Source organism: Chenopodium album, chromosome 1 (genome assembly GCF_948465745.1).
Source record: "Chenopodium album chromosome 1, dcCheAlbu1.1, whole genome shotgun sequence".
In the NCBI taxonomy this organism is placed as follows: Eukaryota; Viridiplantae; Streptophyta; class Magnoliopsida; order Caryophyllales; family Amaranthaceae; genus Chenopodium; species Chenopodium album.
The window spans coordinates 7,440,406-7,512,494 of NC_137834.1; the positions used below are offsets into that span (position 1 = coordinate 7,440,406).

Genomic DNA, 72,089 nt, shown 5'->3' on the forward strand with positions numbered 1-72,089 from the left:
ACGGTCATGTGCGATTGTCTCCGCTGGCTTTGTTCGATATCTATAATTTTAATTACATTCATGACTCATCTTAATCATAATAGGTTAGTATTCTAACATTAAATCCTACTTTCTTTTTTTTCTCCTACGTTATATTTAACTCTATTCAAATCACCTTTTCTAAAATTATACTACCTCCGTTCCTGAAAATTCGACTCATCTACTATTTATGTAGTCAAAACAAGTAACTTTGACCACATTATATGATTTATACAAGCAAAATATATTAACAAGCAAGTTTGATCTTATTAAATTCCCCTAATGATAAATGTTTCATATATCAACTTTTTAAAAATTTTATATATACATAGCCGAAGTTATTAATGGTCAAAGATGTTCATTAGAGACCATGCAAATGCAAAGTAAGTCGAACTTTCAAGAACGGAGGAAATATATATGTTAGTTATACCGATATACTCCTTATTTATATACTACCTTCGTTAAATGTTATGTGCAACTTTGGAATATTTTATATTTCACAAATAATACCCCAAAGTTGCACATAATATTTAACGGAGGTAGTACTTGGGTAGAGCGGTAGAGACTAGCGGACGGCTATTGCTGAGACTAAGAGTTCCTACAACTGTAGTCATATAATAAAAATGGTGATTATGCAATTTTCAAGGATACATGGGGCGCCAGTTTAGCCCATGCAAGCAAGCATGGGAGCTGTGGCAAGATCATATCAGAGTTAACGGTAGGAAGGATATTATGCAGTAATTCAACCGGTGGATCGAGGCGGTTCTTCAAAACGTTGTGATGATTTTAATGCTGAATCTCTAATTTGAAGTTATTCATGTGATCTATCTATATATGCGAGTCTTGCTTGCAGGGACATTAAACTAACAACTTAGACGTTTGCCCAATGTATATAACAAGTATACCTATACACCTAGACAGGGCCGTTTCTGAGATTTCGGGGGCCTATGGGCAAAAGAATAAATCGGGGCCCTATTGTATATAGTACGAAGTATTTATTTTATTTTATTTTATTAATATTGAAGAGGAAATTTTTTATTTTTTTTTATATATGTACGTATATATACTTTAATATGAACAAATTATCATCCTTAAGAAAAAGTTTTGAACAAATAATCTAGTTTTGACTATAGTTAAAAAAAACACTTATAATAAATTATACTCAATGGAAAAATAAATACTTCTATATACTACTACAAGTCTACAACTATATGGTTTGTAAAAGAAAGAAGGTATAAAAGAAGCGTTATAATTTTATTTTTACAAAAAAGAAAAAAAAAAAAAAGCAAATTGGAGCTAAGAGTAGTCGAACCACTGATTTATGTGTATATTAAGTACTTACAAACTTGTACCAACCACCAAGCTACAAAGGACAAAAGATACTAGTATTTATAAATTTATCTCTAAATAAACATAACTGTAATGAGGCCCTCTTTGAATATGAGGCCCTCTCTATCCGTGGCCCTGGGCGGGTGCCCCGGCTGCCCTGGGTCAGCGACGGGCCTGCACCTAGACATATTTTAATTAAGAGGATCCTCGCATTTTGTGCGGCTCTCAAGCTAATTATATAAATTTAGGTCCTGTTCTCATATAATCAAATGAATTAAACTGAACAGAACTGAGTTGAATTGAGCTAAAGTGAACTGAACTAAGATGAATTAAATTGTTTATGAGAAAAAGAAATTAGGAACTAAACTGAACTGAAATTAAGCTTAAGAGAACAGGCCCTTAGCATGACACTATCTATGATTATCCTTTCTATGGTTTGAAAATTTTATAGTGATCATTTGATATATGACTATTATCATAATATTTTAATGATTACATAATTCATAATTAACTTTATTTTTCCTAGTGATAAATATAATTGTATTACTTTATTTTTGTATAAAATAGTACTATCAACATTTTTTTACTTATCATATTTTTAGTTTCATTTATGTAAATTTTACTATTAATATATAGTTTTTTAGAAAAATATTTATTTTATGTTCTATTAAAATTTCCAAAAAAAAAAGACATTTTGTGAAAAACTACCTTATAAAACACTTTTTTGCGAGAAACTACATAATCAAAAAAATGTTGTAAGAAACTACCTTATAAAAGGGTAAATGTTGTAACAAACTACCATTGGTCGGAACATGACTTTCGGCGTTGACCACATCACGTGTCAATGACGTGACTTTTAATTTACCCTTTCCCTCCCTTTTTCTTAATTGGCTCGTGACATGGTCAACGCCGGAAAATAAAAGTCAACGATGACTTTTCGACTAAGGGTAGTCTCTTACAACATTTACCTTTTTATAAGGTAGTTACTTACAATATTTTTTTTTGGAAAAATTGCCCGAAATAATCCGACCTTTGGCTCATCCGCCCAAAATAATCCCACCTTTCGATTATTTTTTAATAATCCGACCTTTATACCCACTTCGCTATAAATGGTCCCATTATTTTACTTGGAACCGGTTGAGTAGGTATTTTTTTTTTAAGTATAAGTTACACATGTCACTACTTGATTAGTCTACAAAATAAAAATAAAAAAGTAGCAAAAAATCACAACCACCACCTAAGCCACACCAATTCAGCCACCACCATACCCACCACCACCCAACCTAAACGCTAGAACCACCATCCTACCAACACCTGAAACCACTGCGTTGACCGGAATCCCACCAAGCCAAGCCAAGCCAACCCCATTTACCCATTAACCCAACCCTTTAACCCCATATAGACGGAGACAAGCTGCCAAAATCGGGGAAAGGGAAGGAGAGAGAGGCTGGAATCGCGACGAAGGAAGGAGAGAGAGAAGCCGGAATCGTGACGGGTGAAGGAGAGAGTGCCGAAATCGAGAAAGGGGGCTGGAATCAAAACGGATAAAGAGAGGAACGATCTGAACTTGGACGGGGCAGGGAAGGGGGACTGGGATCGGGACGGGGGAAGGGGTTTTCGAGGGTGGTTGGTGGTTTCAGGGTGAGGGGACTCCGATTCGGCAGATCAGGGGGAGGGAGAGAATGTTTAGCACGGCGCTTGGGGGTCGGGCTGGGATGGGTTGCGTGGCCGTGGAAGGTGGTCGGGCTGGTGGGGTTGCGTAGCCATGGAAGGTGGTTGGGGTATTAAATTCATAACTTTTTTACTTTTTTTATTTTTTATTTTTTCCACCAATTAAATGTCAACACGTGTCATGTAACTTGCTATAGCAAGTCAAATGACCGATTGGGACCATTATAGCGGAGTGGGTATAAAGGTCGGATTATTAAAAAAATAATCGAATGGCGGGATTAATTTGGGCGAATCGGATGAGTCGAAGGTCGGATTATTCCCGACAATTTTTCCTATTTTTTTTCATTAGGCAGTTTCTCGTAAAAATAGTGTCATAAAATGTCCTTCCAAACATTATAATTGAGTTATATGTATTAGAAGACTACATATTATTATATGAAAAAAATGAACCAATCATATTCACAACTAAAAATTACGATTTTTGCGACCGCCTCGAACGGTCGTTGACAATAGAAAAAAACGGTCGCAAAATATAATTGCGACCGTCAACTGTCGTAACATGACAGTCGTAATTTAGATGGTCGCAAAAAAAAATTTACGATCGCATGACGGTCGCAGATTTATTACGACCGTTTTTATTATTTTCAATGACCATTATCCAAACGGCCGCAAATGTTAATAGATATGACCATTTCAGCGGTCGCAAATCAAGAAAATAGCGACCGCTTTAGACGGTCGCTAAAAGTTTTTTTTTTTAAAAGGCACCCATTAATGCCTGTACTTCACAACTTGGCAGCTAGCGACACCCATCGGATCACCCGAACCAACTCCACCCACTGCCAACTCCTTCAACTCCCACCACTAACGACCACGAAAATTCACACCACCACCACCACCGCCGCTCACGAAAATTCACACCACCGCCACCCACCACGAGAATTCACTAAACACATAAAATAAACCCTAAAAACCCACAAAATATAGATATAAAAAAACCCACATAGTTCTCAAAAATTCGAACAAAATTAAAGAGAACTCAAAACCAAACCCAACAACAATGAAATTCGAACAAAATATGTACAAAGTTCATGAAAATTTGAACAAAATCAATGAAAACTAAATATTAAACCAAAAGTCAACGAATTCGGACCAAAACTTAAACAAAAACCGAAAAATAAACAAACCAGACAAAACAAAACATGGAAATTCGATGATTTAGATAACAAAATAAATTCATAAAAATCGAAACTAAACAAAAACAAACAAAATTTTCAAACAAAAGAACATACCTTATCCAATAATTCTTCCTCTTTAGGTGTATATGGTCAAATTTGACCATAAGACATCCAGATCTGGAATTTTTGTGGTCGAATTTAAACATGAACACCAAACTTTGTTTTTGACGAAAATCCACACACCACAATTTGTTTTATGATGAAAATCATAATAAAATCTTAACACCAAACTTCGTTTTTAATTTGTTGACAAAAATCCACACACTAGAATGAAGAAGAATATGAGAGTGAAAATGGGGAAGATTCGAAGAAAGAGAAGGAGGAGAAAGGAAAGAGAAGGGAGATGGAGTGCGTGAGAAAGGAAAGAGAAGAGAGAGAAACAGAGAGTCGTGGCGATAGTGAATAGATTAGGGTTATGGCGAATTAGTTACTCCGTTTTATACCCATTTAAAAAAAAAAAAAAAAAAAAAAAAAAAAAAAAACTCCCTTGCGACAGCTAAAAGCGGTCGCAAATCTGCTACTGATCAACAATCGGTCGCAATTTGCAAATTTAAGCAGTCGTAATAAAACTATTTTTATTTCAAATTATTTTTGAAAAGTATTGTTTTAATGAAAATGTTTAAATACATTTGCGACTGTCCTATAACTTAAAATCGGTCGCAAATCTGGGGATCTCTTTTAAAACGGTCGCAAATCTGCGACTGCTTTTAAAACGGTCACAAATCTACGACCTCATAAAAGCCGGACGCAAAATTCATATTTTGCGACCGTTTTTTGATGGTCGTAGAAAAACGGTCGCAATTTCACCGAATTCTAGTAGTGATTGTTTATCATTAAAAAAGTAATATGGTAGTCATATTTCAAACAACAAATGTAAAAATATCCTGCTATGGTTACATACATTTCTACAATTTCCTTTGTCGGTACTTTCGATGAACCCACACAGATGATAATAAATTATATATAATACAATATCACAAATTCTTAGATACAACTGGCTACACCTTGTGGCCAACCATCGTGGGGGTTACTTCAATTCTTAATGTTATAAGGGTTACTCAGTCACTGTAACAGAGGTTATTTTGTCAGTGTTATAAGGTTACTTTGTCAGTGTTATAGGGGTTAACTAATTAATAAGTTATAGGAGTTGGGCTCCATTCTTTAGAGCTTCTTTGCTCTGCTTATAAATAATACTTAATATTGAATTATTGTAATAATAATATTATTATTATTAAAAATTAATATTTAATAATAATAATAATCAATAATCAATAATTAATATTTAATAATTATTTTAATAATATTATTAAAAATAAATATTTAATAATAATAATTAATAATTAATATTTAATAATTATAATAATAATTAATATTGAATAATAATAATAATGATAATAATAATATATTTAAAAATAATAATAAATAATTAATGTTTAATAATAATGATAATAATAATAATAATATTTAATAATAATAATAGTAATACTAATAATGATAATAATAGTAATACTAATAATAATTATTAATAGTAATAATAATTGATTTTTTATAATAATAACTAATATTTAAAGATAATAATAATTATTAATTTCTAATAATAATAATAATAATTAAATAATATTTAATAATAATAATAATTATCATAATAATTAATATTTAATTATAATATTTAATGATTATAATAATAATGCGATAATAATAGTACAAGTAATAATAACGTCTTAACGTGGAGAAAACTGAAGTTTTCTGGCTTACATAAGACCCTCGAAGCAGGCATGAGGGTGTCTTTCCACCTAATATTGCTCGACCTTTGCGTGGTGTTAAGTTGCTTGGTGGTCCCGCTAGTTCTGATTCTGGTTTTAGTGATGAGCTTGTGATGCAGAGGGTGACCAAGACCATTGCCCTTATGGATAAGGTCGCTATACTGGCTGATCCTCAGTGTGAGCTGTTGTTACTTAGGGCATGTACCGGAGTTTCTAAACTCTACTTTGCATTGCCTACTTGTCCTCCTATTACTTTTGAGGCGGCTCAGCGCACTTTCGATGAGGCTCTTCGATCTTCCTTGGAGCGTATTGTTACTGCTTCGGGGCCTGGGTTTGGCGACTGGCAGTGGCGGCTTGCCACCTTACCATTTGCGTTTGGAAGGCTTACTGTTTATTCCGCAGGTGATGTTCGTCACTATGCTTTTCTTGCTTCTCGGTTGCAGTCGGCTAGGTTGCAGACACAACTTCTACGACATGCTGGTGTTGTTGGTCTTGGACGAGCCTTTGAAAATGCGCTTGGTTTGTTTAATGGAACAGTGGAGTCTAACATTTTGAGTAATCCTAGTGAGGTTGCTGCCCCTAAACTCATGAAGAAATTGGCAGATATGTATTTCACAAAGGTTATCGCTTCAGCAGAATTTGCTTATTCTTTAACTCCTTGGCAATCAGCATTATGGAAATCACAGCAGGGTGATCACACCTCTGCTTGGCTTAGGGCGCGGTCCCTATTTTGGGGTTGGGTCAAACGATGAACGCCAAGACTTATCGCTGTGTGTTGTGCTACCGGTTCGTTGGGTGTTCCATTGTTCTCTATCACAATCGCTATGCTCTGCTTGTTTAAAGGTTTTTACTGGGGATATTTTCGGTGATCATACGGTGTCTTGTGCTGGTATTATGGGCATTAAACATCGGCATAATGTTGTTCGGGATACCCTTGTTGATGTTGGCTATCGGTGAGGGATTTCAGCTAGAAAGGAGGTGGACATTAGGTTATCTGGAGGGAACGACTGGGCTCTTAGACTTGCAGATGTTTTACTTTATTCATGGGATCGTGGTTGTGATGTTTGTGTTGACTTGACAGGTCATATCCGTTGACACGGTCTGGGCTTTCTGACTTTGTTCCTGGACGGGTAGTGATTGATGCAGCCAATCGGAAGCGGATCAAGTACGAATCCAGTTGTCGAGCAATTGGATATGGCTTCCTTCCTTTCTCTTTCTCTTCTCTTGGGGAGTTAGAAAAGGACGTTGTTGCATTGCTGAAGCGGATTCAGAAGTTCTCGAAGACTCAGGATATTGGAGCGCGTGCTGCAGCTCATATCTTTACTAGGATCGGCTTTTCTATAGCTAGAGGAGTGGGGGCCCAGATTGTATCTTGGCTACCCACTAACTTTTTACAGGTTATATAATAATAATAATAAAATCTGCTCTATTCTACGCTATTCTGCTCTGCTTCAATATGCTCTGTTGTGCTTTGTTCTGCTCTGCTCTACTGACTCTTCCTCTGCTCTGCTGTGCCGACCCAAGTTCTGCTATGCTCTGCCATGCCCAGAAAGTTGGAAGGTTACCACTAAACTAGTATATGCCAACACTTGGCTGATAGAAGAGCTAGTATGGAGTATATTAGTTATACTAATATGAATATTTAGTATCCCTCGAGGAACGCATGCAGGGTTGTATTTTTTTTTTTGAAAGGATGCAGGGTTGAATTGAATTATAGTTACATTGTTGTTAGTTAATCCTTTATTAATTGTTTATTTAGTTAATCTGATCTACTATTAATTACTCCGCATTTCCTTACCCACCTAGCCACGTACCCTTTCCATTTTTCCCAAAGTAGCTACTATAAATAGAAAGGGCTGTGACTTGTGAGGATTAATATGAAGTAATATACTCCGTATATAGCAATAGAAGCATTATTAAACCCAAAAGATAAATACACTTACCCAAAGAGGAAAGTATTTTAATTTGTTCAAGTTTAAGTAGTAAGTGCAACAAATGGAAAAGGTCTCAATTAACTTTCTGGTTGCTCCTGTTCCATTAGCAATGCTGCTCATGTTCAGTACCTCAACAGGTTCGTATATATCTAAATAATACTTACTTTCTTTCTTTTTCCTTTTTTTTCTTCTTCTTTTCCTCCTTATTATTTGGTGCTGTGTTCACAAGAAAACACATGTCATAAAGGCTCAACATTAACTTACTTATTTCGTGGATTATATCATGTCAACTTATTAACTGTAACAATAAAAACAAAAAAAAGTAGATAATTGTAGTTACATTTATTTTTTTTTATTTTTTTTTTTTGAAATAATTGTAGTTACATTTATAATCAAAGAGATTGAGACATTTAATTTGTTAATATTAATAATAAAATCATTTGTCAATAAATCTAAATTATTGTTTTGAAAATGACATTTGAGAAGAATGGAATCAGTAGATGTTACAAAATGGATATTCAATTTAGGTTATAAGTCATAAATAGTGTATTAAGCTTGCGTGATAAGATTTTTTTTTATATTTTGTTATTTGTAAGAATACTTTGCAAAGTTATCGTATTAAAACTCTCCTATTGATTTTTTGTAAACCTTTTTTTTTTTTTTTTTTTTTTTTGAGGGCATTGTAAACCTATTTCATATAAGGAATGAGAACCAAGACAATTACATAAGGTCATGTCTAAAATATAAAAACAAAATTTTTGAATAAAAAGTCTTTAAATTTTAATTTATTGTTGAAGTTTTAATGTACTCCGTACATGTTTCATACTTCTAAAGAAACTTGTCAAGAACTCAAGATATAACGTACAAGGAATTGAAGACCCTGTAAGGCTGTAACAGTTCGTCCAAAAAAAAAAGAAAAAAAAAAGCCATGTAACAGAGTACTTTTTCTCTTATATTTATTTGGCACGTCAAGATATAAGTTACTAAGACTCAATTTAATTGGTGATTTATTCTATTTTTTTTTTAACACAAACTGAAGATATTTATATTAAGAGGCTAATGCCTTGAGTTAATTACATCAAGCATCACACACAAATACAACAAAATTGGATGCCTGCCAAAATAATGCCTAGACTATAGGCTACTGCCATATTCCTGCTGTACACAACCCCCATATAACAGTTAACATTACAATTTACTAACCCAAAAGTAAGATCCAACATCCCCAAAAGTCATATTCATCCATAGCCAAGATTAAAAGAGAACTACACTGATAAAACTGTAGAAACCACTGATGCATCAGCAGCAACAGCATTTTGTGCAGCAGCAACATGGAGAAGATCAGCTTCATAAATCGAGCGCACACATTCTGGAACAAGGTAATGAGTTTTGTAACCCACAGCCATATCTTTGCCAAAAGCAGCTAGTTTATGAGCTAGCTCATTCTGCTCCCTAGGAAAATGAGTGATGATCACTGATTCAAATCTTCCCATAACTGCAGCCACATCACAAACTGCAGCCGCAAGTTCATGATGTGGGTTAGGGCCAGTGGTAAGCAACATTGTTCTCAAAGATTGTGCATCTGTTTCCACTTCAACCTTCTTAATCCTTAGATCATTAGCAATTGAAAGGCCATCATTGAGGGCATACAGTTCTGCTGCGAGAGGAAAGATAGCTGAATATTTGCAGGAGAAACCTACGTACCAAGTCCCATTAGATCTTCTAAGAACACCCCCACCTGAAGAAGTAGCTGAATTCATCCATGCTCCATCGGTATTGATCTTGATATACCCCTCTTTAGGAGCTTCCCACTTCACACTTGATGAACTTCCAACCACTGCTTTACCCTTGTTTTTCTTATCCTCCACCTGGGAAAAATGAAAAGAGAATTGAAAATCCACAAGAAATTTAGTAAACAAAGAAAATGAGCTAATAGTCTTATTTTCAAACACCATATCATTTCTTTGCAACCAAATATGCCATAAAGCAGTAACAAAAATTAATTTCCATTTATTATCCAACCCCAAATTATAATTTAACCAAACTTTCCAATTTGCATTCTTGAAAAGCTGAAAATCAAAATTCATGGGTTGATACACTCTTGCAAAGATGTCATTCCATAATATTGAAGAGGAAAAACAGTCACGAAATAGATGAATATGATTCTCATTATATAAATTACATCTAGAGCAAAGAGGGGAAATTAGAGGCATATAAGAAGAAATAGTGTCAGCTACAGGCAAAATAGAATGTGCACAGTTCCAAGCAAACATTCTATACTGAAAAGGAGCATGGATTTTCCACAATGATTTCCATGAATTAATATTCTGGGAAACAGAACAAGAGCCCCTAAGTAAAAAATGATAAGCTGATTTGATTGTAAAAATTCCACTTTTGCTAAGATCCCAAGTAATAAAATCTTCCAAATCATGAAATTTAGAGAAGGGAGTAGCCTTGATTTTAGGAATAATATTAGATGGCAAAAGATGTTCAATATCATTTAAGTACCAACCACCATTTCTGATAATATGAGCAACACTCCAATGACCTTTAGAGTTAGGAACTTCTACATCCATGATAGTATATAAAGGAGCATTACCCACCCAATGATGAAACCATAGAGAAGTAGATCTCCCATTCCCAATTCCAACCCTTAAACCCGAGGCTAACAACTCCCTCCCTTTTAAAATATCCTTCCAAATTTGTGACTGAGAAGAGTTAGCATGACAATAAAAAAGGGCACTATGTTTTAAATATTTCTCATTCAAAATCCTAACCCATAATTTCGATGGATTAGTTAACATAGTCCATCCTAATTTAGCCATAAATGCAATATTCCACAATTTAAGTCTTCGAATGCCTAATCCTCCTATTTCCATCGGCTTAGTGACATGGCTCCATCCCAACTTTGTGGTATATTTTGTTCTATCAACCTTGTTCCATAAAAATTTCCTACAATGCCTTTCTATATCCTCACAAATTGAAACAGGTAAAATACTTGTTTGCATCAAATACACTGGGACGGAACGAAGACAAAACTGACTTGACAAGGGTGCACCTTCCTGCCAAATTAAGCAACTTAGATTGCCATCCTTTGATACGATCAAAAGTTTTATCAAGAAGGCCAAAATAATCGCTCTTTTTTAGCTTATTAGGATTAATCTGAACACCAAGATATCTACCAAAAGAAGTAGATACTGAAAAATTAAATTCTTGTGTTAGATCCTTCCTAATATTAAAACACATTTTATTGGGAAAAATTACAGAAGACTTGCCTTGATTAACCTTAAGACCAGAAATGTTACCAAAATCATTTAAAACCTCCATTATTATTCTAATATTGGACTTAGATGCTTGCCCAAACAAAAAAATATCATCAGCATAAAAAATATGTGAAAGATGAATAGAGCTTGTTACCTTTACTGGTTTCCATTGTTTTTGATGCACTTTTTCCTCAATCATTAAGGATAAACGCTCAAGACACAAAACAAAAATGTAAGATGACATTGGATCACCTTGTCTTATTCCTCTTGAAGGTTTAAATTCTGATGTTATTTCTCCATTCCACAACACTGAAATTTGTGGGGTGGTAATACAGAACATGATAAGTTTGACAAAATTAGGAGGGAAATTAAAACCAATAAGAGTTTCCTCTATGAAATTCCACTCCAAACTATCATATGCCTTGGTTAAATCAAGCTTCAAGGCCATTATATTTTTTCCTTTTTTTGCTTTATTAAATAAATGTGCCATTTCCTTAATGATGATAACATTATCCTCTATACCTCTCCCTTGTATGAAACTTGACTGTAAGGGGCTTATTAAAAGGTTTAGAAAGGACTTAAGCTTCGATGAAATAAGCTTGGTGATTAACTTATACATGGTATTGCATAATCCTATGGGTCTAAACTGAGAAAGATTTATAGGATTTTCAAACTTAGGTATCAAAGAGATATATGATCTGTTAATCTCCGAGCTAAAAGCACTATTAACAAAACTTTCCTTACAAAAATTATGCAAAATTGGACCCAAAGTTTCCCAAAAAGCTTGGAAAAATCTAGGTTGTATACCATCCGGACCAGGGCACTTCAAAGGTTCCATACTAAACAAGCTAGCTTTAACCTCTTCAATTGAAGGAATGTAACTAGCCAAAGTAGAATATTGAACATCTGTTAACTTATTATTAGGAGTAAAAGATCCTGATCCTCCCCTATTAATAAGCTTAGATTGAAAAATATCCCTATAAAATTCCATAGCCATCCTTTTCAAAATTTTATCATCACTTACCCAATTAAGATCCGAATCTTGGAGACTAATTATCTTTCCCCTAGATTTTTTTTATCTTAGCAATTATATGGAAATATTTAGTATTCATATCCCCATATTTTCTCCAATTTAAACCAGCCTTTTGTGCCCAAATTATTCTCTCTTTATTATAAATATCCTTTAACTCCAATAATAAATTCTTTTCTAAATTAACTAGATAAGTCGAATGCCTGTTAGCTAAATATCTTTGAATACCCCCTATCCTAGCTAACAATCTATCTTTTTTATATTTTAGATTACCAAAAATATTGTGATTCCAATTTTTAATATTAACAAGAAAATTATTTAAGCCGAGAATATAGCTATTATAAGGTTTTTCCCATTGATTAACAAAAAAATCAGCAAATTCTGGATGAGATAACCAAACTTCCTTGCATCTTAACGGAAAAGGACCACTAGCTCTAGCATTTGTGCAATCAATTAATATTGGAGCATGATCTGAATAAGTAAAAGGAAGATGATGTACCTTTGTGTGCGGAAATTGTTCTAACCAAGCATCATTACCTAATGCCCGATCAAGTCTTTGCTTAATCAGAGAAGCACCTTGCCTAGTATTACTCCAAGTAAAAGGGTTACCATTGTAACCTAAATCCATGAAACTAGCAGCATTAGAAAAGTTATTGAAATCCCTACATTGAGCATGCCGAAAGATACGACCACCAAACTTATCACTTTGTGATGTTACCTCATTTAGATCTCCAAACAATAACCATGGAGCATTTGGAGGAGGTAAATTATCTTGCATGTCCCTCCACATAGCATGACGTTCTTTTTTTGTAGAAGGAGCATACACACCCGTAACTAGAGCTTCAGAATTGGTATTTTTAAAATGGAAAAGCGCATGAAAGAAATTATCAGAATCCTTATAGTCAGCAAGATCCACCAAATTCTTCCAAAGAACAAATTCTTCAGAATTGGTGATTTATTCTAATGTAAAAACATATATAGTTGGGTAGGATTTTGTTTAATTTGTCTCATTGTCTATTCTCCAAATATAAAAAAAAAATTAATTTTTTGTTGTACGTAACTAAACATATTACATTTGAAATTAAGCAATAGTAATTGTGCCTAAATAAAATGTGTCGGTCATCTGCTAATATGAAATTAAGGAAATATCATGTACCAAGTATGATGTTTAATTTTTTATTTTTTTTCTGCTTTTTGTTATTTTATGAGGCTGAAGATGATTTTCATCAGATAATATATAAATATATGATGGGAATGAATGTTTTTTAATACTTCAGTCTATATTCATTATTTTTTAACCGGAATTGAACATGTTCTTTGAGTCTATAGATTTATGGCCATAATGATGTATTGACAAACAAACACTGTTAAAATTAAAGAGCATTTAGGGCGTGTTCGGCAAGATATAGTTGTGAAAGTAGATGTTAGCTGTGAATATAACTATTAACTGTGTAAGTAGCTTTTAGCTGTCAACAAGCTGTACCTGTGAAGATAGATAATTTTTTAACTAGATGTTACATATAAAAATCAATACATTTTATATTTAAAACTATAGATTAAATTTCAACAGCTACCTCTACTTTCAAAAACTAATATTTTTAACTTTTTATAAAAGTTACCTCCACCAATAAAAGCTACTCTAACCACTATTTTGCCAAACACTGAAAGCTACTCAAACACTAGTGTATGGTTCCTACAGGCGTGGGTACCTTGCATGGTACAGACGTTTCACAGAAAGATTATAATATATACATGTTAAGAACATACAGTTATGGTGAAAAGAACATGCTTTTAAAATATAATGAACATATACCTAAATTAAAAAGAACATATTTTAACCACAAAAAAGTGAAAAGAACATGCGTCCATGTTCTTTAATTGTAATGTACTTTTATTTGTGATATAATGTTCATTGTTTATTGTAAAATGTTCTTTGAATTTTGTCTTAAAATTATGATAGATATACATAAGTAATGTTCATTACATAGTATATATTATCATTTTTTTATTAATGTTATAGATGTTCTTTAGATATAAAAGAAAACCAGAAAATTGAATGTTCTTTATAAAACTGATATATGTTCTTTACAAAATAATTGTATGTTCTTTACAAAACAGATACATGTTCTTTCCGCATTTTTTTGTCTGTACCAAACAAGGTACAGGTTGTTGTACCTTAAAATTTTCACTCAAACACTAGTGTCGAACACGCCCTTAATACTAGAGATAGTAGTATAAATCGTAAAGCTACAAGGACTATATAGTTAAAAGGATTCACATTTTTTTCAAAAATTACTCTCTGAAAAAAAGTCTCTGTACTTCTTGATACATATTTCCTTTGTTTGTTTTTTTTATTTTTTTATTTTTAATATTTTTTTTTTATTATTTTTAATATATATATATATATATATTTTTTTTTTTTTTAACTTTCAGCTATGGCCATTGTAACGATGCCAAAAACTTCTACGGAAATGCCAATGATGGTAATAGAAGAAGTGGTGATAGTCCAACCACCAAAAATTGAAGATGAAAATGGAAACCATGAAACAAATATGATGATTATGCGGTCGCATAATCGTGGTTTGGACGCCCAAAGAATTAAGCAAGAAGTCGCAACAAATGATAGCGGGGAAGTTTTGAAGTGCGCAGGTCCCCGGCAGTATTGTAACATTATATTTGGACCTCCTTGTTGTAATGGTATGTGTATTGAGGCACCTTTTGCCGGTGGAGCATGTGTGATTATATAAAACACAACCATATGTATCAAAGTCGGGTTAAATATATTATAAATAACTTAACCCGGCTGCTTAGGTTAAAGGGCTAGATACTTTGATCCCATCCGGCCTCTAATCCTCTAAGTGTTCCTAGTAACGTATGATCCTTTTCACTATAAGGATGTAGTGTAATAGCTAGTGTGTATTTGGCTAATCATGCTCATGTATTTATAATGCTTTCCTATATGCATGAATTATGATGAAGCGAAATAATTATATGTATGTGATTTTAAGTTTTTCTTAAATAAAATGTTGATTGATTACAATCTCCTTCCTATTTTAAACAATAATAACAGTAATAAAATTAAGTAGTCTCCCCAACAATGACTCCAAAATTTGATAGGTTATCACACATGTCAAAGATAAATTTCTAACAAAACCTCCTGGCAATGTAATAGGTAAATAGGATCGAGAGAGATGACAATTTAATCTAACTTCTAAAGATTGGAGAAACTAAACTAAATCACGAAATTGGGATTGAATTAAGGTAGTTTAAACAAAAATAAGAATGCAATTAATAAAAAGGTCTAGGGTTATGGTTCACCATACGTGTTTAATTCAAAATCAATCATAAAATCATCAACAATTTAATTAATCAATTATTTGGAGCATGCAATTGCTAAGCCTACGGTCGGGTCTTAACGCTCTTAATTCAACATATGCAGTACGGCCACTAAGCTAACATAATAAGAACTGTTATCAAACAGTTGATCATATTGCAAGATTAACAATAAAACACTATCAATTAGAGAAATTAATAATAACAATATTAATAATACCAATTAAGATTCATCATTCCAAAACCTTAGAAGTAAACTACTCAAGCATGAAATAAATAATTGAAACTAAATCTAATAATTCAATTTTGAGAAAGCATAATTAAAAGAGAGAAATTAAATATCTGAATGAATAAAATCAATAAACTCAAGAACAATCCATGCATGGAGTTGCCCATAAGAAACTAGGGATAAGAGAACCAAAAACGAACATATAAAAATAATGAAAAGCATGAATGACACAAGAATAATAATCCCTTAGAGCATTTATTATATCCTAAGTTCTAATCTAAAGATAAATAATAATTAAAATAAGATAGGAAAAAAAAACACATTTTATGATTAGTCGAATTAAAGGGTTATAGTCCACATAGGATTCCTCGTCGTTTGCACGCACACCCCATGTAATCCCCCGTATTTTTTAAAAAATTTATAAATGAACTTTTATTTTATTTATAATATTTATTTGTTATTTTCCGGAATTTAATTTCAAAAGTTTCAAATTATTAATCTTGGTCGAAAATTATTTGAACAAATTATTTTATGCACCTTTATTCTACAATTTATGTCCAATCAAACAATCCTAACCCATTTGTTTACTTAATTGACCCATTATTTTTATGAGGCTCAATCTTCCTATTTACCCTACAATTCTCTCCTATAAATACCCCATGAATCCCAAAAATTTTCCACACAAAAAGGTTAGTCTATTTTCTTTTTCCTTTGTTTTATTAATTTGTGTAATTATAATTATTGATTTATGGGTTTTGATTTTATTGTTTGATTAATTTGATTAGTATTAAATTGTATTTTGATGATTAAACTTTATAATTTCAGATTTTATAAATGTCATAATTTTCAGATTTTGTAAATAATATAACCTAGGGTTTTTAATTATTGAAAATCATGATTTTAGGATTTTTATGAACAATTGATTTAATTTTGGGCTTTTATAGTAATGATGTTTTGAAATTTTGGTGATTATAACTAATGATTAGTTTAACTTAATTCCATATTATTTTGAACACGTAAATTCGTGTATTAATTTTTAGATTTCTGTTCGTTAATATTAATCTCGTTTTAATCCCGATCAAGTTCTGAACTCATCCGATTTTGATAAAAAAAAAAAAAAAATAGTGTTTTTCATGTGGAAACAACATTTTAAGAAAGACTCCACCCTCTCATGGCCAAATTCAGTCTCTAAATATGATTTTCGAGCAGTTTTTGATTTTTAACGAAGTTTTTTTTTTATGAAATTTTATCCTTGAGTTTGATTGATAAAATTAATTATGTTTACTGTTAATTAAGCATAAATATATGGTTTTTATTGAAGTTTTAAGAGGTTTTTCATCATATTATATTGTTGGAAATTATTTGGGTTACTAATATTAATTGTTGGTTGTTTTTTTAGGAAGTGAATATTTCCTAGGAGACTTTTAATTGAGTATAAAAGTGATGTGTTGATAAAGTTTTGAAGGGTTTTTAATTAAGTTAAGGTTCTGGAAATAGTTTCTATATACTACTACTTTTGATGTTTTATAAAGAGGGTTTAATCACCCATTAAAAAGAGAGATTATTAGGGGTTTTAAATAATTTTCAGCTTTTTTTTTTTAAACTTTAAACTTGTTGTAATTTAATGTATAAGAGTGTATTTTAAGGTTTTTTATGACACTACAAGAAAAAGAGGAATTAGCAACAGAAATTTGCGACTACCCTAATATTCAGTCGCAAAATATATATTTGTGACTGATAAAGACGGACAGTCACAAATTTTGCAACTGATTTTCCACTAGTTGCTACGCGGTCGCTAATTTGCGACTGAATTTTGCAACTACTGTAATAATCAGTCGCAAAAAATATATTTGCGACCGACTAAAATGAGTAGTCGCAAATTTTGCAACTCATTTTGCAGTAGTTATAATGCTGTCGCTAAATTGCGACGCTCTTATAATTTTTGCAACTATAAATTGTAGTTGTTGGGTTAATGATTTTCAAACTTTTTTAATTTAAAATTTGCGACTAATATTGCAACCAAGTCAGTAGTCGTTAGTCGTTCTATTTTTCTTAAAATTTATTAAAAAAAAGTCGTAAATATAATGAGGAGTTGCCACAAAAAAAAAAACAAAACAAAACAAAAAAGGAAAAAAAAAACTTACTTAGGCCCCGTTCTTTAGAGCTGCTTTGCTCTGCTCTGCTCTGCTGAAATCTGCTTTGCTCTGCTCTGCTCTGCTCTGCTTTGCTGAAATCTGCTCTGCTTCAATCTGCTCTGCTCTGCTCTGCTCTACTTAAAATTAATACTTAATATTAAATTATTATAATAATAATTAATATTTAATAATAATAAATAATTAATATTTAATATTTAATAATAATAATAATTAATATTTTATAATAATAATAATAATAATAAATAAATAATATTTAATAATAATAAATAAATAATATTTAATTATAATAATAATTAATACTTAATAATAATAATAATAATAACAATAATTAATTATTGATATTTAATAAAAAAATAAAAATAAATAATAAATAATTATTAATATTTAATAATAATAATAATAGTAATTATACTAACAGTAATAATAATATTTGTAACTAATAATATTAATTATAATAACAATAATTGATTTTTATAATAGCAATTAATATTAAGATAATGACTAATATTTAAAGATAATACTAATTATTAATTTTTAATAATAATAATTAAATAATATTTAATAATAATTATAATTAATATAATAATAATTAATATTTAACTTTAAAATTTAATAATAGTAGTAGTAGTAGTAGTAGTAGTAGTAGTAGTAGTAGTAGTAGTAGTAGTAGTAGTAGTAGTAGTAGTAGTAGTAGTAGTAGTAGTAGTACTAATAATAATAATGATGATGATGATGATGATGATGATGATGATGATGATGATGATGATGATGATGATGATGATGATGATGATGATGATGATGATGATGATGATGATGATGATGATGATGATGATGATGATGATGATGATGATGATGATGATGATGATGATGATGATGATGATGATGATGATGATGATGATGATGATGATGATGATGATGATGATGATGATGATGATGATGATGATGATGATGATGATGATGATGATGATAATAATAATAATAATAATAATAATAATAATAATAATAATAATAATAATAATAAAATAATAATAATAATAATAATAATAACAATAATAATAATAATAATAATAATAATAATAATAAAATCTGCTCTGCTCTGCTCTGCTCGGCTCGGCTCGGCTGAAATCTACTCTACTCTGCTCTGCTGAAATCTGCTCTGCTCTGCTCTGCTTTGCTTTGCTGAAATCTGCTCTGCTCTGCCCAGAAGCTCAAAAGAACAGGGCCTTAATCACTCTATCAGTCTAACTCTAACCCTTATATACATTGTACAGTACGAAACTCTTCCTCCATTAAAAAGAAAAAAAATACACAGAAGGCAATTTTCAGAGATTCAACCCTAACTGTAGCTCTTCATCTGCCTCCGCTGCGCCACCGCGTCTCCTCCCGGGTAAGTTTAAACGACATTTGATGTCACTTCTATCATTCGCTAATTGTAATTTGCAACTACGAATTTTAGGGTTTATCATTGAATTTTTTGTCTAATAAATTGATTTTAATTTGGTTTCCATGATGTAATTTAAGTCAGTTAATGAAAAATCGTTCAAAATTGATTGAGTTTACTAAAATTGCTATTTTTTTTTCAGTGTATAAATCGCAATTCTGACTATCTCGACCCCTGTATATATATTTTTTTCTCTATTAGTTGTTAAATACTATATATTTTCTGAAGAAGGGGGTTCGTTGGTTAAAGTGTAACTCTAATTGGTTAATTAATGGATGGAGGTTATTGAGGTTCTCTCGAATTCCATTGAATTCTTCTTTTGGTCTGAATTCTTGTTTTGCTTGGAATTCTTGTTTTGCTCTGACTTTATTCTGTTTTTGAGCCTAATTTGTTGTTGGCTGGTTGTTAAGACAATAATTGTGGTGGGTTTATGGAAAGGGTGCGAGGGAGAAGTAGGTGCATCAATAGGGTGTGAATGCGTGGTTGCTAGATGCGTGGCTGTTGCATGGTTGTTGTTGTTGTTGCAGGGGGAATAATAGTGGCTTGGTGTGTGGTGCATTTGGTGAATGAATGGGAGTTAAGTGTAATGCTGCTAGTATTGTGGGTTATTAGGTGTTTTAAACCACCGATTGAAGGTTAAATTGACCCACCGAGTGATGCATTCGACACATTTACATATGATTCCTTCTCATTTACAGTAATTTGGATTGGTTTTTGCCCAGCATTTTAAAACCCCATTTGGGTCTTCTGTAAATGAGTTCTTCACTTCTAAGAGAGTTTCCAAAGTTGAGTGTTTTTTAGGATGAAATATTTGCCAAAAACAGAGTAAAATAACACAACGAAAACCTCAAAAATGCCATTTTAATCAATTAAACTGTACAAGTGTACAACTACCTAGATCATTAAATTTGAATTTGAATTTTATGAGGAAATTTTGAAAATTGAAGTGAATTTTACATATGTTGTGGTGTAATTTCCTTATCCAAAATAGAAAGTTACCCAGAAGAAAAATAAAACAGAGTATAAGTACTCAAAGATGCAATCTTTAATCACTTAGACAAATACCCAGATGCTAAATTTTGCAGACAATGAAAAAGGAGCAAATTTGGAGTGAAGTTTTAGCTTTTTTTGGTTGTAATTTATGAAGTGAAAAAACAGGGGATTTTTTATGATCAATGCTCTATTCGAAAAATAAATGTGGGAAAATGGACAGGTGAAAGTGAAAGTATTATGGGTATTCTGAAAATTGCATGCAAAATGAAAGGAAATGAGTCAAAGTGATGTGGGAAAAGGTTTAAGTTTGAAGGTTGTTGTAAATGGCATTTAAAAAAGGAGTTGACTTTTTCAATCTTCTGATAAATTTAGAAAGACAACAACTACTATATTACTATTGACTATTGCAAATTTGTAATCAAACCCAGATAAAGCAAATAGACCTAATAAGTAAACTGAGGAAAATGGGATGGGTTTCATTCTAGCAAAAATGACTACTACAAGGGTGACTTATGACCACCACCAGGTCACAAATATCAAGGGTTGCTAAATTACACAAGAAATTAGCTACCAATCGCAGTGCCCCTTCTCCCCTTTTTATATGTACAATGTTGAAAAAGGATCCCAACTACCCCCCTATCCTATGTGTGATAGTTATTTGGTAGGCTGTTGTCACTTGGTGTGCTACTGCTGCTTTCTTTATTCTTCCCCTCCTTGTATATGTGATCAGTCTACGTGGCATGCCAGCTCCTTTGTTCATTGTAGGTTTAGGAGAGTTTTTGGATAAAATTTTGGAATAAATCAAGTGTTTGGCATTATGCTATGTTTTTAGGCATTACTTAACGAACTGCTACTACTTTTACTCGGTTTCTCACAACTAAAGCAAGAGCAAAATAAATCAGAAAGAACAGTAAAGAAAATGAGGGAAGTTGGGCTGCATTTTGTAAAATAAATCAGAAAGAACATTAAAGGATACAATTACCACATTATACCTAACTAAGCCAATCCCTACTACTCCTTTTTATATGTCCCCCTTTTTTTTTTGTTTATTTTTTCAGTTCTAACAACTTCTTCTAATAAGGAAAAGAAAAAGGATGGGGAATTTTACAAACTGCTGCCAAAGTCTATGAAAGCACTCATTCTGTTGATGTGGGCAATGATGAAATCGAATTGATGGGTGAAAAGACTCATCAAGTCATGGTGAGAGTATACTTATATATTATGCTAAGATTACAAAAAAAATGTATGGTAGTTAATGCTGTTAGATATTATAGATTATTTAATTGTTTGTGTGATAATTGGTATGGCATACTGTGAATTGAAACAGGTTTTGAAGCCATAGCTTTTTGGAGGGAATCGTTCAATTTACAAAGGAGACTCTGCCGAAATTTTTTCTAATAATTGTTTACATTAATTATTTTATTGTAAGTGTTGCTCTTTTTTTGTCTTTTAAGTTTTAACAATTGAGATCATAGTTACTAATACATATCTTAATGCTGGAGAATATATGGAAAACTTGAGGAAATATAAGAACAAAGGACGACAAAGTCTACTTGGAGGTTGTATGTGGGCAAAAGAATGAAAAAGTCTAAGGTTTAGGGAGTGCTTCACAAATGTACTACAAGAGCGTTCCTACTTCTCACCGTACTACATATTGTATATCGTCATTAGTTCTTATTTGTCATACGAGAGGTGATTTTTGAAACAATTAGTCTTATGGTTACTAATATTGTTTTGAATACATTGATACAAAATTGATGATGATATTTTGGATATTCGAATAAAATTAATATTTTGGTTTTTTGAATTTTTGCGTGGGTACTTTTTTTTATGATTGATATTAGTCATAGCTAAATTATGGCCTCCAAATATTAATAGCTCGGCGCAAAAATTCAGCGACTACAAGAAATCTGCATAGTTGGAATAATTGGTTTCAGTAGTTTCTAGCAAAAAAAATAATTTTCATAGTCGCAAAAGTTAGGTCTTGTAGTCGCTAATCCGTCGCGAAAAAATTAGTCTTAATAGTCTCAAAATTTTGGCCTTTAGTTGCAAATCCATCGCAAAAAAATCAATCTCTGTAGTCGCAAAAGTTTGGTTTCGTAGTCGCAAAATTTGGTCTTATAGTTGCTAATCTGTTGCAAAAATAGTTTTAAAACATTAGTTTTCGTAGTCGCTAATCCGTTGCAAATATTTTACGACGGACAATGATATAGTTGCTAAAATTTGAAAGTTAGTCGCTAAATGGCAGTTGCAAAGTCGTTGCAAATTCGTCGCTAAATTTGCGACAATTCAAAAATTAGTCGCAAAAATGGATTTGCAACGAGGTCTTTGCCAACTAACCAAAGTAGTTGCTACGCAAATCCATTTTTGCGACGGATTTGCGACTACTTTGGCTGTCGCTAATACCCCTTTTTCTTGTAGTGAAGAAGATTTAAAGAACTATATATAAGCTAAGCCTTTAATTTTAACTAAAGGGAAGGTTTTAAAGTGTTGTTTGATTTGGATTTTGAGGTTTTAAAGTAAGTTAGTATTGCTGTAAATTTGATTGATTGGGTATTGATTGAGATGTTATTGTTTGGTTTAGGAGAGGAGTTTATTGAATGTGATTTCTAGATATATAGTAAAGTGGCATACATACCAATTAGTTTATTCAAAGTACGTACAAGTTACGAAACCTTGTCTTTAGATGCATGTTTAGGGATGTATCGAGAACATTAACTTAGTATCATGTATAGAGAAGACTGGGCTAAATTGTTTGGTTATACATTGTGATTTCCGTATATTGTGTATGAGGCATGTTTGAGATATAAGTATATGACTACGGTTGTGGGTGATGTATAAGTGATTGTCTTATCAATTGGATATGTTATGATTAATTAAAGGTTATGGATTCTTGGTTGTCTATAAGTGGAATTAATTTTGATAATGGTTCCATGAGGTTAATTTTTAATACTCTTTCATGAATTAATTATAATTTGAGTAGAGGAAGTTCATTAAAGTATTTAAGACGAGGTTCAGGATTTGAAGTGCCCTATGCACTTAAGGTGTTTATACACCGAGGTAGTTAAGGATTCAACTAAATATTGTTTGCCACTAATAAATGAAGAATTGAATTGGAACTTTGGATTGCTTGGAATAATGTGATATTTGATTGATTATATATTGTGTTTTCATATGAGTTATCACCAAGTCTAAACTTGTAAATCACGTAAAGTGCAAGATGGATAAGCAATAAAACTCTAGATTTGTGCACATCTGGAGTAATGACAATCAGGGGTTAGGGTACACAGGGTATTAGCCGTGCACTTTTCTCGAGGCCATCTGATCTACGAATCTCTTATTTCAAATACTTTTCAAAACTAGGAGTTAGATGAGATCTCATACTAACTACGGTCACGAAGTCACGCCGTGGTCGTTGGATGTTTATTGATGTTTCCGAAAGGAGCTGAGGCATGGGGTTTTTCTTTTATTGATGTTCCAAATTGAGCATGGGTTGGACAACCTTGTCTATTGCTTAATCCAATGAATAAATAAATGAGTTAGCTACTACCAACTAGTGAAGTCTTAATAAAATTGATAGTTGATTCGTGTGTTGAGTCTATAATTTAATGATGCATGATGTTTGATTAGTAGTAGCATGTTAGGGATTTCTTAATTTATTTTGCGGCTTGTATGTACTCAACTTTGTTGATTGCGTGCTTTTGTGTGTGTCTTTCTTTGGTCATGGCCTTCGCCTTTAAATGACCCTGTGACGATCCAATTTTTACACTTGTAATATTGGGGAGCAGACTCATCACAGGTGTTTCCATAGTTGGGACTTGCATCAAGGTGGTGGGATTTTGAGTGGAGAGTTGGTTATTGTTTACAGTTTATTTCTTTTCATAAGTTTGAATTTATTTAAACTCTGGTTTTGTTTATTTACTACTTTTGTGGGGTTTTGAATAAGGGCATTAATGGTTCCAAGTTGTAAGATTTAATTTGGTTTTGGTTATTGGTTTTGAAACTTATTTATAACTGAGTTAGTTTTTCCGCTGCTATTTTCTGATAAAGCCTTAACGTTTGAACACGTGGCGGTAGCACGCCAGTAATTCTCTTGAATATTGTTCAGGGTCCTCACAGATTTAAAGAGAGAATTATTGGGGTGTTACACCCCACCCATCAGGCGATGGGTGGGCGATGGTCGGACAAGATGCATAGGGAGGAGTTCGACCAGTGGGCGCTGGTTTTCTATCTCCCCAATCAGTATCTACATCCTTCACTTAACGCACAGCATGACCATCGCCTGATGGATGGGCGATGGGTTGGCAGCTTCGTAGGGTTAACTTCGGAGGTTGTAACTCGAAATTTAGGAATATTATAGGGGCATGCAGACTATCATTGGAAAGTTCTTCAAGTCTAGTTTGCAACAACTTAAATCGTCTCAATCCGATGTGTATATCAAAAACTATGATCGAAACAGTTCACACGGTTCGATTTTTGCCTCATCGTTCATTACTATTTTGCTTCATTCTTAACTCAAATTAATTTAGAAAGGCACATATAGTGACCCCTTTGGATGGTATGTTCATTTTCATGTACGCGCTAATCAAAATCGACATCCCCTAGCATAGAATATTTGTTCAACAAACTTAATTCATAGGCTTCCATCAAAACATTATTTGAATCAACTCCGAACACTTCAAAAGCATCTAAATGACTATGAAATAACCTGAAACCTTAAGAAAAACACAAACAGGACATAATAGAGTGATATATGCATGATGACTTATGCAAATATGACCCTAAAAACTACCAAAAAGACTAAAAAAAAACAGGCTACAAAACTAGCATAAATGGGTATTTGTTCTTTATAGTGACCTTATTCATCAACTCCCTACAATCAATACATAGCTCATACTTCCATCTTTCTTCTTAACAAACAATACTAGAGCTCCTCCAATAATGGGGCTCCCCAAGGTGATGCATTTGGTATTATGTACGCTTTTTTCTAACAAAATCCTAAAATTACTCCTTTAATTCACTCATCTCCTTAGGTGTCATTTGACATTGCGCCTAGGAAACAGGTGCTGTTTTAAGAACCAAAATCTATGGCCTGGTAAAACCTATCACTCTTTTGGGTGAAATACCTGGAATCTCCTCAGAAAATACATCTAGGAATTCATTTACTACTTTGATGTTCTCATGGCCTAGATGACTCTTCATTATCCAAATTTCTCACATTGCAGAAATAGATTAAATTGGATGCCCCTTCTTAACGTTTTTAGTCAACTTCATCATAGAAATGATCCTAGTGTATTTAGGTCTCTATACCTCCAATGAATAGTAATTCACCTCTAGAAGTTCTCAAATAATTTTCTCAAATTCAATCAGATTCGATAAGAACTCTCACTACAACATCTAAGAGGCCAGGTCACGCATACAATTGTTAGGGGCTTTTAATCGTTGCATTAATTAGCTCTAATGTGATGACCTAGAGTCATCGTATCCGCTTGCGTTGCATTAGGTTAAGTGGTGATAATAAAAGTTAGGCCCTGTTCTTTTGAGCTTCTGGGCAGAGCAGAGCAGATTTCAGCAGAGCAAAGCAAAGCAGAGCAGAGCAGAGCAGATTTCAGCAGAGCAGAGCAGATTTCAGCCGAGCCGAGCAGAGCAGAGCAGATTTTATTATTATTATTATTATTATTATTATTATTATTATTATTATTATGTTATTATTATTGTTGTTATTATTATTATTATTATTATTATTATTATTATTATTATTATTATTATTATTATTATTATTATTATTATTATTATTATTAATAATTTATTATTATTATTATTATTATTATTAAATATTAATAATTATTTTTTATTTTTTTTATTTTTTTATTAAATATCAATAATTAATTATTGTTATTATTATTATTAAGTATTAATTATTATTATAATAATTTAATATTAAGTATTAATTTTAAGTAGAGCAGAGCAGGGCAAAGCAGAGCAGAGCAGAGCAGATTGAAGCAAAGCAGAGCAGATTGAAGCAGAGCAGAGCAGATTTCAGCAAAGCAGAGCAGAGCAGAGCAGAGCAAAGCAGATTTCAGCAGAGCAGAGCAGAGCAAAGCAGCTCTAAAGAACGGGGCCTTAGACATCATTATTAATAGACGCATTACGTAGTGATGAAATCCAATTTTTGGATTATTTATTTATTTTTATTATTTTTTTTGGTTTGGTGTTATAATAAAAGTTTTAGATTTTGTTAGGCCTTGTTTGGTTCGCCTTATTTTTGCTTATTTGAACTTATCTGATCTGAATGTCAGATTTGATCAAACTTTGACCATAAATATATGATACTTTATACGGAAAAAATATATCAAGTGGGGGTCTTGTTAGATTCGTAATAATGTGTATTTTATTAATATGTGATTTTCATAATTTTTTTCATTACAAAATTAAAGATATTTAGCGATAAAATTCTGCACCTAAAACGATGATATGATCTGTATTTATTTGTTCAGAGATAAGTAAAAATAAGGTGAATTAAACAATACCTTATAATCAAATCAAATTAAATTTTGATAATTTTATGGTGATATAAGCCAAAAAATTAACTGAGCTCTAATGTGAAGAGTTTGGAGTATAAATCTCGATTTGGGGATAAACTCACCCTAATATCGTTCTCAACAAGTGGACCATGAGAATTAGGGGTGTCCGTTCGATTTTCGGTTTGGAGTTAGGCCAAATCCAATCCGATCCGACATATAATTCGGTTTTCAATTTTTCAATCCGATCCAATCCGAAATTACTCTCCCAATCCGATCCGAATTAAAATTCAATTATTTGGATCTGATCCGAAAATCCGAATTATAATACGTTAATTTTTAGCGTCCAATACGATAACTATATATATATATACACACACACATACATATTAATTATCCATTTGTTCAAGTCTTAAAATTAATACAAATCTTGAAATAGTGTAATTATTCATCATCAAGTCAATATTAATTATTACTTAGCTAGAACAACTACAAGACATCAACATTACAACAACACTATGCACATAATATCAGCAGCTAACTACATGGCATCACCAAATATTAGCATTCAGTAGCAACACCTTAATTAATCAATAAGTCAGCATATTAGTAGATGCTTAATTTTACAATTCGGTTTTCGGTTTGGTTTGGATCTAATTAGGGTCAATCCGATTCAATCCGAAAATCCAAATTTTAAAAAAATCTCAATCCGATCCAATCCGATTTAAAATTCGAATCCGATCCGAATTGATAATTTAGTTTGGATTGAATTGAACTTCGATTTTAATCCGAATTATGGACATCCCTAATGAGAATTGTGCACCCGAGTCGAATTAAAATTCCAATTGGGCAACCCCAGTACCATTCTCCCCACCAAACAAAAGACTACGTATATACGGTATACTCCAAATCTTCTTCTCACATTTTTCTCCCCAATTACAACTTTACAAGCAACCAACCCACCAATCCGTCTCTTTCTTCTGTGCGCCAAACAATGGGAGTCGCCGTTAACACCGCCGTCGACGATGCCGCAATCTCTCTCCTCCACCACCCCAACTCCGGCGAAGAAGCCCCCAAAATCATCCCAAAAGACTCCTTTCACTTCGCATACATCATCTACTTTACTCTCGGAACTGGGTTTTTACTCCCATGGAATGCCTTCATCACAGCCGTTGATTACTTCGACTACCTCTACCCTGATCAGAGCGTTGACCGCATCTTCGCCGTTGCTTACATGCTTACAGGACTTTTCTCTCTCCTAGTCATCATCTTCTCTTTGAGGAAATCTGATGCATTTGTACGGATCAATATGGGCTTGGGCCTCTTTGTTGTGGCCCTGTTTGTGGTGCCATTGATGGATGTGTTCTATATTAAGGGCCGAAGTGGGCTTTATGATGGGTTTTATGTGACTGTTGGTGTTTTGTGCTTAGCGGGCTTGGCTGATGCTTTGGTCCAAGGTGGGCTTATTGGGTCTGCCGGTGAGTTGCCGGAGAGATATATGCAGGCTGTTGTTGCTGGAACTGCTGCTTCAGGTTTGTGTTTTTTTATTGACTTTTATGTTTTTTTGGGTGCTTAAAGTTTTAATTTTTTTGGGTGTTTTGATGATTTGGGGATCAATTTGGAAATGGGATTTTGTTTGTTTTATGAATTATTACTTCATTTTTGTTTAATTTGATCATTTTATTGGTGGATTTGTTGAGAATTGAGAACTTTTTGGTTTGGAGTAGAGTCTCAATATATCGATGATTTGACTTGGATGGATGAAATTGTAAATGTTTCCAAGTTTGAAGGATGAAATTGGAATTGGGTATAAGTTTTGAGAGATGAATTTGGAAATGGGATTTTGTTTTTTTCATGAATTACTTCTCTTTTGTTTAATGCGGTTAATTTTGATCATTTTCTTGGTGGATTTGCTGAGAATTGAGAACTTTTTGGTTTGGAGTATAGTCTCAATGTATTGATGATTTGTATTAGGTTTGACTTTGATGAATGTTTCTTAGTTTGAAGGATGAAATTGGAATTGGGTATAATTTTTGAGAGATGAAATTGGAAATGAATTGAGTTTGATTGACTCGTGAAGTTGTGATGTTTTGAGGGATGAGATTGGAAATGGTTAATTAACTTACCTTTCCAGGTATAGATTTTATGTGGATTTTCAGCTGTGTGGATTGTTTTGTTAAGAAATTTGTCTGCTAGTTTAGTATGATACTTGTTGCCAATTTAGGGTTGGGTCCTAGAATTTGATTGGATTTATGTTGTCAAAGTAATTGGAAGCTTTACTTTGGAAGAAGCATATAGATGAGGTTAAGAAATGCTGGTGCTGAATTTTGTTCCCATGCTCAATGCCTCTATCTTGGAATTTAGCTGAGTTTGTTTATAAGGAGCAATGGTTTTTGCAGTGTGAAGCAAATGATCAATTGAAATGGTGGTGATTGCTAGATGTTGCTTTAGATGGTTATAAAGTTATTTAGTTGTTTGTCGTTAGGCCTAAAATCTATGATCAGCATGTTAATATCATGTATTCATGTTTTAAGGTAAAAAACTAAAAATATTTAATTTTATCTTTAAAATTATATTTTGGCTCCATAGGCTATAAACATTGTTTGTGCATTGGCGTCACGAGCGAGCGGAATTGGATCGACTATGAAAGATTTGATGGTTTATCAACTTTTAAGAATTGGGAAGGGGAGGCATAGCCGCAAGGCACATGGCTGACAAGCTACATTGATGGATTTAAGTAATTAATTAGGAAAGCTAAGCTTGAATTCTGTAGAAATCCTTTAGAAATAGCATCGACATGAGTTGCAACTAGGATTTAGCATTCGTCTTTTGATGGTGACAAAAGTTCCCCAGTGCTGGACTAGTGGACTACTTAATCAGATTTAAGACATAAATCAACTTAATACATTGCATGCTTTCCAAAAATGGGCATTGTAGTGGAAGTCTATGCTCATATTAAATTCACCTGTGCTCTCTTTTCTGAATGATTGCTGAACTAAGTTGCATTTTCTTATTAACTGCAGGTGTTCTTGTTTCTTTTATTAGAATCTTTACAAAAGCAGTATATCCACAAGATATCGATGGTTTGAGGGACAGTGCAATCTTATACTTCATTTTCGGGATTGTACTTATGATCATCTGTGTCGTCTTTTATAATGTGGCACATAGACTTCCAGTGATCAAATACTACAATGAGCTTAAGTTGCAGGCTGTAAATGAGGCAAACAAAGAGAAGGATTCTTTATCTGGTCCTGTTTGGGAAATTATGGGAAGAATCAAATGGCATGGAATTGGGATTATAGTCATATATGTTGTGACTCTTTCCATATTTCCAGGCTTCATTACTGAAGATGTCCATTCAACACTTCTTGGGGATTGGTACCCAATTCTCCTCATCACTGCCTACAATGTTTTTGATTTGGTGGGCAAGGCGATTACTTCTTTCTATCTCCTTGAAAATGAAAATGCTGCCATTGGTGCGTGTTTTGCTCGGTTGCTGTTTTATCCTCTCTTTTTGGGATGCTTGCATGGTCCTCAATTTTTTAGAACTGAGATTCCTGTGACAGTGCTGACATGTCTGTTGGGACTGACAAATGGCTATCTTACTAGTGTTCTGATGATTTTGGCTCCCAAAACTGTCCAACTTCAACACTCAGAAACAGCAGGGACTTTGGTCGTGCTGTTCTTAATAGTTGGCTTGGCTTCTGGCTCAATTGTGTCTTGGTTTTGGGTCATCTGATCCAATAACATTTTGTTTTACCTGATGCTATGTAATCTGCTGGTATGTGTCAGCTTAAATTATAATTTAGAGATCCTTCGTCAACCCTTGTGCAGTAGGAAATGGAGGGGGTGAATGATCCTAGCTTATTTCATGCCTGATCTCATCACGATGGGGTAACTCAGGGATGTAATTGTTCAATTTGTAAAGCTCTGTAAGATATGTTTCTTTACATTCTTAAAATTGTAACTTTTATTCAGTTCTGCATATTATGAAAATTGTGTTCTTGTATAGTTGCCCGTCCTCACTGGCTCACTGTTTAATCCCTGTTGTTGTTAGTATAGTAGAACTAGAACCTTCATATTTTCTTGTTCTGAATTGGCTCACTTGGCTAATTAAATATGAAGTATTTAATGTATCCATCTCCATAAGAGATGATTGTAAACAAAAAAAAAAACGCACATACTCTGTCTTATGCCTAAAAGGTGATCCAAGGTTGTCATCTTAAGTGCATGTTTGGCTCAATTACTGTTAACGGTCTGGACAATGTAAGTGCCAACTCAAATAACTCTTGAGATTCATGTGATGGTCAATCAATCAATCAATCAATCAATCAAAGCCTTAATCCCAAAAGTGGGGTCGGCTAACATGAACCAAATTTGATTATTCCGTGTAGTCATCAACATAAATCTTTCTCCTCCATCCCTTACGATCCAAAACTTCATCCTCACGTAAATCCATGCACTTCATATCCTTCCTCACTCCTTCCAACCAAGTCATCTTTGGTCTCCCTCTTCCTCGTTTAATCCCTCCATGGTCCCACTCTTCCACTCTTCGCACCGGTGCACCCTCGGGTCTCCGTCTTACATGTCCAAACCAACGCAGACGATTTTCCCTTAATTTATCTACAATGCCCGCCACACCTACTTTCTTGCGAATAACCTCATTTCTGATTCTATCTCTTAAAGTGTTTCCACACATCCACCTTAACATGCGCATTTCCGTAACCTCCATCTTTTTAATATGCTCTTTCTTAGAAGCCCAACATTCTGTACCATAGAGCAACACTGGTCTTATGGCAGTCCTGTAGAATTTTCCCTTCAACTTTAAGGGAATGCTGCGGTCGCATAACACTCCCGTGGCCGCTCTCCATTTAAGCCACCCTGACTTAATCCTGTGGGTCACGTCTTGATCAATGTCACCATTCTTCTGGATGATCGACCCTAGGTACTTAAAACATTCACTCATGGTCAAATCCTTTCCATCCAAACTCACCACTTCATTGCTTGTCCCCCTCTGAGTGCCAAAACGACAAACCAAATATTCAGTCTTACTCCGACTTAGCTTAAACCCTCTAGATTCCAACCTTTGCCTCCATTGCTCCAACTTGACATTAACCCCATCCTTAGTCTCATCCACCAAAACGATATCATCTGCGAACAACATACACCATGGAACCTCATCTTGAATTGGTCTAGTTACTTCATCTAGAACCGTTGCAAAAAGAAAAGGGCTTAATGCAGACCCTTGATGCAATCCGATTGTAATAGGGAAATCTTTTGTCAACCCTCCGCATGTCCTCACATTTGTTGACACATCCCGATACATATCCTTAACTAGGTCTACATACCTTCGTGGGATACCTTTCTTCAACATTGCCCACCAAAGTATCTCTCTTGGCACCTTGTCATATGCCTTCTCTAAATCAATAAAGACCATATGAAGATCTTTCTTCTTTACCCTATAAAACTCCATCATTTGTCTTATCAAATGGATTGCCTCCATAGTAGATCTCCCAGGCATAAAACCAAATTGGTTATCTGAAATGCTTGTGCATGCCCTCAACCTTTGTTCAATCACCCTTTCCCACAACTTCATAGTATGGCTCATAAGCTTAATTCCTCGATAGTTAGAACAATCTTGAGCGTCTCCTTTGTTTTTATAAACCGGGACCAAGGTGCTCTTCCTCCAATCTTGTGGGATCCTTGTAGCCGTCCATATCTTGTTGAAAAGGTTTGTTAACCAATCAATACCAATCTTACCCAAACACCTCCACACCTCTATCGGTACCCCATCAGGGCCAACCGCCTTCTTAGGTTTCATCTTCCTCAGTGCAATCTCCACCTCTACTCTCCTAATCCTTCGCACATACTCCATGTTGATTTCTTCATCACTCATAGAGGTATCTCCTATCACAACTCCATTACTTCCATTAAATAATTCATCGAAGTACCCCTTCCACCTGTCCTTGATGCCCTTCTCTTGCACTAGGACCATTTGGTTCTTATCTTTGACACACTTCACTATGCCAATATCCTTCCTTGCCTCTTGTCTTCTCTTTGCCATCTTATAAATGATCCTTTCTCCCTCCTTGGAATCAAGCTTTTCATAAACCTCCTGATATGCCTTTTCTTTTGCTTGGCGAACAGCTGCCTTTGCCTTACTCTTAGCCTCCTTATACGCTGCAAAGGTTTCATCACTCCTACATTTTCCTAAGGCTTGATAGCATTCCCTTTTTTGCTTAATTACTGCTTTCACCTCTTCATTCCACCACGAAGTATCTCTCTGTACCGAAGTTCTTCCCCTTACTTCCCCTAAGACCTCTTTGGCCACTCTTAGGAAACAGTTCTTCATTCGTAACCAAGTCATGTCCGGATCCACCTCTCCATCCCAATCCGCTTCTTCAATTACCTTTTCTGTAAAAACCTTAGCTTTTGCATCCCTTAGGGTCCACCATCTTATCCTTGGTTCTTCTTGTCTAACTTTTTTCTTCGCCTTCTCTTTCAGACGAATAGTCATTACCAATAGCCGGTGTTGGGTGACCACACTCTCCCCTGGGATAACCTTACAGTTTATGCAACTTTGTCTATCTATGCTCCTTGTGAGCAGGAAGTCTATTTGAGTTGCATTTGCTCCATTCCGAAAAGTTATCAAGTGTGAATCCCTCTTCTTAAACCAAGTATTAGCCAAAATTAAATCATATGATTGGGCAAAATCCATAATAGCTTCACCACCGGCGTCCCTCTGCCCATACCCAAAGCCTCCATGGACACTCTCATAGCCATCTCGGCTCGCCCCAACGTGCCCATTTAGATCCCCTCCAATATATAACTTCTCTGAGTGGTGGACACCCTGCACCACCTCGTCTAGGTCCTCCCAAAATTGTCGTTTCTCTTCTGCATCTAAACCCACTTGGGGAGCATAAGCACTGATAACATTCACAATCTCCTTGCCACATAGCAACTTCAGCCTTATCAACCTATCGTTCTTCCGATAGACCTCGATCACCTCTTTTGCCAACCTCTCATCGAGAACCACACCAACTCCGTTCCTAGCTCCACCATTCCTTGTTCTGTGGCTCGTTTCTTGCCCAACATACCATACCTTATACCCCAAAACCAAGCCTCGAGCTCCTTCTCCTGTCCATCTTGTCTCTTGGAGGCACATGATGTTCACGCGTCGTCTTTTCATTACTTCTACCAATTCTGCTGATTTTCCCGTAAGAGACCCCACATTCCAAGAACCAATCCGCAAACTAAATTCTTTTCTCCCACGCTCCCTCCTGATCCCAACTCCAAGCCCTTGATTATTTGACACCACAATTGGGCAATATGGCGCGTCGCTTCTGGGCGACGACCTAGCAACCCTTACATACTTATCACTGCACCCGGGTCTGGGAAGTGCAGCGCGTCGCTCAGTAGGGAACGCCCCAATGGCACGCCCTTGCTCATTTGACACCACACTCGGGCAATGTGGCGCGTCGCTTCTGGGCGACGACCTAGCAACCCTTGCATACTTATCACTACACCCGGGTCTAGGAAGTGCAGCGCGTCGCTGAGTAGGGAACGCCCCCACGAAAATATCTGTTTGGCTCATGTCATGGGATGTGACGAAGTTTTATACTGGCTGTCACTGGCCTACCGTAACCCTCCTCCTTTATCCAGGCTTGGGACTGGCAGCGGGAAACCCACTGGCGGAGTTTCATGTGATGGTGCTGAATTGAATACGTATCGTACTCGTCTGTCTTGGTTTTGACTGCTGAAACCATCCAACATCAATACCAAGAAACTGCAGGTATTTTGATTATGGCTTTCTAATTTGTTTGTTTCCCCACTGGTTAAACAGTGCCTTAGTTTTGGATGGTTTGATCTGATAGCAATTTGTTCTGGTTTTTGTTTTCGATAACCTGCTGCACATCTCGGATTAAAACTCATTAACCTGCTGATATTCTAATTATTAAGATCAAAGTAACAAGGTTCAAATCTCTTTTTCCCTGTTCTTGACATAATGTGATTCCCAGTCTCCTCTTTTGTCAGATAATACTTCACCAAGTGATTCTGAAAGTAATCGACAGATGTGATGAAGCCAAGAAGGCGTCCCATGGGAGAAGGTAATCTGTTCCTAGAAGGTAATCCCTTCTCACGGTGTTGTGCTCATATGAAAAAAATTTACTATGAATTACAATAAATATACATTAGCATAATCTATACTCCGAAATTGAAGGACTAAATTTTTAGCTTTCTTGTAATTGCCCCTCCAAAGGAGTCCAAACCACCAATAATTGGTTCATTTAAATATTTAAAGATAATTCTTTGCCGTCACCTCCTTGCATCACTAGTTTCTAAATCAGTCCATTAAAAAATATGTATATTTTCTATGACCAAATCTTAAGTAAACGTTATTCCATTTTTCTGTTTTTATTTTGATTCATTCTTTTCAATAGATCTGCACCCCTTAATATTTCCATTCTTATAAAATCATTGAGTCCAAGTATTTTTTTGTATATTGTCAAGAAAATGGAAGGTAATGAAGCTACAGTATCTCTTCTCCATCTCTCCGGAGACTCAGAGATCATCAACAAGAAGATCCCAAAAGACTCTTTTAACTTGGCATACATTATCTACTTCATCCTAGGAATAGGTTACCTTCTTCCATGGAACGCCTTCATCACGGCTGTCGATTACTTCCAGTATCTATATCCTGACCGTAGTGTTGACCGAACCTTTTCTGTAGTTTCTCAGCTGGTGATGCTCTTCACTGTCCTCCTCATCATCTTCTGCTTCCGAAAGTCCCATGCCTATGTCCGCGTCAATTTGGGCTTGGGACTTTTCTTGCTGGCCCTCTTGGTGGTTCCTCTTATGGATGTTTTCTATATTATGGGCCAAAGTGGGCTGTATATTGGGTATTATATCACTGTTGGGGCCGTTGGCCTCTCCGCCATGGCTAATGGCTTTGTCCAAGCTAGCCTTATTGGGTCTGCTGGAGAGTTGCCAGACCGCTATATGCAGGCTCTTTTTTCTGGTACTGGTGCCTCAGGTAACTTTGGCTTCTTTATTTTTGTTGCTGAGTTTTGGTTCTATTTCATGTTGGTGGTGGCAGGTGCTTATAAGGTTTAAATTGGAAACGGGTATCATTTGACTTTAATTGGTATAAATTTGCATATATCTCTTTAGGTGTACTGGTTTCATCTCTAAGGATCTTTACTAAAGCCATTTACCCACAAGATACCCACGGCTTGAGGAGTAGTGCGATTCTGTACTTTGCTGTTGGAATTATCCTTATGATCATCTGTATTATTTTGTATAACATGGTGCATAGGCTTCCTGTTATCAAGTACTACAATGAGCTCAGAGCACAGGCTGCTGCAAGCGAGGAGAAACACGGTCAGGAAGGTTCTCTATCTGGTCCAGTTTGGGAAATAATGGTAAAAATCAAATGGTATGGAATTGGTATTGTCGTCATGTATGTTGTCACCCTATCTATATTTCCAGGATTCATTACTGAAAATGTACATTCTGAGTTCCTTGGAAATTGGTTTGGCATTCTCCTCATCACCAGCTTCAATGTGTTTGATTTAGTCGGCAAGTCTTTGACTGCTGTATATCCAGTACTAAATGGCAATGTTGCCATTGCTGCATGTTTTGCTAGGCTGCTGTTTTATCCTCTGTATTTGGGGTGCTTATATGGTCCTCAAGTCTTCCGAACAGAGATTCCTGTGACACTGCTTACTTGTCTGTTGGGGTTAACCAATGGATATTTTACAAGTTGCATTATGATTTTGGCTCCCAAATCAGTCCAACTTCGGAATGCAGAAACAGCAGGGATTTTGATTGCTCTGTTCTTAATAGTTGGCTTGGCAGTTGGCTCAATTGTGTCTTGGTTTTGGGTCATCTGACCTGAAAAGTTGTGAAGCCTTGCCCAGAATTCGGTACAGCCAATTGTAGTACATTTTCTCTGTAAGTTTGATATCATGCCTGATTTCTGATGAGAAATGCAGGATGAAAGAATTACGAGTAATTTGTAAAATTTCTGTGAGATATGTTTTCTTACATGTGAAGTAAACCTTCAGTTTAAAAGCCTCTCATTATTAGAGATTGTAATTTCAAATGTCTTAGATCTCTTTTGATTGTTTTTCCTTCTATATGGAGTATACTTTACAACCACTATATGATGAACTGGCCTTGCTCTTGGAGTGAAACAGCCACACTCTAGTAAGATTTTGTACTCGTGCATTTTGCATTGTATTTTTTGCTGTTAGTTCATTAACTAAAATTGCATATTTGACCATGACAGGATTTCAGAACATCCATTCTAGAAAGCTACTCGCGAGTTCTGGAGTGTTAGGCCTATAACATTGTAGCTGGCTTGCATGATTTGTTACATTTTGATGACTTGAGTACACTGATAAGCTGTCCTCAGCAGCTAATGCGAGTGCCATGGCTTGTTACATTTTGATGACTTGAGCACACTGACAAGCTGTCCTCAGCAGCTGATGCGAGTGCCATAGCTCTTAAGGTTTCAACACTACACTCAGTGACTTCCTCGTGAACACCTTATGTATCAGAATATATAGTGCTCCAATCTTCTCATCTTTACCATACAGCCCAGGAAGTGGGGTACGGTAATGACTTAACTCTTTTTGTTAATTGTGAGATTAGCTATTTAAATACTACGGAGTAGTTTGTTTATTTGCTAGAGATAGTGATTATATAAGATACTAAAAGTGAATCTAAAATAACAATATTCCGTACAATACTTTTTTTTTTTTTTAGGGAAATATTCCGTACAATACTTAATAACAGGGCATTTTGTTAAATTTATCAACTTGAGAAATTTATGTGAGACTTATCCATAACCCCAGAGAGAAATACTACTAAAACTCGTTACGTAGCTGAATAATACATACTGATACTCTTTTTATATAGATTTCCTTCCGCAATTTTAAAGGGCCTTGCTCGCTAACTTAGGCCGGGTAGACCTGTGAGAAGTTTCAGCCTAATTGGACCTTCTCCTTACCTACTTAAAAAAACTAAATAAATAAATTTATTAAGTTGGGTTTTTAAATATCTTAACACACATTTATTTGTGACTCAAAAACTCAAAGCTAATTGAAAAGATGGAAGCCAAAGAAGAAGCTACTGTCTCTCTTCTCCACCACACCACACCTACAAACAACGGCGATGATGTCATAACCAATCATGACTCTTTCAATTTAGCCTATATAATCTACTTCATACTAGGAACAGGTATGCTACTCCCTTGGAACGCCTTCATCACAGCTGTAGACTACTTCAACTACCTCTACCCTGATCGTAGCATTGATCGAATATTTGCTGTAGTTTACCAGTCTGTGTCTCTTTTCTGTCTTCTCCTCATCATCTTCTGCTTCCGCAAGTTCCATGCCTATGTTCGTATCAACATCGGCTTGGGCCTCTTCTTAATAGCCCTCCTGGTGGTGCCTCTGATGGATTGGTTTTACATTAAGGGACAAAGTGGACGCTACGATGGATTTTACGTGACTGTTGGGGTTGTTGGCCTCTCCGGTGTCGCCAATGCGCTTGTTCAGGGTAGTATTATTGGTTCTGCTGCTGAGTTACCGGACCGCTACATGCAGGCTGTTGTTGCTGGTACTTCTGCCTCAGGTAATGACAGCTTTCAGTTTTCAAGTATTGTGTGATTCAGAATTGTGGATTGCTTATCTTTTCATGTAAATCTTGTCGTTATATTATAATGATTTAATTATGATATAATACTCATACCAATTCTATTAGTAGGCCATAAAAATTCATTAGAGGTTGTTGTCACTTGTCAGTTTGTTGCTCTACACCTTACACTAATTAATGCTCGCTTGTTTTTTTTTTTTTGTTTTTGTTTTTTTCTTTTTTGAATGGATGCTTGTTTGTTTTTTTTTTTTGTTCTTCCTACGTTTATTTTATTTTACTATTTTTTTAATGTCCTTACAAAAGATTTCAAATAGAATGAACAAAAAAAAAAACAGAGAGGGTATTGCATTTAGGCTATGTAGCAGCCTACATATACGAGTTTATTGACAAATGCTGTTCTTCCATCAGGCATCATCGTACCCTTCACGCAGTCGCGCACACACTAGTAAACGCACTATGTTAGACGCTCCTAGATGCATCTAATAATAATGTTTTACGAGCTTAATTTTAAGTCTAACAATATGTAGGATATAAACTAGTCCCAAATCTAAAAAAAATAGTTTTCAAACTTTTTTTTTCCTCGATTTGGTCCCTTACAACATGAAAGTTGAGAGCAGTAGAAGATCAAGGAGGAAGGTGAGGCATAATAAGGAATCTATTCTTACAAAAGAAAAATGTTAATTATTGGGAGAAACTATTTGAATTTAATCTAGAGCAATTTTTTTTATGCCTTTGAACTTAAATGGGAATATTAAGCTTTTCTGGAAAGAAAAATTAAAATGCATTTTTTCCAACTAAAGATAGCCTCTAATTATGTGGATGGAAAGAACATATGCTTTCTAGCATTTTTATTGTGGTTTTCCTTTAAATGTTACAGTAGAAGTTCGAGTAGGAGTTTTAACGTCGTCTTATACATATGTTTTATTGACTGTAGGTGTCCTCGTTTCGTTCATGAGAATCTTTACCAAAGCTGTATATCCCCAAGGCAGCAACGATGGGTTAAGAAACAGTGCCATCCTTTACTTCATCGTCGCAATTTTGTTTATGATAATGTGTTTTTCCTTATACAATGTGGTAAGTAGACTTCCTGTTATTAAACACCACAACAAGAAGCTTCAAAATGAGCTGAAACTCATTCAGGAGGAATCTTCTTTGTCTGCCCCCATTTGGGAAATCATACAGAAAATCAGATGGTATGGTTTCGGGATCACCCTCATCTATACTGTCACAATGTCGATTTTTCCAGGGTCTGTTACTGAAGACGTGCATTCGACAGTTCTTGGGGATTGGTACGCGATTTTGTTAATCACTTGTTTCAATGTTTTCGACTTGATTGGCAAATCTTTGACTGCTGTCTATCTTCTTGACAACGCAAACATTGCCTTGGGTGCAAGCTTCACGCGACTGTTGTTTTATCCACTGTACTTGGGATGTTTACATGGTCCTCAGTTCTTCCGAACTGAGATACCTGTAATAAGCTTGACATCGTTGTTGGGGCTTACTACTGGATACTTTGCGAGCGTGCTCTTGATTTTGACTCCCAAAATGGTACAGCCTCATCATTCTGAAACAGCTGGGATTTTGGTTGTGGTGTTATTGATTCTCGGCTTAGCTATTGGCTCAATATTTTCTTGGTTTTGGGTTATTTGATACAACAAGTAGTACAACATTCAAAATTAAAGGTAATAAGGGCTCTTTTTTTTGTGTAATTTTATGTACATAATCAATGTTTGTTATGATGCAGAGTAATAAATGTATATATGTAGTATATAGTTGTATACCTTCACTTTCTGAAATTAGTTGTCACTTATCTAGCTAATACGGATACTTCAAATTACACTTTGTTCGGACAATACAAAGAGTACTAGCATAGCAAAACCAAGATTTTTACACCAAGAGTTGTATATTTAAAAAAGATTTTTCACTTGTATATAAATGTAGTAACAACAATTACAATTTACATTACATCAATTGCTGATAAATGTATGCAAGTGTGCTATGGAAATTATAAAATGAGCTTCACGAAAAAGATGGAAACTCATACACTGGGATTAGCTCTCAAAAATTTGAGCTAATCTCTTAACATATGATTTACAATATCATCAAATAGTATGTATATATATCTACAAATTAAAATGAAGTGTATGTATATATCCATCAGGCTCTAAGTTTACCACACATGAATAAAATTTTCGTGTGATAAAGCACGAGGCATGGAGCGAGATGAGCTTCTTTCTGAGAACTCGTGTAGAATGCTGATGAGCGAGCTGATCTTCTTGCTAATCCTTGAAGTTCCCCCGGCGTAAAGGGAGTACAAAGCTCCCATTAGAGAAGTGTTCATCACTAAAATTTCGACCACTTCTCTCCCACAATTTATACACATTGCAAGCAACAATGACACACAATTCTCCTTTCCAAGTTTGGAAGAATCGGAATAAGGTGAGCACATTAACCTTATGACAGCATCTAAGGCCTTTGTGCGAAAGATTGCCCTAGCTCCATGGGGCTTTTCAGCCAAAGATGTAAGCACTGCCAAGAAATCAACTATAAGATCATCACTAATTTCCATAGAGCCTACAAGGCTCACCAGAAGAGGGACAAGTTTAGCCTCGAGCACCTTATAATGGTTGCTAGGGAGCATTAGGAGGCTAAAAATGGAGACTAAGGCGTTCTTCCTGCCTTGATCACCACCATTTCGGATCAATTCCACTAAAGAAGGAATTGCATCCGGGTTGTTTCCAATCAATCCTCGGTATTCTTCAACCGAGGATAGATAAAACAAGGTGGCAGCGGCGTGCTGCCTAGCCTCCATCTTAATCCCATTCTTAAGCACCCTAACGACCAAAATCAAGCCCCTATTGTTAACAATGACGGGCTTGATTTCAGGGTGCTTAGAGAGATTCAACAAGGCTCCCATGGAATTCTCTTGGGCAGTTGAATCTTTAGATAAAAGTAGATTCAACAAGTACGAAATCGCCCCGGATTCCATGAAGCATACCCTGTTGAATGCACTCCTTTTAGTAAGTAGCCTAATCTCATAGGCTGCCTTACTTTTCTCTCCTATTGTTCCCATTGCTAGCTTTAGTGACAAAAAATCAGCCACCATTTTAGTAGCTTCCTCCATAGCTAAAATCGCCACGTCGTTAGCGCTACTCTTCTTGCTTGCACCCTTATCTTTATGAAAGGGGAAAGTTTCTCCATTTCAATCAATCAATCAATCAAAGCCTTAATCCCAAAAGTGGGGTCGGCTAACATGAACCAAATTTGATTATTCCGTGTAGTCATCAACATAAATCTTTCTCCTCCATCCCTTACGATCCAAAACTTCATCCTCACGTAAATCCATGCACTTCATATCCTTCCTCACTCCTTCCAACCAAGTCATCTTTGGTCTCCCTCTTCCTCGTTTAATCCCTCCATGGTCCCACTCTTCCACTCTTCGCACCGGTGCACCCTCGGGTCTCCGTCTTACATGTCCAAACCAACGCAGACGATTTTCCCTTAATTTATCTACAATGCCCGCCACACCTACTTTCTTGCGAATAACCTCATTTCTGATTCTATCTCTTAAAGTGTTTCCACACATCCACCTTAACATGCGCATTTCCGTAACCTCCATCTTTTTAATATGCTCTTTCTTAGAAGCCCAACATTCTGTACCATAGAGCAACACTGGTCTTATGGCAGTCCTGTAGAATTTTCCCTTCAACTTTAAGGGAAAGTTTCTCCATTTGCTAAACAATATTTCTTGATGACTTCCTTAAGAGCCAAGTTAGGCACCAAATCTAAGTTTTGAACCCTTTGACCCGTTTTCGGGCAAACCGGGTTGCTTGCTTTGAACCACTTCACAATGTTGACCCTATCATAAGTTTGACCCGTTGAGATCGTAACCGGATCCTCCATGATCTCTAGTGATATTGGGCACTTGAGATCATCCGGGTTCAAGCAACCGATGTTGTAGTCAAATTTTGTGTTCTCCACTCTTCTAGCATCAAAATCAATGTGATCAAAGAAAACACACCGGCAATACACCATGAGACCCATCAACCTGGCAGCAGGCCCCGACCCAAACCCGATTTCCTCTTCAAGAAACTTGACTTGGTCATTACACTCCGCCCACTTCTTGATATCCAAGTAATCCAAGACCCACCTAAGCTCACTCGGGTCGGGTATGACCCGGCCCTCAAACCGGTATAATGCCGATTTCACCAGATTTGAAGCCCAAACATCCTCTCTTTGGGCCTCAAAATGGGCCTGCTTAACTTTCTGGATCAAAAACAACCCCAACTCCTTCACCTCATCATCACAAGCACCAACAACATCCAAGGGGAGATCATCCAAGGAAGCAGCCACTGCCTCGAAAACAGCCCGAAAGTGCCGCCCCACAGAGTTCGACTTCATGAGCATCCACACACGCGCGTCTTGGCGCGTGCAGTCTTGCAACAAAAAGTCAAGCTTCTGAAGCGCCATGTGGAGGCCCAACAAAGGAGAAATGACTAATTTACCCATCATATCAAACCCTCCAGCATCTCTTATGCCTTGTAAGAAAAGCTGCAGGACTTGGATCAAGCGAAGGGCATTCTTGACATTTCGCTTGTTGGAGGTGAACGTAACATGAGGAGGTTTAAAGTTGGAGATTTTTTTGGATAGAGAAAGTAAAGAGTTGACAAGGGTAGTTTGGGAAATTGACTCGCATGGTTTTACTGCCGGAAAATACAATGTCCGGCGAGTAAACTCATTCGAGTTATATATCATTTGAGAGGGTTGTATTGCTTAATGGAACAATCGTTGTATGTGATAAATTTGAGAGTGTAGTACACTTGTAATGTTCAGTGGTGCAACCGTTGTATACGATAAATTTGAAAGGGTTGTATTGTTGTATGTGATAAATCCTAGACTTTTTGTGATTGGATATTTGGATGGAATGAAAAGGACGTTTGGGAGTTGAGGCAAATTTATAATCCTAGGAGTTAGATTTATGAGATTGCGATCGAGAGACACGTGTTGGTATATGATTAGTCGATGAGAGTTCGAGGAGGGTGCCGAGCACGTGGGGTGGAGGAGAGAGATTGGGGTGAGAGAGGGGAGGAACTTACTTGAGTAGTACGTGCATGGTGATGGGCTTACGTGAGAGTAGTGAGTATGTGGGCCAAGTATACAATACCACTTATAAATTGCCAACTCACCATAAGCCAAAAAAATGGGAGGGAAAATTGGGCGGAAAATTTTTTGGTGCTTGGCGCCAAAAAGTACAAGTAGGGGGGAATTTTTTATGGCGAATTTTATTGGCGCCAAACTACTTCGTTACCAAAAATATATATAATGTTACCAAAAAAATATATAACGTTACAATCGTTATCAAATAAATATATTACGTTACTACTAAAATTTCTTACTAGAGGTAATGAGTCCTAGTCAGCGTCAAAAATGAAGAGAGATGATTTGTATAAAAATTATTTTAATATTTCATTTGACAATATTTCATGAACTACTAATCAAAAAATTATTATAACCAAACTAATAAAATTCTCTTTTTATGCTCTATCTATAGACATCCATATCGACATACTTTCAGAAATGTTATATTTTGGACGGTTTTAACCTTAATACGTAGTATAGTTTTGTGGTTTTTCTTTATCTTCATCCCATAGTTTTTTTTATTTTAAAAAAAAAGGGTTAAAAAAAGGGAGAGCTACAGTAAAATATTAGAGGGTTAAAATACAATAATTAAATGACATAAATTCATCATCTTTTCTAAAAAAAATTTGATGTGGTTGTAAAATTTTCGTTACTGAAGTTTATTTCATTATTGTCAAAATAAAGGATTTAGAACACATGACAAGTAAAATAATAAGGTATGTTACTTGAAAATTGTCAATTATTTGTGGAGAAAATTATATTAAGAAAAGAGAAAAAAATATTGGAAAATTAGGCCTACATCACCAAAGGAAAACAATTTTGAACTCGAGACCAAAGACAACATGATGTTCTTATATACACACCATTTGTATCCAAGGTTAGGGATTTTCACAATGTCATCCTTTTGCCAAAATATATAAATAATAAACTAAGTCATTATGGTTTTAAATCAAAGAGCAGCGACTCAGTGAAGTACACACAACTATTGATATCACTTATTAAACATAATCAAACAGTGGAAAGTTAAAATCAGTATAATCTTGTGTGTTTAAAATTTATTTCCTTGTTGGATGATTGTGTTACTATTTAATTTTAAAAATTCTGAAATTAAATTGACAAGAATATAAGTTATAGTTTAAGATACAATTCTTTAGTCTTTCCTTAACATTTAAGCTAGATAGCATCATCATTATTTTGAAAATTAATTATAAATCCACATATACATTATACATTATGTTAGATCTGGAAAACGGGTCATTCAGGACGGGTTTGGGTCGAGTCACTACCGGGTCAGCTAACATTGAGTCAGGTGCAGGTCGAGCCGGGTCAATTCAGTTTTGGGTATGACCGGGTCAAGTATCGACTCTAGTTCGGGTAGCAGCAAAAAAATCCTTTATATTAAGGAAAGAAAAAAAAAATATCTGAAAAGTATGCCAACATCACTAAAGTTACTTAGGTTTTTAATCAAATAGTAGTGAGCCAGTGAGGTACACACAACTATTGATATCACTTATAACACAATTTAATTAAAAAAAAAAACGAAAAGTTAAAATCAGTATAATCTCGTGTGTTTAGTATATATTTTCTTATTCGATGATAAGGTTACTACGAAATTTTAAATTTTTTAGAAGTAAATTCATTCGACACAAATGTAAGGTATAGTTTAAGATACCATTCTTTAGTCTTTCCTTACCATTTAAGCTAGATAGCATCATCATTATTTTGTAAATTAATTAATAGATTCACATATACAATAAACATTATGTTACTAAAAAAATACTTTCAAACTCAGCAAAATTACAAATTAATTATTTATTAAATAATTAAAACAATTTTTAAAAATTAGGCCATTTAAAGTTTGTATTTTTCAAATTACAGCCATTTAAAAAAAAATTGCAAACTGTCACCCAAAAGTTCTTATAAATTCTAAATTGAAGCCCGTATCAACTTTTTCATCGGTTTACATGTCGAAAAATATTCGGTTAAGGTTTTAGGGGCCATTTTAGCCCTTAAGGATCCGAATTGAACTCAGAATTAGCAAAAAAAATAACGTAAGTGCCTCGTGCATACTGCGAAACTCCTAAAGTGCATCTTGAATAATTACTTATGAATAATTATTTCTATATATATCTCATTTGTTACTATTTGCTTACCTTTATTTCTACAATCGATGTCCTAAAGTGCATCTTCAATAATAACTTCAATATTTCTTTCATCATGAAACCAATGTAATCAACAATTATTAAATAAAATCAAAGACTACTTTGAGTGTTAAATACTTTCTTTGTTATAGTAATTTTACAACAAGGATGAAATTACACATCTCAAATCACATTTTATATGTTTAATATCTATATTAGAGTAATTATATGAAAAGTTGATATTGTAATAATATTTTACGAGACGAATCTTACAAGACCTCACATTGATATATTTTATTTTACGTATAAATCATAATGTGTGGTCAAACAATCGTGATGAATAGTGCGAACGTCGAAGTGCTGCAATATTACTAGAACGGAGGAAGTATAAAAATAACTTTGGCATTCAATTATGCGGCGCAGTGAGGGTGGACGGTCAAATTCGAAATATTGAGAGTTACAATAAAATGTTGTACGATTAAATTAAATGTTGTAGGGCTAGAATCAACTACTAGAGAGTTATAATTAAATCAAGAATGGTTAATTTATTACAAAAGTACTCTAATGTGTTTACAACTTATATCCTTATTCAAAACCGTGTTACTATAAAATATTATTTCATAGAGTTATATTTGAATCATATATTCCTTATTTAAAATCGTGTTACTACAAAATATTATTTTGTGAAATTATATTTGAATTATATATTCCTTATTCAAAATCGTGTTACTATAAGAGTGTTTGGCAAATTTAGAGAAAGAGATAATAGAATGAAATGGCTTATTTATTAGTCATCAATAAGTAGAGTATTTATTCAAAACCTACGCTCATTAGATAGGAAACAATATTTCTTAAAGATATACTAGGATAATCATAAACCCTAAAATATTATCTCTAAATAATATATATATTAACGTTAATAAACCTAAATATATTATTCTCCTAATAAGATCATACGGAAAAAATTTCAGATATCTCACATGTCTAACGGTGTTAATTTATGAAATTGTACTTGACTCATATATAATGGATACAAAGTTATTTGTATATGTAGCAGGACCATATAGCAGGCAAATATTTATGAGTGTAGCATCTATAACCAATATTAAGGGATATTCACGTACTACACAAATAATTTGTGAAATATATCTATAATACTATGTGGTGACCTTAATTTTTAAACCAAATAATTAACAATAGATACTAACCCAACCATTGTTGTTACTATAAAAATATATAATAAACTTAATACCTTTGATCGTTTAAGTGATTAGGCCTATATCCATTCAAAGGGTACAAAATTAAACACATCCCTTTGGAATACATAAAACTATCTGCTTGCTCTGAAGATTATGCTTTGTTTTTTAATATACATAATCTCCAGAAAAATTTGATTAATGTGACTGTGGAAGAATTAATATTACAATAGAAAATTTTAATAGCGTCAGACTAGGACTCGACTTTGTAAGAAATGGACGCACTACAATATTGATGCTACTTGATTAACTCGTTGCCTATTAATTAGGATAATATTGAAAAAATAAAAACAAATAAAATATAACTCAAGTATAATATATTGATACCAAATAAAAGATATTATTACCAAATATAAGATATAGCACATAACATATTGATACCAAAGAAAAAGATATCGATACCAAAGAAAAGATTTTAATATAAAAAAAATATTATTAGATATAAATATAAATACATAACATATTGATACCAAAAAAAAAGATATTGATACCAAAATAATACAAAATTAGATGAAGCCCGTTCGATGCACGGTTTAATTGAATTTTTTCAAATATTTATTTTTGTATTTATGTGCTAAAATTTGTTAAATATTTAGATAAAATTTCTATTATCAAAAGATAATATCTTATATTTAATTAATTTAAACTTAATAATATCATTCGCCAATGTCTTTTATTTTTATTTTAAATGTGAAAGTGGATTGATATTTAGGGCTTGTTCCGACATTGAAAAGAACTGAATTGAGCTGATTTGGGTTGAACTGTACTGAAATGAATGGATTGGAGCTGAAATGAACTGAAAAGAGCTAAAATGAATTATTTATTAGAGAAGGAAACTAAGGCATGTTCCGATTAACTTAAAATAACTGAACCAAACTTAACTGATTGGGGCTGAATTGTTCTCAATAAAGCTGAAATGAATTATTTATGAAAGAAGGAATTCAACTTCGCATTTTATCCCTACCTTTTAAAAAGAATGAGAAAGCACTTATGAATAGTATGAGAACAATTTCATCCTCAAAATGTTAGTTTACCTATAAGCTCCTCTTGATTTGATGTTAATTGCATCGAAACTTTTTCTCTTGTGTGATTTAATGATTAAACACTTATGGATAGAGTATACCCTATAACATGTTTATTTACCGTTAATTGCCCTTTTTTTAATTATTAAGAACAATGCGGACATTTATACCCTAAAAATATTTGTTTAGATATTTTCCCTCATTAATATTTTCAATAATTAGAAGACTAGCTATATCACGTATAATATTCAAGGAATGGCTAAGCCACCTGAGTTACTTTCAAATCATTAACAAACCCAATATAACATTATTAATGTAACATCAATTACTACTAATCTATGTTTGTTATTAATTACAATTTTTCATCTGGACAAAATTAAATAAATAATAAATCAAAATTACAAATTATAATATCTTATTCTGCAACATTCAAAGTTATACTACGTATATGAACCGTTAATATAATTTACCTTTTATTTTAATTTTAAAATTTGACTAATTTTTTTTCCCATCATACAATCAATTGAATCATTTACGAGATTGTATAGGACAAAATCAATTGCATCGCATTGATTACATTATATACGATCAAACAAACTGTTTAAGTTTTGTTGAATTAAAGTATCAACCTTGGTAAGAAATTGGCATCTCTATCACAAATTGAATAGTACCGTATATGAGAGAAGGAAAAGTAACTGCTCTAATCAGAAAATGAAGAAACTTCTTTGGGTATTGATATGAAAAGCACATATTGTAATCCTAATTATTTGAAACATGATGTTTATCATCTTCTTAGTATCGTTACTTAACTTATTAGCATAAGAAACTTCTATCACCCAAACCAATGTACTGTTCACCATTAAATCCTTTGAATAAGATGATCTACAAATTGACCTCAGCCTAATTTCAACAATCATAATTCTCCAATTCTCCTCCATTTTTCCTAAATAAATCTTTTTTAACCTTCTACCACCCATAAATAATTAATGAATGTAGGGAATCTCACTCAAAATTGTAAGATTATTCACAAACTTTAATATAAAATAACCCCAGAAATTAATGACAAAAGATTGAAGAGAACTTAAGGGAAAAGAAGCCCAGTATTGAGTAAAGAAGAAACTGAAAGAGAATGGATAAGAACGTGGTATTTGATTAAGCAAAGAAGAAACAATGAATGAGTGTGATTTGATTTTAAACAATGCCGTTTGAAAACCCCCAAAATAAAAACACCCATTACACCCAATATACTCTACAAAAAAAATTCGATTAAAAGATGAACAATAAAAACCCCCAATTGCAAAACCCCCAATTCGAAAATCCCTCAATTAACAAACCCCCAAATTAAAAACCCTCCAATACACCCAATATACTCAACATAAAAATTCGATTAACAAATGAACAATAAAAAATCCCCAATTACAAAACCCCCAATTCGAAAACCCCCAATTAAAACCCCCCAAATCGAAAACCCCCGATTACAAAACCCCCAAATCGAAAAACACCCAATCAAAAAACCCTCTAAATAAAAACACCCAATTAAAACATGAAGTATTCTGCTCACCGTTCAACATTCATGGTAGTATAGAAATGGAAAAAAAAAATATCCAAATTAAACCAAAGAAGACTAAATCAATTACATGATGAAGAAATAAATCATAATTTTCTGCAAATAATAACTTGTTTAGATTTGTCTTTTGAAGGGATCGATATTTCATCCAATTTCTGGGCTCTCGAAGGTGTTCATGAAAAACAAGTGAAATGAAAACTGAAAAAAAAAAAGTGAAAAAAAAAAAGTGAAAAAAAAAATGTCAGAATTTATTGGGGTGCATTGAAAATGGCATTTACTTTGAATTTCAAATATTAGGCTAATCAGAATTTCATTTGAATTCAAATAAAATTTCAAAATAAGTAAATATTGGGCCCAATTTAACACCCAATCAGAATGTGACATGTTAAATTGTATGTGGCTCCCACATACTAGGCTTGTATGTGTAGCCTTTCTCCTTACGTGAAGGGCGCAACCGACAAATTTGTGAGAGTTAGCTATTGGTTCAAGGAATCAAGGGAAATACATACTTTGTCTTTCTTCAAACTTAAGAATTTTAAGGAAGATTATGCCAATCCATCCAAAGAAAAAAAAGTATAGAGTATATGTTATACGAGTTCTTTTGTACAGACGTATAGCAAATATTGAAGACGTGTTCTATTCATTTTATTTTTAGTTATTTAAAAGTAAGTTTAATTTTAGTTTAGATTATTTTTATGTAGATTAATAAATTTTTTAAGTTCATTGGTATAACTAAGATAATATTATGATCATTTAAGCTTTGATAGAGCGAGGTTAATAAAGGATATTTAGGTTCAACTTAGGGTATGTTCTTTTCAGCTTAATTTCAATTTAGTTTCTAATTTCCTTATCTCATAAACAATTCATTTCAGCTCTATTTAGTTCATTTTGTAAGATACTGTAATATCATAATAGGCCCTTACAACAAAAAAAACTTTTAGTTCTTAATACAGAGTACAAGTTAGTAAAAGTTGAATTAAATATACAAAAAGTGAAAATCATATGAATAGATTGTACGCACTTGACACTCTTACTTAATAATTCAACTTTCATTTGAAAAAAAAAAGAAATACTGTAATATGTTAAGAACATAACAAAATGGCTCGTAATTATGTTGATGAGGTTCGGAAATTTCTTGTAATAATAAATTAATAATGAAGGGTGGCAACAAAATTATTGGGGCATCGGCATGATGCACGGAGTGTACAGGTTGGAGCAACATGGTATTATAATGTAAGAACGTACTGTATTATTATTATTATTATTGTGAGCAGCTGATAATAATTTAAGTAAGGTTTGACTTCAATTGTTTAGAGTTTAAAGCAGACAAAATTGGAAGAAACGTGTGATGTTTCTTGTAATTCTAGATCCAGCATTTTAATTGAGTTTGTAGTATACATATTACATACCCTTTCAATTTATAGTATTGGCATGTTTGCTTGGTTATTAAGTTTGAGATGTCTAGGTTAGGTTTTACTCTCTATCTTGTGTTGTTTTTAATTTGTCTGTCTGTTTCAGTAATTGCTTTAATCGACATCAATCATCTACTTGTAGTTTCTAGTTTTTCAACTCTTATGTTCATTAATTCGGAAATTTGATTTTAGTCTCTTTGTCATGCATCTAGGGTGAGGGGAGATGAAACATTTGAGCAGTGGCGGAGCATGTAAGATATTTCACATCGGGGGACAAGTGGACATCGTATATACTACCTCAGTTTCTTATTATCTGCAACAAAGGGGTATTATTTGTGAGATATAAAATATTCTTTTGTTGCAGATAATAAGAAACAGAGGTAATATATTTTTTGTAGAAAAATGTAAAAATAAAAAATGAATTTGGGTATAACTGATAGATAAACCAATGAACGATTCCTAACACCTTAATAAGACCGGGATATGTAGTTCTTGACAATCAATGCAACATAATTTTGAAATAGCCACACAGCTGAATCAAACTAATTATCAAGACATTGTAATCTATATATTGGCAGACTTATTATTTCAAACCAACATATATAAATATATAATCTTGGGAACAGCTCATACATTCACTTTAATTTTAGAAAAAATATAGAAAGTTCTTCAAAAATGTGGATTATAGCCTTCATTTTGAGTGGTTGGCCGAGATAGTTATGGCCTGTTCACATTTACTAAACTGATTGGAGCTGAACTGAACTGAACTGAAATTAACATTTTATGAGATAAGGAAATTATGAGTTGAACTTAACTGAACTTATTGGAGCTGAACTGAACTGATTGAAGCTGAACTGAACAGAACTGAAATTAAGCTGAAGTGAACAGTCCCTTAGAACTATCCACTTTGCCTTTAAAGTGTCAGTTTAGCCAATTTACATAGATGCTTCTATACAACTTACTAATTGTCGTATATGATTCTAAACAACGTAATATGACCCTATGATGAAAACATTAACATGTGGAAAACATTTTGAAAATCGACAAGATTAAGCATCGAGTTACTTCTCGTAGCTCCCAATTAAAGGCCCCGAGAGGCCTACTTGGTGCCCGTGGGCCAGTATATATTTTTTTCCCGATGATTGTTGTGAAGGATATGCACTATTTTGGGCCTTATGTAGTATGTACTTCGTATACTTTGCATTTGTAACTTGCAAGCCTTACAATTTGCAAAGACAAAAATTTACAAAGGGAGTTTGTGGCCCACGGTGCCACAAGGTTCATTTTGGGCTTATGTATAGTAATTAGAGTACTGCTGAATTGTCAGTTAAAGAGCATTTTAAAGCTTTGGACCCTAGTCACTAGGACACTAGACATCAATTAATACTACTTCCTACGTTTCTATTTAGTTGACGCGTTTGATTTAGGCACATATATAAAGGAGAGGAGAGAGAGTGATAGAGAATGAAAAAGCAAGTGGGGTAGCTTGTAAATGCAAGGTAAAAAATTTACCCAAAAAGAAAACGTGTCAACTAAAAAGAAACTTCCTAAAAAGGAATACATGTCAACTAAAAAGAAACGGAGGTAGTATATACTAAAGTAATCAACAGAAATATTCCACAAGTACACGTGTGATGTCTATATTTAAAAATTTCCCGTCAAAAATTTTATATTTTTTTCGTTAAAAAATAATAAGATAATTGATGGAAAAAAAAAATATACATCCTAGATAATAGAACAACAACATCAACTTTAAATAATTAAAATATTAAATATTTACACAATATATAAACAAATACAAACTTATAATAATATATAAATATAATTTTTTCCTGTAAATACCCGAGCGTTGCTTAGGCAAATAACTAATTAGCCACTAAATTAAGGTCACTAATCTTTCAATCTCTAATTAAATGTCCCCAAAACACCATTAACCTCCTCTCGTCAACGTCCTTTAAATACATATGTGGAAATATGCTTCTTATTGAGCCTATCATTACAAATGTATGATGATTCCTATCTTATTAGCTATTTAGCTTAAAACCCATAAGATCTATCCTAGTGCAAGGTTAATCGTCAATCCGGTCAAAGTAAAGCCTGATATGGCTTAATATTACCTTTGTTTCATATTATTTGCAACGGTTAGACATTTTCCTCTCTACTTTATGTAAATTCGAAGCAAATAATATGAAACGAAGGTAGTAATATAACCGATCTAAACTTATTTTTGGAACAAATAAATGGGTCATGAATTAATTTGGACAAGGTGAGTGTTAATGAGATATACCTATAGGCTATAGTATGCGTTTGGTGCATTTAAATGTCAGTTTAATACTTTATCTGTTTTAATTTAATTGCACTAGTGTAATTAGGCCCGGCAATGTCCCGAGATACCGCATTATTTCCATGATAAAAATCTTTATTACTGCATAATATTTAAAAGGATTTTTTGTGAAAAACTACCTTTTAAACTCTGAATTTTGCAAAAAACTACCCTAAAAACAAAATGTTGTAATTAACTACCTTATAAAGTATAAAATGTTGTAATTGACTACCTCCCACCGGAAAACACATTTGACTTTTATTTCCCGACGTTGACCATGTCATGTGAGGGTCACATGAGCCTTTAATGACTTAGTTCCTCCCACTTTCCCCCAAATTTTCCCGCTTTACACCAACTCTTTCCCTTAACAATACGATTAATAATATTTTATATCTCTTATTTGCAATCCCTTTGATCAATGAAATTTTGTTCAATTTAATAAAATTTTTGTAAGGCACTCAAGATCACTTGGCTCTTGATACCAATTTGTTGGAATTAAGAAAGCAAAGAGGAAGAAAAACGTTGAAAATGATAATACTGCTTTTCTTATTCAAATAAAACACCTAATAGCAACCTATTATATAGGCATACAATGGAAAGGAAATTACTAAAAAATAGGAAACTAACAAGCATGCATGCTAATGAACGTGGGATCAAATGCCTATTTACATATTTACATGGGTAATTGCTTATAGTGCCCCATGATCTTAGCCCACTATGACTCTACTAAACTTCCTAAATTGACTTAGTAAAAATATTAGAAACTAAATAATATAATAATAATAATTACTAACTTTTTTTAAAAAAATAATAATAATTACTAACTTTGAAGCACTAACTTTAACAATTTATTCATCCCATCAGAAGAAGTTCAAGACCATTAGAAGAGATAATACCATCCCAGGTTTCTTAGTAAACTAATTTCGCAGTCTTCGTGGTGAGATCTTTTTGTTTCATCAAATACCAATATTACAATTTAGGTTTCATCATTGTTTTACTTGTCAGTTTAGTCAATTTAGGGGTTTTTGGGTTTTTAAAGCTTGAATTATTGCACTAATAGTCATAATCAACCTTTTGCTAAAAGAATTGATGTATTTTGGAGGCTTGAAAAGCAACGAGAAGCTGAGCGTCGCAAAATTGAAGAGCTTAATGTTTTAGCAAATTCAATCACCGGCCCATTTATGAAACTATTGAAACCAAATACACTAAAACATTATCCTTGCGCATCAAATTGTTCGATGAAATGCATAATCTTATTTTGATATCATCGAACAATTTCGCGGCACAATCTTGAAGTAATAAAATCTAAGCCATGGCAGCAACTCAATAAACAAACCTATATATCACACAGACCCAAACACCCCCTAACAGCCTAACGAGGTTAGTCCAGGGAAATGATCCTTAAAATGCATAAATTTCCAATACATCGGATAAGTAGTTAAGCTCGGTACCAATTTCATACCGCAATATCTACCAACCTCATAATTTTATCCATAACATGTATTCATATCCAACAATAATATCAACATTTTATCACTAACAATTACTTGTAATTGTATTTGCGTGCCACCAAAACAGATGCATACAGATTTTAGGTTCAACAAAACATCAATAAATAGCAATCTCCAAAACAAAACCCCAAAAGAATACCATATTAAAAATTAAACAAGAGTACCAAACCCATCATCAATTAACACCCTAACTTGAAGATAGTAATTAATCCAACCCTTAGAAAAACTCTAAAACCCATCAAATTGAAATCAAAGTACCCTCCAATACACGATAATCAGGAGAGAAATTGATCCATATCAACCTACTTCATTTACCAATACTTTAAACTATTTTGGGTTTTGTAATAATAATAATATATAATAATATCTAATTAATTTATATATATATATAAAAAGTCTAATTAAACCACCTTAAAACTTGTGGTGCATAGACATGATGGATTTCATGTCTTTTTACCCAGCGAAATCCTTTGTTCGGTGCTCCCTCGTACGGTTCAACTCCATCTTCTGTGCCATATGAGTTGAGGTACATATAATGAATTTGCCCTCCTATCTTTTTCCATTTCACAATTAGCACCGCATGACCAAGAGTTCTTGTCTTTGGTTTCCCCTTATCCGAATTAATGATAACATGATTCTTCCTGAATATGAGTTCCGCTAACATACCACCGTAGAATAATATGCAATGTTTCAGAAGATCATCGAATTCGTGAAGCCGATTCCGGAAGTCGCTGCGTCCAAAACCTTTGGACCAATGGATGTATAACCTTCTTGCAGCCTGTCATATACAAATAAATCAATCAAAATTTCATATATATTTATTAGAGCATTTCAATGATTATTATTTTAGGATTTAAGAACTTACTGGGTGGATTAATGAAGCAATTGCGTTATAATCGTCTTTTAAAACAAAACCTTCATGGTGCAAGCTTTTCAACATGCTTGTAAAAGTCTGTTGTTGTTCAGTGAAGTTTTCAAAAGTTGACACTAAATAACGTAGAGATACTTCAGGTGTAATGAATGGTCTTCCACTTAATTTGACTATCAAATTGATTTGTAATGTCAAAAAAGCATACACTTGAAATGGAACGCATAAGTCTGAAAATTTGCAAGTAATAACGTGTATTAAAGTCCAGCAAAAAAATGTCTAATAATCACAAACAATGTCTAATTATGAACTGATAATCACAAAAAATGCTCACAAAAATTTTTTTTTAAAAAAAAAAAAAAACCATGAATATCGTACCACCAAGTTGATTAATGGCATCCGGCACCGGCGACTCAAACTCCGCCCACAAACCCAGCCCGTAATCAGCCGGATTCACCCAAGAAAACTCCTCATCTTCAGTAGTACATTTTCCTTGAACTATTCGACGACAAATATGTTGTATAATTTGAAGATGAATCTAAATTATTTTTCCTGTTAGCTTCATCATCAAGATAGGACTGATGCTCCATTAAAATAGTATGAGCAAAAGAGTAAGAATGAGAGAGTACTTGAAGTTTTAATTTAGCCGACTGATTTTGAGGGAGACTGATTTAAAACCCTAGTAATACCACTTTGAGGGAAGGAAAGAGAAGGGGTATCAATGTAAGAAGTGAAGAAGAGGGAGAAAATGAGAGGGTATTGAAAACTGATGGTGAAAGTTGTATGATGGTAAATTTGGAGTAAGAAGATAAAGTTAACATACAAAAAGCAGGGATAGTAAAGTAATTGTGATGAATATAGTACTAGAATCCCATTTTAAAAGAGAGCTGGAGCAAGGAGTATAAGACGGTACAAGACTACTAGCTGCCAAAAACTAAAAATAAGACTGTACTAGGCCTATCAGCTGCCTAAGAAAATAAAATTAAGTGTAACAAAAAATAATAAATAAAAAAAAATTGTACCCGTAAGATTTGTAATACTCCTTTACCAAAGAATTGAAACAAAGAGTATTCAATTAAGCAACCTTGTAGAGTTGTAAATAATACTCCGTATTGTACATGTAGGCCCTTGTTACCTTGTATCATTATGCAAGTATTAATTAAGGTAAAAAAAAAACAAATCAAAATAACAGTACCATTAATGATGGATTTAGAAAAACTGTAAGGCAAATCTGTTAAAAATAAAAAAATTATAAAACCTTAATTTTGCAAACAAAAAATCTTATAAAAGCTTTTTGGTAAAAGAAAAAAACCACATACTTCTTTTTTTGTATAAAGAAACTTTTTTTTACTTAATCACTCTCTAATTTACTCTCTAATTAAATATGATAGACCAAACACATGTATACCTACTATTAAAAAAATATCATTTGATAAAAAAAAGATCGAAAAACAAGTAAAAGAGTTAGTGAGATCTACCATTGATCAGACGATAAAATGTAATTTTATGTGGTAAAAATTTTTTTTTGTGGCTGACACAAAATAAATAATAAAAAAACCTATCTCCTAAAACAATAACAGTATACAAATAAAAAATAACAGTGCAAATATTAATTATAGCTATCACTGGCGCAAAAGGTTAAAGTTAGATAATTATTCGAACCATGATGATGCTGAAATGTCGAAACTACCCCCGGTATGGACCAAATAAGTCTCTGCTGTATCATTTAATTTCTCCTAATCAATCTCCTCTAGTTTCCTCTAATTAACCTCTAAACTACCTAAATTTTTTAATAATTACTAGTAAGTTAAATTATAAAAACACCCCACCACCCGTCCCCTAATAGTAGCTCCGTCCCCCATCGTACTCGCCACATAGATCACCCACCCTCGGCGACCTACTTCCACCATCGACCTACCCTCCCTTAATTGCTTACCCCCTATCGCAAACTCCCACTCCTCTTTAAACCCTAACCTAGAAAAACCCAACCACTTATCTCCACCACCACAAAACGGGCACCAGTCCTTTTTCCCACACCTTGAAATGTCAAGCGGGGGCGTTTCGGGGTGTGGAATGGGAGTGCTGGATGTTACTTGGTGGTGTAAGGGAGGGGTGAAATTTTTTGGGGTTAGTGTTTAGATAAGGTGGTGACATGGCGGGGGGGGAGGGGGGAGGTTTTGGGACTCTGAGCAACATGAGGAAGGGTTAGTGTTATTGGGTCGGTCGACAAGATTAAGAGAAGGGGCTGAGTTGGTGTTGGATGGAGCAGGGGATAAGGGTAGGAGTGGGTTGGTTGTTTATGGTCGGGGAAGGAGGAGCGTGACGCGGAGGGTAAGGGTAGGGGCTTTACTGGTTCATATCACTGGTGAAGGGAGGGAGTTCTTGTCACTAGCTTGGGTAGGGGACAACGGGTTTACTTTTGTCAAATTTAGTGTCACTCTTGTTATTAATAAAGCATAAATAACTCTTATATATGTCAGAGTAACTTTTATGCGTTATAGTGTAATTATTACGCATTTTTTTGTCACTTTATTTAAAAGTTTGTGTTAGCATAATTATTAAAGAGTTATTGGGTTAGAGGTTAATTAGAGAAAATCAAAGGAAATTAGTGAATAATTGGATAAATTAAAGAATAATTAAGTACTAAAAAGTTTCTTCTTGCAAAATAAAATGAACAATGATTTTAATTTTTTCCAAAAACAACTTATACTACCTCCGATTATATTTAGTTGCAACGATTGAACATTATCTCCCACTCACACTTTATGTCCAATCGTTGCAAGCTTGCAACTAAATATAACTGGAGGTAGTTTTTTTTTTTTTTTTTTTTTTTGCAAAACTTGAATTTGACACATTTTTTCATACAAATTTTCCATCGTGTAAAGAAAAGATAATAATGATACTACGTAATAATATACTTCGTATTAACATGTCTACATGAGTATGTAATTTAATTAAGGTAAAATTGATAAAAGAAAACACAAAAAAAAAACCCCCAATTTCTGTTTTACCACCAAATCTTTTAAAACTTTTATTTTACAACCAAATAAAAGAATAAAACTTCTGTTTTACCACCATTAACGGAATTCATCCACATAAATCCGTTAGTGGGCCCATGTATACACGTGTCAGCACACAATTGGGTAAAAAATTGAAAAAAAATAAAAAAAACCCCAAAACCCAGCACCAGTCAGCCCCCCACGCCAGCAGCCCAACCATTGCCAGAGTTCATCTAGCCCCGACGGACCGGCGCTCTAACCCCACCCAGACCCGCCACCGCTTCTTCCCAGCCCCACCCCGACACTGCCGGACGTACCCAGACCCCCCTTCTTTCCCCAACGCAGCACCACCACCATCACGAAACCCAGGCCAAATCCTTCCCCAGCCTATCTTTCCCCATCGCAGCAACCCTCACTCCACAGCCGGACCACCGACGCTTCTTCCCAGCCCCACCCCGACACCCCCTCCGTCGGATTCTAACTGTAATTAAAGCCTAGCCACCAATTTCGACCCAAAGAAAACCCTAATTAGCGAATTTCCGGCCACCCTTATAACCCTAACCACCGACTAATTCCGGCCACCCTTATAACCCTAACCACCGCCTAATTTCGACCCCAACAGCATAACCTCCGAATTCCGACCACCACTAAAACCCTTAGCCACCCAATTTTGACCCCTTAAAACCCTAGTCACCGCCATTTACAGACCTCCTCCCTAACCACCACCTAACTCCGACTCCCTAGGTTGATGTCGACGGCTGGGTATTATCGGCAAGGGTGGCGTTGGTGTCGTTGGGTGGTTTCGTGGAGAGGTAGAGGTGGAGGGGCCAAAAACGGAATCCGTTAAAGTGGTGCTGAAAACAAAGTTTTGGATTTTTTTTTTTGTGGTAGAATAAAAATTTGAAATTTTATGGTGGTAAAACAGAAATTGGTGTTTTTTTTTTTGTTTTTTTTTTTTTTGTTTTTTTTTTTTTTTTTGTGGCTTTTATCAATTTTTCCTCTAATTAATGAATTTTCTTACAAAGCATATTTGTTTATGGCTCTTCAATTATTGATATCAAGAACATAGGAAATAGATTATCATTGTTTAATACTTCGTATACATTTCCCATTACTTGCCCAGCTACATATACTTTATACTTGTATAGGTGTACTATGTGTTACTTCGAGTCTAGCCGTCTAGGTTCGTCTATAACTCCTCCTATTCCTCTATTTTTTTCTCTCTTCCTTTTTCTTGTTCTTTTTTTTGGCTTATTCGCAATTACTTCCTCCTTTTTTTTTAGTTCACATTTTCTCTTTTTACGTTTGTCAACGCATATATTTAAGAGTAAATCTAAGTTGATATCCTATATCAACCAAACTCGTTGATATAAGGGTGCCGCTGTCATTTCACATATTAAATGAAGGGAAAATGTGGAATACAATGCTTATACAACAGAATCCCATTTGATGGATTCCAATCTGGGAAAATCTACCGTTAACGACAATTTCTAACAACGTTAATGCCTTCTCTCTCTTCCAAACCTTAGAATGCGACCATTAATGGTATATCAATGGTTCTTCTGCAGTTTGGTCATTATTAATTGTTGGTCGACTTGAAGCTTCTTTATCGAATGGTTCTTTTGCACTCTCATTAGATTTAATTGTTTGATAAGTTGGTCCAGTAACTCATTTTCCGATGAAGATTGGAGAATTCGAGGACAGCAAGAGTCAAAATGTGGTGGCCGTGGTTGAGGAAAGAACCGCCATGAAGGTACTTTGCTTAAATAACCTTGTTAATTATTGTGTTGTTGTGACCAAATTCAAGACAATTACAACTAAAAAACGAGCAGCATACCTAATATTCGGGCCGGAACTAAACATAAATTGAACTGGGAATACAAGATTACAAGAATTAAACCACGGAATGAAGGAAGCCACCTGGCCTACAAACTGCTGAAGGAATTTCGTCATTAATCTTAGCAATCTACAGCTAAACTACCTATAATTAGATAAATACATAACAAATATAGGATATACAATAAAATCAGAATATAATTATCATATATTCTAACATTCGGTCTATCCTTTGGTTTCTCAACTGTGCTCTCTCTCAATTGGCTTACACTATACAAATTAACTTACGAAATACTAGGAATAATCCAATTTCGAACCAGATCTAATTGGTGCTTCCGCCATTACCTCGGTTCTTCACTGACTTCTCTCTCTACAATTTGGTTTCTCTGTCTTCAGGTTTCCTTTGGGAAGTAAGCTATACACTAACGTCGTTACATCAGCCGTTTATTTTGTCCTTTTGGTGAACGGGTTACAAATAGAAATAGAACGGTTTCCTAGTCAGCCAACAAACAATATTTTAATAAAAGCAAGGCTTATAATTTCAGAAATGCCATTATATCAACCAATTTCGTTGATATAAGATATCAATGGGGTCTGGCTCTATATTTAACGGTTAATATCTTTAATTTTCAACGTAGTAAAATTAGAAATTATAATATACACCGAGATAATTCAAACAGGATCCCAGATGACTATGTTTTATTGGATACATAAGTCACAAAACGGAGTCAAAGTATAGTGGGTGAATAGTGTAAAAGTCAAACTGTATGAACTAAAAAAGAACGGAGGAAGTATTTTGTTTAGGGCTTCAAGATTATATTTTTGTACCACAAAATTCTGTTATAAGAGATACGGAGTTGTATTCTCACGTGGAACCTTGTTCGATTATTTTCAATAAATATTTAATTAATATTTAGTTTTTATTAATTTCTCACATGTGAATTAAAATATCATTGTAATTCAACTCTTCAAGACCATAAAAATGTAATACTACCTTCGCTTCATATTATGTGCAACAAGGAGCTAGACATGGACTCTTAGGCGAAATTTGTTTGTGAGTGTTAAATAAATAGAGAAAAATAGAGAGACACGTGAGGAGGAGAGAGATAGAGAAAATTAATGATTTTATAAAGAAATAAAATTTCTGTTGCATATAATATGTAGTTTTCATTTTTATTATTTGTTGCACATAATTTGAAACAGGATGTAGTAGAACAATAAATTTTGGAACGAAGCAAGGGAGTATATTTAGGAGCTAATTCTAAATTTAGGTTCCCCTTATGAATAGTGTTTGCACGGTGCAAGCACGTGTGGGATTTTACTCGGTAAGATTTGTTTAATAGGGCACATGTGTGTAGTATTGATAAATGGACACGTGTTAGAAGCTGCCACATGGATATATATTAATAGTGCATGGCTTTTTCACCATTTCACTATTACTCCGTACTACCGTACTACGTGGCCTTGGGATTATTGGTATTGATTTTTGTAATTATTTAATTTTCTCTTTCTTTTGCCTTTGTTGTTTCTTGTGATTGTGTTTTGTAGGGTAGTGTAAAAAGGATTCTTTTGTTGTATGCTTTCTTGCATAGAAATTGGTTCGGTGTTCTTTCTATTGAAGAGATGCGGCTCATCGTTTCTTATTGGCGGAGCTAGAAATTTCTTTTTGGGGGGACAAATGAAGATTACAACTCCAAAAAAAAGACTATAATACGGAGTATTTGTCCAAAAATCTAACATTATATGCCAATTCTCTCTGAAAAAAAATTAATAATCAATTAATAATTTTTTTTAAGAATCTGAACAGTAAATAATATAGCTAATTAAATGCACTTGTTATAATAGCCTATTACAACCATAATTTGAGGTATCGTTGTTGCAAAACTACAATTAAAATTATTCTTTTTTTTAACACAAAAAGTAGATCAATTAAAATTATTCAAATTAAGTGATCGATAAGAAAAAAATTGAAAGGAATATAATTTTATATAGATAAAGTACGCTTACCGTAATATTTGAGTATAGTTCTTGTACAACTAACGTCGGAATCAAGCGGGGTTGGGGTAGGCCATGGCCACCCCTTGATTTTATATACACGTAAAATTAACATTTATTGTTTGGTAGATCAACTGGGTTAACAATTGAGGCATAATTCTACATATGCATGGTTGACCATGGTTCAAATCTTGATACCCGCAAATATTTTTTTTGAGGCCTTCACCTTTTGTTAATCTTGATAATTTTTTTATCTTAAAAAAATGAATGTTGTGATTAAAATAATTGTAATAATCTTGGCCCCTTGAATATATGTTGAGATTAAAATAAGTACAATTAATCTTGGCCCCCTTAATATATAATTTCTGGTTCCGCTACTACAATTACAATTATTCAAATAAGAAAAATTACAATTATACGGAGTACACTTTGTTTTTATAGAAAATGGCAAAAAAAATGGCGGGAAGCTAATTTCATAGGAAGTACTACCTCCGCCCCTAATATATTGTTCCATTTTAATTATTTTTTGCGGTCTCCAACGCAAGCCTTAATACGGTTTTATCTACATTTTTATAAGTACGAAATTACAAAAATAATATATTAATAAAATATGCAATGTGACGTATCTAACAAGATCTCACATGATTGTTTTATCTCTGATAATTGATAGTATTTTATGGTCAAAATTTTTAAAATTTGACAAAAATTTAGGAATAGAGGAAGTATAAAATAAGGAATACAGTATAAAAGAACCCAACAAAAAAGTGAAAGCCTAAGCTGCGTAACCACTACACCACCTGCCATGTTTTAATTAACAAAACAGTGTATTTATAAGTACTTCTTGTCCCTAATGAATTCACTTCTTTACTTGTTTGGGTTTATGGGAGCAATTGCATAAATAGATAGAACGCTATAATTTTTTCTTATTATTATAAATTAATCTCATTCATTAGAATTAGCGGGAACAATTGCATGAATAATTTTAATTGTCGTGTACAAGTATTATTGTCTAAGAAGGCAATAATTTTAAGGAAATTTTGTCAAAAAAACCTTTTAAATGCTCGATTTTGTAAAAAAAAAACCTTATAAATCATTTTTTGCAAGAAAAAACCATTTTATGTTAATTTTTGTAAAAGGAAACCTTTTGTTCTTAATTATTACAAATCTACCCAATTAGTCTCTAATCCTACTAAATTAGTCTCTCATCCTCCTAAAAAATATCAATTAGCTATTTAATAATGATATTAATTAAAAAATAAAACAATTAAAGAAAAAAACCCCTTACCCACCACCCCCACCACCGGCCAACCACCCCCCTCCCCAACAGCCACCCTTCCGGCCTTCCCCCTCCCCCCAATGCTGGGGGTCGGCGCGCCGTGAGCCGGCGACCCCACCCCCCTCCCACGCATACCCACCACCACCGGTTTTCCCCTTTTAGGATTTCGTTAGGGTTTCGTTTAGGGTGGTGTTTAGGGTTAAGGGGTGTCGATTTCAAGGTTGGGGCTCGATTCAAGGTGGGGGATGAGGAGGGGGGTCGTTTCCGGCAGCCAAACTAGGGAAGAAGGGGTTGTTTCGATTTCTGGGGGTGGTGGTCGGGAAAATCGAAAAGGGGAAATCGGGTGGGTGGGGTTGTGTGGGAGGGGGGGAAAGGAGGGTCGCCGGCCGGAAGGGGTGACAGTTGGGGGGGGGGGGGGTAGTTGTGTCGGTGGTGGGGATGGGGTTTTTGTTTTTTTATTTATTATTTTTTAATTAATTTCATTATTAAATGCTTAAGTGTTCAATTTAAAGATAATTATGAGAGATTATAGACTAATTGGGCAAATTTGAAAATAATTAAAAATTTTGGTTTCTTTTTACAAAAATTAGCACAAAATGGTTTTTTTTCCAAAAAAATGCTTTATAAGGTTTTTTTTTTTTTACAAAACTAAGCTTTTAAAAGGTTTTTTTTGACAAAATTTCATAATTTTAATTGAAAAGGTAAAAAAGTAATGGTAATTTTTTTTTATATAAAAAGTAGGAGTAGAAATTTGCTAGGTTCTAAAAGACTAAAACCTAGTCTAGGCTCCTAGGTATTGTGTTGACAAGGAATTGTAGAAGAGCAAAAGTTTTTACAGTACTTTCAAACCATTTGCAATTTCACCCAATTTTACGTGACTTTTTGATTGGCTTTTTTATCTTTTTTGTAATACTTGTATAAGTTGATTTTTGTGAGGGATTGCATATCATCTATAAATAGGGAGATATTTCCCCAAAATGGGGGACATTCAGAAATTTACTATCATTTATTACCTCTTACTTTCTCTCTCATCAGAGAACACCTGAGCTTGGAATCCAAGCAGATCCCCACCTAAATTTCCGCACTTTTTATTCTCCTTCAAGTTACTAACTTGACCGTCGGAGGCGGAGCACCACCCAACCGGTGTCTCCGTTGTTTTTGCAGGTACAGAGTCAGCAGGACCAGTCTTCGAGCTGTAACTCTCCCAAGGGACAAAAACACCCAAAACATTTGGCGCCGTCTGTGGGGAGAGTACCTCAAGATGGTTCAAAATTCTGTACCAATTCTCAATTCTACCTCTCTACGTCCGGGTACTCAGACGGGTAACCTAGAGGACTTGCAACCGGTTATTCAGCCGGAAGGGTTTGAAATCCCTCAGCCTCCCCCTCAGCCTCAGCCAGAGGTATTCACTGAGGAGGAGGAAGAAGAAGAAGACAATGATGTAGAGACCTACATAACCAAGGATGGCTCCCTCATCTCTAAATCCATTCGCTCCAGAGATCAACTGGAGCGAAATCTAGACCAGGCGGGTCCAAGCAGCCGGCCCACTGGGAGGTCAGACGGGGAAACCCGGAAGACCAGAGGAGAGGCTCCAGTCACCCGGAACGAGCTCATGAAATTCATGAACTCTTTCAAGGGTGAAATCAAGGAGATGATCAAAAACAAGGCAGGCTCTATCAAGAGTCCGCCGGCTAAAAAGACTCCCAATGATGGGAAGAAGAAGAAGCCAGTCAAGGACAGGCAGCCAACTCCTCATCCAAAGGAGAAAGCGGCCGCAAAACTTGACTGGTCGAAGATTCTGATGCCCCGGCGACCCCAGCCGAAGGCCAAAAATGCGTCTACCTTCGATGCAAGAGAAGTCATCAATCGAAGGAGGCAGCAACAGTCTGAGTCAGCTTCTACCTCAAGCTTTCCAGACAGCTTCAAGGAAGCTTCTGCAAGGAACTCTATGTCCTTGCATGAGAGTCGGACAGGCGGTAAATTCGTCAACACCGAACCTCAGTTGATGATAGGGTCCATGCCATACGCACCCCAGGCGCAGTATGAGCAATATGGCCTCCAGTTCATGCAGCCCCCTCCATTCGGAGGTCAGGCGGCATATACAAATGTCCAGCCACTTGACTGGCAGCTTCGGCTGATGAGGCTAGGCGAACAGCCGTCTGCCTTTGCAGCCAATATAACCGAGGCGGCTCAGCCGGCCAAGGTTAAGAACATTTTGGTTGGTGCTTATGATGGCACCACCAACCCAGAAGACCACCTGATGGCATACACCAACCTGATGTGTTTACAAGGTTGGGACGATGCCACCTGGTGCCGCTGTTTTCCGGCTACATTGAAGGGCATTGCCCAACAATGGTTTGGCAACTTGCCAGCCGGATCTGTTGACTGCTTCAAGAAGTTAGCCTTCTTGTTTGCCACCAACTTCTCAATGAACATCCCTGCTAAGAAAACAAGTTTAGACTTGAGCACCATTAAGCAGGGAGAGAGAGAAGGGCTACGCTCATATGTCAGACGGTTCAACCTGGTCAGAATTCAGATCCAGGGGCTGTCTGACGAGGTAGCATTTACAGACTTCTTCAAGGGTCTGAGAGACGGGTCGACTTTTAAGTTCGACCTTGTCAGAAAAGGGGCATTTACGCTGCAGGCGGCCCTGAGGGAGGCGGAAAGCTATATACAAGCAACCGACCTCTGCACGCCTGGTAGCCAGTCGGACTCCAAGAAGTCTGACAAACAAAAAGAGAGCCGGTCTGCTCAGCCGGCAAAGAAAAAAGAAGAGAGCAAGAAAAGAAAAGAAGTCTGGGCGGTCAGTGATTCTGAGCAGCCGTCCCAGAAGAAGAAAAAAGAGTTTAAACTGTACGTTCCCCGGTACGAGTTTAACAAAGACTGTAACTCCATCCTCATGGAGGTGAAGGACCGGCTGCCCATTGAGAAGCCGAATCCAATGAAGAGTTCCGTCCAGTCTCGGAACAAAAATAAATATTGCCAGTTCCAAGAGGAGGTTGGCCATGACACCAACGACTGCTTCAGCTTGCAGCGGACGTTGGACCGTCTGACTGACAAAGGGCTTCTGAAGTCCTATATTTCTAAGTCCCCAGCCGGGGCAAAAAAAAAAAAAGGGTCAGTCCTCTAAAGCTATCCCCCAGCCTACTAGTAGTTCAGAAACCGACAGGGATCCGGTCTACACCATAGCAGGCGAATTCTCTTGTGGTGGCCCTACCATCCGGGGCACCAAGAGCCATCTTCGAAAGATGGATAAGGATGATGAGGAGCAGGCGTCTGCCAGCTCCACTTTTCCGGATGTCCTCATTACTGAGAAGGACAGGGGCAGCGTCCGCCACCCGCATGACGACCCGGTTGTTATTGAATGCAAGGTCGCCAACCAGTTAGTTGGGCGCATCCTTATTGACACCGGCAGCTCGTCAGACATCATCAGCCTCCGGTGCTTGCAGAAGCTGAAATATAACTCCAGCAGCATGCACCCGGTCACTCACCCCTTGGTTGGTTTTGGGGGTGAGATGGTCTATCCAGCCGGTAGAATTGATCTACCCATCCGGCTGGGTGAGAAGGGCAAGGGACGACATATTGTCGTCAGATTCTTGGTCGTTGTGGAGTTGACCGCCTACAACATCATTCTTGGGAGGCCAACCCTCAACGAAGCCAAGGCGGTAATCATCCCGTCTCTCATGCTCATCAAGTATGAGAGGGATGATGGTTCTGTTGGTTCCCTGAACGGGGATCAGAAGACGGCCCGGGAGTGCTACCTCTCAGCCGTCAAGGATACTATGGCCTCAGACGTCCAAGGGAAGGAACCAATAGACCTTGACAATGTCAAGGATGCTCCTTCACCCCCACCAGCAGCCGGAAAAAAGAGAAAAGCTGCAGAGCTGGTGGTGGTGAAGAAAGAAAAGAAATAGCAATCACTGACCGGTGAACGGTCAGAGGAGCTCCGTCATCAACTGGCTGGGGAAAGTATTGATCTTGTTCTGGACGACAGCCGTCCAGAGCGAACTGTTAAGGTTGGGACGGTTGCTAATGCTGTTCTGGGTGCAGACTTGCACCTTCTGCTGAAAGAATTCAAAGATGTGTTTGCCTTTGAAGTGGAAGAGATGCCAGGAATCAGCTCGGATCTCGCTGTCCACAAACTCGCCGTGGATCAAAAAATGAAGCCCATCCGGCAAAAGAAGAGGAACCACGGTGAGGAAAGAAGTCAGGCGGCAGCTGCCGAAGTAAAATAGCTGTTGGATGCCAGATTCATTCGGCCTTGTAATTTCCCCGACTGGGTGGCAAACGTTGTGCTTGTAAAGAAGCCGAATGGTACCTGGCGGATGTGTGTAGACTACACAGATCTCAACAAGGCATGCCCAAAGGATAGTTATCCACTTCCAAAAATTGACAGCTTGGTCGATTCAACAGCCGGACATGCCTTGATGAGTTTTATGGATGCATATTCCGGCTTCCATCAGATACCTCTGTGGAAAAAAGATCAAGAAAAGACGGCCTTCGTCACCGATTAGGGGTTATTCTGTTATACTGTAATGCCGTTTGGCTTAAAGAATGCGCCGGCTACGTTCCAACGGATGATTAATACAGTCTTCATTAATCAAATAGGGAGGAACGTAGAAGCGTACATTGATGACATGATAGTCAAATCCAAGCAGCAGGCGGATCACCTTGCTGATCTCCGAGAAACCTTCACCACACTCAGGCGGCATAAGGTTATGTTAAATCCTAAGAAATGCGTCTTTGGTGTTGAGTCTGGGAAGTTTCTCGGATTCCTAATTGATCAAAGGGGGATAGAGGCTAACCCTGAGAAGATACAGGCGGTAATTGACATGAAGTCACCCCGCACTGTCAAGGAAGTTCAGAGACTCACCGGTTGCCTGGCCGCCTTGGGGAGATTCCTCAGCCGGTCAGGTGACAAATGCCTTTACTTCTTCCAAGCAATCAGGAAGAAGACTAGATTTGAATGGGGGGATGATGCTGAGGCGGCATTCCAAAAATTGAAAGAACACTTACACTCTTTGCCACGGCTTGTTAGTCCTTTGCCTAGAGAGAAGTTGTACATGTGCCTAGCCGTCTCAGACCATGCTCTCAGTGCCGTTCTCCTTGCTGAACGAGACGGTACTCAGCTCCCGGTATACTTCATTAGCCATGTGTTAAAAAATGCTGAACTCCGGTACCCCATGGTGGAAAAATTTGGTCTTGCTCTATATATGGCCTTCAAAAAGTTGAAGCCATACTTTCTGGCACATCCGGTGGTAATTTACACTGATCACCCCCTCAAGCGGCCAATGTCCACTCTGGAGTCATCCGGCAGAATGTTGAAATGGGCTATTGAAATGCAAAGTCTTGAAATCTCCTACGAACCAAGGAAAGCAGTGAAGGGTCAGGCGTTTGCTGACTTCATTGTTTAAATGACTCGTCCGGTTCTTTCGGATAATGTTGATCAGGTTTGGAGGGTGTATGTAGATGGGAGCTCTACAAAAAACGGCTGTGGTGCAGGAATTGTTTGTGAATCTCCAGAAGGAGATAGATATGAGTATGCACTACGGTTCAAGTTTCAGGCCTTAAATAACGAGGCTGAGTATGAAGCCCTGCTAGCCGGAATTCGCATGTGTAAGGCAGCAGGGGCAACAAAGATTGACGCCCATTCTGATTCTCAGTTGGTTGTTAGCCAGTATGAGGGCACTTATGAAGCGACCCATCCTGCTATGATCAAATATCTTCAGGCTGTCAAAGATGAGGCTGGGACACTTGAGGAATTCAGATTAAATCAAGTGCCCCGGTCAGATAACCACCCGGCGGATGCACTGTCAAAATTGGCATCATCCGCCTGCCATGATACGCCTCGGTCAGTCTTTTGGGAAGTTATTGAAAAAAGAAGTATTTATGAAGAGCCTATTGGAATTCTGGATCGAAGTTCTACTTGGATGGATGGCATCCGGGCGTATGTTGCAGACCTCACGCTCCCTAATTCACCTCAGGAGGCAGCCGTCATGAAAAAGAGAGCAACAAACTTCGAGTTGAGAAACGGAGAACTCTTCAAGGCTGGTTTTCTCAAGGCATTGTTGAAATGTGTTACCCCAGAAAAGGGGAAAGAGGTACTCGAAGAGCTGCATGCGGGATTTTGCGCCTCCCACATAGGCGGCAAGTCCCTAGCCGTCAGAGTCAGGCGGCATTATTTTTGGCCTACCCTTGAGGCAGACGCCAAAGAATTTGTGAAGAAATGTGATAAATGTCAGAGGTTTGGCAAGCTAATACATCGCCCGGCTACTGATCTGACGGCAATCCACAGCCCAGTCCCGTTTGCTAAGTGGGGCAAGGACATTTTGGGTCCTTATACGCCTGCTCTAGGCGGAAAGCGCTATATCTTGGTGGCTGTGGATTATTTCACCAAATGGGTGGAGGCGGAGGCAGTTAAGAATATCGAGACAAAGGATGTCATCTCTTTCATCTGGAAGAACATTATCACCCGGTTTGGGGTACCTATGTCTATGGTATTTGACAACGGCCCTCAGTTTGAGACGCCTCAGCTCAAGACTTGGTTAGGAGATCAGGGTATCTCAATTTACTTTGCCTCAGTCGGCCGTCCTCAAGCAAATGGTCAGGTTGAGGCATTCAACAAACTCATCTCAGACGGCATTAAAAAGAAAATTGAAAGAGCCGGTGGTCTATGGGCTGAAGAGTTAATTCATGTCCTTTGGGCCATCCGGACAACTGCCAAGGGGTCAACCGGAGAAACCCCATTTCTCATGGTATACGGGGCTGAAGCCATTCTACCCATTGAACACTATGAGCCCACGCTCAGAGTGATGCTCTATGATGAAGAGGCAAATTGGGAGGCCATGCGGCTGGCATTGGACTCTCTCCCGGAACGCAGGGGCAATGCTGCCTTGCGACATGAGATATACCGTCTGAGAATGACGAGAGCCTACAACAAAAGAGTGCACAAACGTCCCTTGAAAGTGGACGATTTTGTGTTACAGAAAATGGAGGCAACCGGTAGGGCCAATGAGCTTGGAAAGCTAACTCCTAATTGGGAAGGCCCCTACCGGATCTATGAAGAAGTTAGGGATGGCACATACCGCCTGGAAACCCCAGACGGTAGACGCCTGCCTAGAACTTGGAATGTAGATAACTTAAAAAAGTACTACTTCTGAGTATTGTAAAGTTTTTTGTAACAAGAAGTATTAATGAGAAATGCTTTTGTTTCATTTATTGTCTTTTTATTTCCGTCTGGGTTTACCCATACAGATGTTGAAAAGTTTAGTAGCAAATTTAATATGTGAATAACTTGAGGCCCATGGCCAGATAAAAAACTAAGTTTGATACTTAGTATATAAAATCAAAAGTCCATAGTGACAAGAGGCCAACAGCCAGATTCTTAAGCTAAGCACAAAACCGTTTAGTGGCTATGCAACCGGTCTCCAACCAGACCAGAAGCCAAAGGCTAGATGGTTGTCTTTTTTACAAATTCGTCTATCCTGCTATGAATATAGGCGTCCGGCAACACCCCTCCGGATGCAATCGTCGCAGAGAACAACCACCTTGCTTGTTCTATATACCCATACAAGCGGCAAAGATTGAGTGGCTAAACCAACCAACTCATAGCTGTCTGACCATGTTATTTCTCCTAAGTAATTTTTTGTTGTGAATGCTCCGGCTGCCTACAAGTATCAGCCGGAGTGCCATCATAAGTTTTTACTTAGTAAAATTTTCTCTAAGTTGCGCACTTTTAGGGCAAACCCTTTTTTGCGTAATGGCTATAAAGAATACCCAGGCGGTTTGATACCGACTGGGGCAGAGGTTGTATGTCTGTCATTTGGCCGGCTGAGTAATTGGTTGGGGCAATCACTATTGTGATTGATTATCTTACAAACATCCCATACTCTTTAAAGTATGACAAGTTTCCAAGACAATCAATCCTTTTTCAGATTAAACCAACCACACAGCCGCCCAGGGGCAAGGACAGCCGGATTTGTACCTGCCGCATGCTTTTCATAAGATAGGCAAATTCACAAGTATATACTGAGTATATATGCAAAAGTGAAAAAACTGAAAAAATTGAAAAATTGTGCAAGTATAAGAAAACCGACTAAGTCGGTATACTTCAATAAATAAACTGGCTCAAGGCCAGGAATAATTGTTAGCCGGATCCACATCCGGT

The 72,089-nt window shown here is 35.4% G+C and overlaps 3 protein-coding genes, 1 long non-coding RNA gene and 1 pseudogene across 5 annotated transcripts; 4 read left to right on the plus strand and 1 right to left on the minus strand.

Annotated features, from left to right (window-relative positions):
- The first annotated feature begins 19,210 nt into the window (after positions 1 to 19,210).
- Positions 19,211 to 22,202, plus strand: LOC145642667 (uncharacterized). 2 transcript variants are annotated; one of them, XR_014115714.1, is made up of 3 exons: positions 19,211 to 19,348; positions 21,454 to 21,595; positions 21,723 to 22,202. It is a non-coding gene; the product is annotated as an uncharacterized LOC145642667 (long non-coding RNA). The 2 variants fall into 2 exon arrangements; XR_014115713.1 differs by having other exon boundaries at positions 19,211 to 21,595.
- A 5,608-nt stretch (positions 22,203 to 27,810) lies between these two features.
- On the plus strand, positions 27,811 to 30,925 carry LOC145642735 (equilibrative nucleotide transporter 1-like). Its single transcript, XM_081693928.1, has 2 exons — positions 27,811 to 28,448; positions 29,940 to 30,925. Exons 1-2 carry the CDS (start codon positions 27,911 to 27,913, stop codon positions 30,653 to 30,655), a joined length of 1,254 nt encoding a protein of 417 aa, XP_081550054.1. The 5' UTR covers positions 27,811 to 27,910; the 3' UTR covers positions 30,656 to 30,925.
- Positions 30,926 to 35,372: 4,447 nt separating this feature from the next.
- On the plus strand, positions 35,373 to 37,523 carry LOC145642803 (equilibrative nucleotide transporter 1-like). The gene is made up of 3 exons (XM_081693990.1): positions 35,373 to 35,950; positions 36,088 to 37,125; positions 37,208 to 37,523. Exons 1-2 carry the CDS (start codon positions 35,431 to 35,433, stop codon positions 36,807 to 36,809), a joined length of 1,242 nt encoding a protein of 413 aa, XP_081550116.1. The 5' UTR covers positions 35,373 to 35,430; the 3' UTR covers positions 36,810 to 37,125; positions 37,208 to 37,523.
- Positions 37,524 to 37,930: 407 nt separating this feature from the next.
- On the plus strand, positions 37,931 to 40,357 carry LOC145642920 (equilibrative nucleotide transporter 1-like). Its single transcript, XM_081694098.1, has 2 exons — positions 37,931 to 38,556; positions 39,512 to 40,357. The coding sequence occupies exons 1-2, from the start codon at positions 38,031 to 38,033 to the stop codon at positions 40,225 to 40,227; spliced, it is 1,242 nt and encodes a 413-aa protein (XP_081550224.1). The 5' UTR covers positions 37,931 to 38,030; the 3' UTR covers positions 40,228 to 40,357.
- Positions 40,358 to 40,492: 135 nt separating this feature from the next.
- Positions 40,493 to 43,332, minus strand: LOC145642867 (U-box domain-containing protein 19-like; annotated as a pseudogene).
- Between the last annotated feature and the right edge of the window lie 28,757 nt (positions 43,333 to 72,089).

Bases quoted from the DNA above. Each gene is read 5' to 3' on its own strand.
- LOC145642803 (XM_081693990.1), top strand. From the start codon at position 35,431: ATGGAAGGTAATGAAGCTACAGTATCTCTTCTCCATCTCTCCGGAGAC. The intron at 35,951-36,087 runs GTAACTTTGGCT...ATATCTCTTTAG, and splicing joins TTCTGGTACTGGTGCCTCAG to GTGTACTGGTTTCATCTCTA.
- LOC145642920 (XM_081694098.1), top strand. From the start codon at position 38,031: ATGGAAGCCAAAGAAGAAGCTACTGTCTCTCTTCTCCACCACACCACA. The intron at 38,557-39,511 runs GTAATGACAGCT...TATTGACTGTAG, and splicing joins TGCTGGTACTTCTGCCTCAG to GTGTCCTCGTTTCGTTCATG.
- LOC145642735 (XM_081693928.1), top strand. From the start codon at position 27,911: ATGGGAGTCGCCGTTAACACCGCCGTCGACGATGCCGCAATCTCTCTC. The intron at 28,449-29,939 runs GTTTGTGTTTTT...TATTAACTGCAG, and splicing joins TGCTGGAACTGCTGCTTCAG to GTGTTCTTGTTTCTTTTATT.